The sequence below is a fragment of the Cervus canadensis genome, chromosome 2 (genome assembly GCF_019320065.1).
Source record: "Cervus canadensis isolate Bull #8, Minnesota chromosome 2, ASM1932006v1, whole genome shotgun sequence".
NCBI classification, from domain to species: domain Eukaryota; kingdom Metazoa; phylum Chordata; class Mammalia; order Artiodactyla; family Cervidae; genus Cervus; species Cervus canadensis.
The window spans coordinates 70779505-70851593 of NC_057387.1; the positions used below are offsets into that span (position 1 = coordinate 70779505).

At 39.8% G+C, this 72089-nt stretch overlaps 1 protein-coding gene and 1 non-coding gene across 3 annotated transcripts; both read right to left on the bottom strand.

Moving 5' to 3' along the window:
* Positions 1 to 23305: 23305 nt before the first annotated feature.
* CTH (cystathionine gamma-lyase) lies at positions 23306 to 45939 on the bottom strand. Of its 2 annotated transcripts, XM_043460984.1 has the most exons (12): positions 45595 to 45937; positions 42046 to 42127; positions 40212 to 40307; positions 37971 to 38080; positions 35410 to 35541; positions 31695 to 31752; positions 31163 to 31240; positions 29899 to 30051; positions 28301 to 28422; positions 26966 to 27018; positions 24155 to 24293; positions 23306 to 23870 (listed from the first exon to the last, which is right to left on the bottom strand). In XM_043460984.1, exons 1-12 carry the CDS (start codon positions 45760 to 45762, stop codon positions 23844 to 23846), a joined length of 1218 nt encoding a protein of 405 aa, XP_043316919.1. In that variant the 5' UTR covers positions 45763 to 45937; the 3' UTR covers positions 23306 to 23843. The 2 variants fall into 2 exon arrangements, with proteins under 2 accessions (XP_043316919.1, XP_043316918.1); XM_043460983.1 differs by having other exon boundaries at positions 23306 to 24293; positions 45595 to 45939.
* A 7230-nt stretch (positions 45940 to 53169) lies between these two features.
* LOC122437443 lies at positions 53170 to 53276 on the bottom strand. The gene has a single exon (XR_006268270.1). It is a non-coding gene; the product is annotated as a U6 spliceosomal RNA (small nuclear RNA).
* Between the last annotated feature and the right edge of the window lie 18813 nt (positions 53277 to 72089).

A 72089-nucleotide genomic window follows, 5' to 3' on the forward strand; every position in this document is an offset into this window, starting at 1 on the left:
ATAAATAAAACATTTGAATCAATACTTCACCAAAGAAGACACAGAGAAGCCAAATAAGAAAATGAAGATGTTTCCTCATTATTAAAAGTTAGGAAATGCAAATTAATACTATAATGAGGTACTACTATACACCTATTAGATTATCTAAAACTAAGAATACTAACCATACAAAATGTTGGCAAGGATACAGAGTGGAACTCTCATATGCTTGTGGTAGGAAAGTAAAATGGTGTAATCATTTTGGAAAAGAGTTTGGCAGCTTCTTTAAAAAGTTTAACATATACTTGCCATATAACTCAAGGCATTTACTGCCTCCACAAAAAAAGAAAGCATTATTTAAACAATTTTATTTATAGTAGCCCCAAACTAATTATGCCAAGCAAAAGAAGCCAAACAAAAAGTACAGTCTATCCATTTATATAAAAGTCTGAAAATTCAAGGTTAACTGCAGTGACTTAAAGCAGATCAGCACTTATTTGGGGAAGGGGGAAACAAAAGAGAAAATCAGGAGGAATTACAAAAGAACACAGGAAATAAGTACGTTCATTATGCTAATTGCAATGATGGATTTATAGGTGTCAAAACATGTCAAAAGTTGCCAAATTGTACACTCTAGCTATGTGGTTTATCGTAAGTTCAATTTGGCCTCAACAGAGCTGTTCAAGCAAGAAATCTCCATGGTCCAGTGGTTAAGAGTCCAGCTTCCAATGCAGGTGATGTGGGTTCAATACCTGGTTGGGGAACTAAGATCCCACATGCTGTGGGACAAGTTAGTCTGCACGCCACAACGAAGACCCTGTGTGCCACGGTTCAGACCTGATGCAACTAAATAAACAAGTTAAAAAATAAAAAACCTATCTCTTTAGGGATGGGGCCAAATATTAATCATGCTTGTATCCCTGTGTTCTGAATGCTGCCCTGGTAAATCATAAGAACACAGCAGCACAACCAGAAATAGCAGTTGGTAAATGAGATAAGAGAAGGAAAAGTCCAACTCCTGTGGTCACGTAGACTGACTTTGGACAAGTAAATTCATCATATCTCAGTCTGCAAGTGGTTACATAATATTTACGCTGAAGCCTAGATCATGGGAATATTTTTAGTTTTTAATAAATATCTATAAAAGACAATATCATAAGTATCATTGTAATTCTTTCGGTAAAACTTTAAAAGATTATTTCTATAATGAGCTCTAGGTGTCCATCGCCTCTTGACCCACTCTTTATTCAGAGCAAAGGGGAAAACTATAATCTGTTAGTTACAAAGCATGAAAAGAAAGAAGGAAAGCAAAATTATTTTATCTATTTTATCTTCAATTAGAGCATAATAGAAAGTAAAACCATAGTGTGTTTAAGCCCAATGAGAAGTAATATTTTGCAATAGATACAATACTGAATAATTCTGTCACTTCACAACAAAGAAAAGAAATAACTATGAAATATATCCATTTAACCTGGATTTAAAAATTTATAATAAAAATAAAGATTATCAGTGTGCTGAAGTTCACTCTTTGGCATCTCTATATTAAAAAAAAACTCACTCTATAAATCTATATCTATTGCTACTGTTGAATCTGAATATAGAATAATAATAATGCCATTAATTTGACAGAAACTCTCTGCCAAGCATTCCCCACCCAATAGGAAAGTGAGACAGAAAGTTGGTATAAAAGGAAATACAATGACTCAAATATATGAAAGATGTTCCCTAAATGCAAGTTAAAAGTATAATGAGATACTATTTTTCATCCATCAGATTGGTAAAGACCAAACATTTGATAAATTCTTGTGTTGGCAATTGATGGGGAAAAAAGCACTTTTATTCTTTGCTAGCAGGAGTGCAAAGTGACACATGACATCCATGGAGATATTGAGCAATATCTCTCAGAATTAAAAAGCACATATCGCTTAGTCTAGCCAATATATAGCCTGCTCAGTATAGTACTTTGATGTTCACTGGGAATAAATGTCAATCACGCAAATATCCTTGTTCTTAATATATTGTTTTCTATTAGTGTAATTGTATGAATATAAGAGAGACCATCTAGGGCTTCCCTGGTGGCTCAATGGTAAAGAGTCCACCTGCCGATTCAGGAGACATGAGTTTGATCCCTGATCTGGGAAGATCCCACATGTTAGAGAGCCAGTAAGCCCATGCACCACAGCTATGGAGCCTGTGCTCTAGAGCCTGAAGCCCACACTCCCTAGAGGCCATGCTCTGCAACACGAGAAGCCACTGCAATGAGAAGCCTGTGCTCCACAACCAGAGTGGGCCCCCCACCCCCGCTACAACCAGAGAAAAGCCCAAGCAGCAACGAAGACCCAGCAAGCCAAAAACAAATAAATAAGAGGGACCATATAATATGAAATTTAAACTATGATGTAGATTGCTGGTTTTAAGGTTTCCACATCATATTGTTTTTATTTAGTCTACAAATTTTCACCGTGTGTCCATTTCTTTTTCTTACAGGACCTGGCAAACCTATCTGAAAAACAGAGACATTATGTAGCCACAGTTACACAATATTGGACCCAAAATGTCTTATTTATCTTTACTCCTGTGCTTTGCACAGACATTTCATAACACATCCAAGGATTTCATTACAGGTTTGCTAATCTCCAGTGTTGAGGTTACAGGTTTGTTAATCTTTAGTGTTTAGAAACACTAAAAAACTGTTACTAATGTTAAATTTTAATCTCATGATATAAGTGATTTTACATAGAGGCAAAAGGGGTCTCTTTTTGATTCAGAGTCCAAGCAGAATTTGCCAAAGCAAATTTAAAATAAATTTAAATTTTTTTAATTTAAAATTTAAAAACCTTCCCCCAAAAAACACAGCACATAAACAAAGCAGAAAATTATAACATCAGAAAGTTTTTCTTGTATATAATGCAAATAAATAAGCAGCCAGTAGCTTGCTGAGCATCTTAAAAGAAGGTATATCCTTTTGTAAAATGCTGTTAATAAGGACTTGATACTTAAAGACTGCACTTTGAGTAAATGCATGACCAAAGACTGGCTTTGTAATAATAGCCCTAAAGGAAAAAACTGACATATCATATTATGTGGGACAAGGCCCACATGAGACATACAGAACAGAACAAAGATGAGACCAGAATGGAAACTATGTCTCAGCTATTAATACAATAGATAACGATGCCACTAGATTTTTAGAAAAGGGAATGGGGGGATTATTTCTGAAACCAATGAGAATCCTTTAAAGGATATTATACATAAACACATGAGGTAAAACATTTCTTGCTACAAACTCTAGGCTTATTCACTCCCAACAACTCATTTTATTACCCTTATTTAGTCCCCAATTGTAGATATCAAAGTAGTGTAAGACTTCTAGCTTTGTAGTTGTGATCAGGGATACCCTACCTTGCAGAATTCTCTTGTAACGAAGTCTACTTCAATCCTGAAAGGCAACACATTATACTAATCTAGATTTTTTCAAAGTACATACTCTGAAATATTAGACATGGCTGATGCTCCTTAGTTTGGGGGCTAAAAGGTGAAGGGTCAAAGGAGAAGATGAAATGTGAATTCCATGGTTCAAAAATGCTTGCTATAGACCTCTCTGGAAATGAATAAAACACATTAGCTTATTAAAGATGAAAAACTGTTGCAGTAAAGAAATCTCTTTAGCATGAAACGAAATTAAATGTTCACAGCTCCAACTCTTTGCAACCCCATGGACTGTAGACCTCCAGGCTTCTCTGTCTATGGAATTCTCCAGGCAAGAATAATGGAGTGGGTTGCCATTCCCTTCTTGGGAATCTTCCCAACCCAGGAATCAAACCTAGGTCTCCTGCATTGCAAGCAGGTTCTTTACCATCTGAGCCTCCAGGGAAGCTGTATCCTTGATACAGCATTTCTCAAACTAAATTGATCAAGGAAAGCTTTTCTCATGTAATTTTAAATAACACACTGAAGATGTAATGTTTTACAAAACAAGCCTTGGAAGAATGTACTACTTTGTGATAATCAGAGATAAGGAGTAAGGAGCCAGGTCCCATAAACAGAAACTATTTTCTCCTACCCCAAATTATAAACCTACTGAAGACACAGATTGCTGGCTTAATAACTCAAATCCAGAAACAGGAGTATTATTTGAAACATCTTGTCTAGAATGACTTCTTGGGGAGTCCATCTTTGAGAGTTTAGTTAGGGAGTAACAATGCCGAATTACACTGCTACACCAATGGAAGGAATATGGAAGAATGTAATGGTTCATAAAAAGAGAACAAGTCATGAGACATCTATATGGTTTTAAAAAGCACAATCTCAGTAAAAAAAAAAAAAAAAAGCTTTTAAGGGAAAGTTGTTCAAGCCTCAGTGGGAAGTTTCCTGAGATAAGAAAATGTATAAAAGTCAAGAATTGTGTAAGAAAGCACTGGAAAAGTTAGTTTCACTTTACAAATATAGATTAATAAACTGACTTTATGTCCAAATTTGCACCTGTGTCTCAGCATAGCAACCAATTGCATCCACTTTTACTCTCAAAAGTGTTTCAACTTGGATAATGAACTGGGGACTTCCTATCTACTGAACACCTACCATATGCCAGGTATACTAAGAAGTCACACGAAAAATTCTTTTTGATGCAGCATGAACTTTGTCATCAAAAAAGTGAACAATCCCATTATAGGGACAAGAATTGTACATCTGAAGCAATCTGAAAACACTAAAAGGTTTTCTAGTGTAAGGTCAATATCTGTATCTAATATAGTAGTTACCCTACCTATGAACCTTCAAGTTGTGAATTTTCAAAGATGCGAATGTATGTTCCATCAGTGTCAGGCGTGAGTGAAGTTGCAGCTTGCCCTCCATCTCCTATTGCCGACGATCCTTCAGCTCCATCTCCCACTTCCCCTCTGTCCTCCGGTCAGTAACTTTTCTTGCCTGTTCACTCAAGGCCAGCCCCTGTATGCCAGCTGCTGTACTGTACTACTGTACTTTTCAAGGCACCGTATTATAAGATTAAAAGTGTTTTCTTTACTTTTGTGTTTGCTTTTATGTATTATTTGTGTGGAAAGTATTATAAATCTGTTACAGTACAGTACTACATAGCCAACTGTGTTAGTTGGGTACCTAGGTTAACTTTGGTGGACTTAGGAAAATATTGGACTTTCACACACACTCTCGGGATGAAACTCATAGATAGGGGACTTACTGTACTACAAATAAATTGCGTAAGACTGAGTTCCCCGGTGGCCTAGTGTTTGAATTAAGGGCTTTCGATGCTGTGGCCCAGGGCCAGTCTCTGGTGGGGGAACTGAGATCCCGCAAGCCATGCAGCATGCCAGCTCCCCCAAAAGATGGTAGAATGCACTACAAGTATTGGGGAAGGTAGCTGGTACCTGGAACTCAAGCTTGAATCCCTGTGTCCTTAGGTAGAAAAAGAACGCATGCAGACGGGACCGACTGGCTCCAGCAAGGCACCTTCAGGCTGCCTCTCCTGCAGCAAGGGAGCTAAGACTACATTCCTCAACGAGTCTCAGTTTTTTAAACCAATTTCTTCAGATTAGATCAGATACTGCTTCTGTATCAAATGCACTACCCCGAGCACAAATCAGGACTTTGTCTCCTATCTCATCCAGACCACAGATACACCAAATTCTGAATTTTATTTATGACCCTTTCCGGAAAAGGGCAGGTTTTTGACATCCAGAAACCAAACTGTAGGACTGTTTTGCCCCCAGAACCCTTTCCATGTCTAGAGGAGCTTCTGGGTCTTGGCTTCTGCTTTTATTTTTCACCATGTTAGCAGTCACTTGCTGAACATCAGCTTCTACATTCAATTTACTCCCAGTGCTCTCTGGGGTTAAATTATACTAGTTTTCTAAAAAAGCTAATTCATTTTTGAAAGTCTAACTTTTGAGTGGAAGCCATTCTATGCTCATAAAAGCCATATTTACTTAACATTCTGTAAAATTTGGTGGCCTAGGAAGATGACACATGCCAAGTACGGCACAGAACACCACAGTATGTTTTCACAGGGAAAGAGATGAATGATGTGTTACAATTATCCCTCTGCGAGTAGCAGAGCTAATAAGAAAATACACCTTTCATGTGTGGGCTTCCTAATACTTTTCATTGACTTCACACAGCAACTTCAAAGCCCTCCTCTGTCAAGAGTAATTATCTGCAATTTGCAGATCAGCACACACAGTCTTTTCACAGATCATACAGTCACCTTCAGATCTCAAGCTGTCTGGATGTGGATGTTGGCTAGCACTTCATTTCTTATACAGGAAACAAGATCCTGACTCAGCCAAGAGGCTGAAGAAGACGGGGCATATCTCCAGTTCAAGACTTTCCCAAAAGCCAAGTCCTTGGCACTGGCAGACTACTCACAGTGATCCCAGAGCCCAAGCAAGTACAACTTGAAATTAAAGGACAGCCCTAATACTCAGATCACTCAAATGGGATCCTAGTGTATAGGGAACCTCTCGTGAACAAGTCAACCCCAATCTTACATAAGACAGAATAAAAAAATGGACAAAACAGTGACTTGCACAATCTTCGCTCAGTCCCTCCAGTACTACTGTGTAACAAACCACCTGATTCTTCATATAATCAATTTCTGGTTGTGAAACAAAATTCACAGAATTTTATTCAGAGCAGTTCACATTTCTTCCACATAAGATATTTTTTAGAAGAACAAATGATAAAATATAAAAGGATTTCTAGGATCCCATCTTGGTCTAATATGCCATCTTTTACATAAGGATTTTGATCTCGGAGTGGTTCCTGCTAAAAGGTATGAGAAGTGTGTGGTGGCTCTTGACCATTAAGAATTGACTTTCCTAGGATTTCTAGCTTCATTTTTAATTATCTAATTGCATTGAAATTCTAAGAATAATTGTTAAATTTCTACCACCATTTGTTTTGTTTGGAACAGTTTTGAAACCAGCAAAAATCGACTCTACACAGACCCTTTACCCCAAGACTGTTTAAATTAATTTTAATTTTTAATCAAAGTATTACAATACTTTTTTCTCAATTTGCTCACTTACTTTACTGAAGATACATTTTCAGTACCTTTCTGAGAAAGAATGTATAGGAGATAAAAGCTTGGGAGCGTCTGTGTATCTCAATAGCTTTGTTCCACTATAATACCTGATTGATATGCTGTTATATATAAAATAAGTCTTTTAGCTTTCTATATTCCCACTGAGATGTCTGATGTTACTCTATTTTCTGATGCTGTTCTTTGTAAATAAGCCTTTTCTTTCTAGAAAATTTTGCAAGTTTTTTTTTTTTCTGATATTTTAGTGTTTTGTCTGCCCCCGAAGCAAGTATGTCACTAACCACATTGCGTAGCCCAGTGTTTGACCAGAGGAGTGGTTTTCTAGCTAAGCAGAGACCTCTTGAGTTTTCACACTAAGTTAGACTGATGCTAGAGAGGTTATGGTAATGGAAATCTTTGAAAATAGATAGAACATCTAATCCGGTTGTGCAAAGACTGACTTACACTTAAATCTCATGTTCTACTCTGAAAACTATTCGAAGCTCAGAAATGTTGGCCTCACAGCATGTAAATCATTTTGCCATAATTTTAGTTCCAGTTAACCCTGAGACAAAGGAGAGAGAGACAGAGAGAAGGATAGACACAGAGAATAATACAGTTTAATAAAAGACGTCTCTCGTGAAATGGAGCAATCATAGACCTCCATTCAAAGGCAATTTATTTTTTTAATTTCTAAATAAATAATTGAAGAACGAGATAAGACCCCTGCTCACATGCAGCTGAAGGCCTAGTATAAAGAAATAAGATGCTTAGATCAAAAATATGGGCTCACAGAGGACAGAAATTATTTCCAGCTAAAAAGAACAGAGATGGCTTTATGGAGAGATGATTTGAGCTGGTGTGTAAAGTATAGGTTGCATTTTGATAGATGGTAGTAAAAACTAAGAACAGCAATTCTGATTTCAAAGAAAAGCAAGGTTTCTTACAACTTGAGACATTTCAATTTTAAGGTTCTCAATGTACTAAAAAGTAAAGAAACAAAAAAAATAAGGTTGTAAAAACATGGCATATAGGTGGATTTTTCCTCCTTTATCTTTAAGAAATGTTTAATCTCTTTTTTTTCAGGATAAAGAAAGCAAAGAAATATGATTTTTTTTTTAATGGCTTAAAAGCATTTACCTATCTCCTTCATGCATCACTCCCTCTGTGGGCTGCAGTAAAACCATCTCATATATTTTCTTCCACATCAGTTTTTATTTTCTAGCAAAAGGAAAGACTATCAAAGCATAACATGACTTTTCCTTGAAGTAGCAGCCAACTTGCATGGCATAAACACCAGATGATCTCTTCACCAAGGGTCAGATCGACAAGAGAAGAAACTTCTCTGAAGAGAAGCTACTCATCTTCAACAACAATAGCATCCAATAAAAATCAGTGTCTATGCTAAAATTCACCAGTTCATAAAATCACTATTTCATATTTTATAAATGCCTTTGTTTTATGTACTATATTTCACACAAAACTTACTTCCCCTGGTTTTTTACCTATAAGTATCTTCATAGGATTAATCATGGCATTGTAGATGATGTTGGTGAGCAAATCAGAGTTTATCAGGCAGAGAAATTAGCAAACCTGTGATTATTTCTCTAGACCTTAGAAGAGAATGGGGTGAAAAGCAATAGACAAGAAACTATCAAAGGAACTAGAAGTGGGAAAGGACCAACAAAATCACAACAAATAAGCTCCGAAATACATCAGATGATTTCCAGGAGCAAAGCAAATAAAAATGGAGACCCATGAGTCCTACGTGATACCCATGTAACCAGGGTATTATTTGAAAGTAGAGGTGAAGAAATTACAAACAGTCTTTCTTTTGTTAGTTTAAATATCTAAGTAGTATATTTTAAGTAATGCAAAATGAATTTGTTATTTGTTAGGTTTGTAGAGAATGCACACTTAATCATCATTTTTTTACCATATTTTTCTCCACTGATGGAGTGAATGTAGGAAGATGGTACTAGAGTCATTGTTGATGATCCCTAATACTAGTAAGTGTTTTTTTCATAAATAGAATATTCACTCTATATGAGTTTCCTTTTGTGAACTTACCTGCTAGGCCTGTCTTTGTTAGAAAGATTTATTGGCTCTGCCCCTTCAGTGTATCTAAGAAGCACTACCATGCCAGAGGATGGCACCTGGTAGATTCCAGAGGAAAATATATATGACTCAGAGGATGCTCAGACAACTCCCTCCATGATTGTGAGCTATTTATTGCAAAAAGGTCCCCAATGGTTTACCTCTTTCCAGTAAAAGTTCTCTTAACAATGTGACTTTTAGCTTCTCCTATAAAGACTTGGAGTCTATTTCCCTGCTCCTTGAATCTGGTAGCCTTGTGATTTGCTTGGGCCAACAGAATGCAGTAGAAACAATGCCATGCAAGTTCAAGGTGAATATCTCAAGAGGCACTGCACATTTCCATCCTCATCTAGAATTACGCCACTGCCATGTTAGCAAGCCTGAACTAACCTGCTGAAGGATAAGAGTCATTCAGGGAAGGTGGAACTAATGCTGGGTAGAAAATAAAACAGAAATATCCACAATATTGATCAAATTTGGGTTGAGGAAATGAAATCAAAAATTAAGGAAAAGTCAAGAAAACATAGCATATATATCTTTTCTTGCAGTTACAGATCCTCCTCTTTGACATTTTTATTTGATAGAATTTTTTTTTTAATTTTTTTATTAGTTGGAGGCTAATTACTTCACAACATTTCAGTGGGTTTTGTCATACATTGATATGAATCAGCCATAGATTTACACGTATTCCCCATCCCAATCCCCTCGCCACTCCCTCCTCTCATACCCGATTCCTCTGGGGGTTTTTCCCAGTGCAACAGGCCCCGAGCACTTGTCTCATGGCATCTCCACCCTGGGCTGGGGACTGTTTCACCATAGATAGTATACATCTGTTCTTTTGAAATATATCCCACCCTCACATTCTCCCACAGAGTTCAAAAGTCTGTTCTGTATTTCTGTGTCTCTTTTTCTGTTTTGCATATAGGGTTATCATTACCATCTTTCTAAATTCCATATATATGTATTAGTATGCTGTAATGTTCTTTATCTTTCTGGCTTACTTCACTCTGTATAAGGGGCTCCAATTTCATCCATCTCATTAGGACTGGTTCAAATGATTTCTTTTTAACAGCTGAGTAATATTCCATGGTGTATATGTACCACAGCTTCCTTATCCATTCATCTGCTGATGGGCATCTAGGTTGCTTCCATGTCCTGGCTATTATAAACAGTGCTGCAATGAACATTGGGGTGCACGTGTCTCTTTCAGATCTGGTTTCCTCAGTGTGTATGCCCAAGAGTGGGATTGCTGGGTCATATGGCAGTTCTATTTCCAGTTTTTTAAGAAATCTCCACACTGTTTTCCATAGCGGCTGTACTAGTTTGCATTCCCACCAACAGTGTAAGAGGGTTCCCTTTTCTCCACACCCTCTCCAGCATTTATTGCTTGTAGACTTTTGGATAGCAGCCATCCTGACTGGCGTGTAATGGTACCTCATTGTGGTTTTGATTTGCATTTCTCTAATAATGAGTGATGTTGAGCATCTTTTCATGTGTTTGTTAGCCATCTGTATGTCTTCTTTGGAGAAATGTCTGTTTAGTTCTTTGGCCCATTTTTTGATTGGGTCATTTATTTTTCTGGAATTGAGCTGCAGGAGTTGCTTGTACATTTTTGAGATTAATCCTTTGTCTGTTTCTTCATTTGCTATTATTTTCTCCCAATCTGAGGGCTGTCTTTTCACCTTACTTATAGTTTCCTTTGTAGTGCAAAAGCTTTTAAGTTTCATTAGGTCCCATTTGTTTATTTTTGCTTTTATTTCCAATATTCTGGGAGGTGGGTCATAGAGGATCTTGCTGTGATTTATGTCGGAGAGTGTTTTGCCTATGTTCTCCTCTAGGAGTTTTATAGTTTCTGGTCTTACATTTAGATCTTTAATCCATTTTGAGTTTATTTTTGTGTATGGTGTTAGAAAGTGTTCTAGTTTCATTCTTTTACAAGTGGTTGACCAGTTTTCCCAGCACCACTTGTTAAAGAGGTTGTCTTTTTTCCATTGTATATCCTTGCCTCCTTTGTCAAAGATAAGGTGTCCATAGGTCCGGGGATTTATCTCTGGGCTTTCTATTCTGTTCCATTGATCTATATTTCTGTCTTTGTGCCCGTACCATACTGTCTTGATGACTGTGGCTTTGTAGTAGAGTCTGAAGTCAGGCAGGTTGATTCCTCCAGTTCCATTCTTCTTTCTCAAGATTACTTTGGCTATTCGAGGTTTTTTGTATTTCCATACAAATTGTGAAATTATTTGTTCTAGTTCTGTGAAAAATACCGTTGGTAGCTTGATAGGGATTGCATTGAATCTATAGATTGCTTTGGGTAGAATAGCCATTTTGACAATATTGATTCTTCCAATCCATGAACACGGTATGTTTCTCCATCTGTTTGTGTCCTCTTTGATTTCTTTCATCAGTGTTTTATAGTTTTCTATGTATAGGTCTTTTGTTTCTTTAGGTAGATATACTCCTAAGTATTTTATTCTTTTTGTTGCAATGGTGAATGGTATTGTTTCCTTAAGTTCTCTTTCTGTTTTTTCATTGTTAGTATATAGGAATGCAAGGGATTTCTGTGTGTTAATTTTATATCCTGCAACTTTACTATATTCAATGATTAGCTCTAGTAATTTTCTGGTAGAGTCTTTAGGGTTTTCTATGTAGAGGATCATGTCATCTGCAAACAGTGAGAGTTTCACTTCTTCTTTTCCTATCTGGATTCCTTTTACTTCTTTTTCTGCTCTGATTGCCGTGGCCAAAACTTCCAACACCATGTTGAATAGTAGTGGTGAGAGTGGGCACCCTTGTCTTGTTCCTGATTTCAGGGGAAATGCTTTCAATTTTTCACCATTGAGGGTGATACTTGCTGTGGGTTTGTCATATATAGCTTTTATTATGTTGAGGTATGTTCCTTCTATTCCTGCTTTCTGGAGAGTTTTAATCATAAATGAGCGTCGAATTTTGTCAAAGGCTTTCTCTGCATCTATTGAGATAATCATATGGTTTTTATCTTTCAATTTGTTAATGTGGTGTATTACATTGATTGATTTGCGGATATTAAAGAATCCTTGCATTCCTGGGATAAAGCCCACTTGGTCATGGTGTATGATTTTTTTTTAATATGTTGTTGGATTCTGTTTGCTAGAATTTTGTTAAGGATTTTTGCATCTATGTTCATCAGTGATATTGGCCTGTAGTTTTCTTTTTTTGTGGCATCTTTGTCTGGTTTTGGAATTAGGGTGATGGTGGCCTCATAGAATGAGTTTGGAAGCTTACCTTCATCTGCAATTTTCTGGAAGTATTTGATAGAATTTATACAAAGGGGATTAACATTTGAGATAATCATTTTTTGTAAATCAACTCAGCAGACTTTGTGAATATTTTATTTCATAGGTTCTTCATTTTCCCCCTTTTATATATCAAATATTATCCCATAAAATAAACTATTTGGGTGAACAATTAAAAGAAGGGAGGAAGAAGAAGGGGGGAAAAGTTTTCTTAAATAATCTCTCCTGGCAACTGAGGATGTACTTATCTAGAAACAAACTTACTGATCATATAATCTTGTTACATGTATTTGCTGAGAACTTCAGTGAGACACATCTCATCAATGGGTTCTTCTGTCTGAAGTTTCGGGGGCTTTTTGGTTTGGGACTGCCCTCAATCCTTTATGAGCCAATTGCAGTTTACTATTTCTAATACTATTAATGAGGCTTTGGGCATCGCTGGTAGCTCAGCTGGTAGCATCCGCCTGCAATGCAGGAGATCCCAGTTCGATTCCCGGGTCAGGAAGATCCCCAGGAGAAAGGAATAGCAACCCACTCCAGTATTCTGGCCTGGAGAATTCCATGGACTATATAGTCCATGGGGTTGCAAAGAGTCAGACACAACTGAGAGACTTTCACTTCACTGGACACCAGACCAGATGTTCTTGAAGATTTACCAAAAATTATCGATAAGTTTTTTTCTCGGGGGTAGGGGGGAAGCAAAGAACAAGGAAACACATTGTTACAATTTCTGGCAACTTTAAAAACATTGCCAGTTTGAAAAAATGAAAAATCAGAATAGAGAGTGATTTTGAAGTGTCGTTTGCAATAACAAAGCAAAAATGCAGTCAAATTTGGTTATAGCTTATTTGGGGTATGGAAAGACAAGAAAATGCTTCTCTCCTATAGATTTTCTCTGAGACTGGGAGTAAAAAAAAAAAAATCATCCGACATCACTGCATACACTGGCTATATTGAGGTTCAGAACCAAGAGCATGGATTAGGATGGAGCCAGGAAATGGGCTCTGGTCTTGGATCCACCATAACTGGCTGTGTGATCACCTTCATGTTCTTTCCAATACCTTGGAGACAATAATTGTGCTTTTTCAATAATGAGTTTTTTATTTAATTTTTTTTTTGGCTGTGCTGGGTCTTGGTTACTGCATACACACTTTCTCTAGTTGCCATGCACAGGCTTCTCATTGCCATGGGTTCTCTTGAGGCAGACCCCGACCTCTAGGGCACACAGGCTTCAGTAGTTGTGGCTCATGGACTTAATTGCCCTGTAACATATGGAGTCTTCCCAACCCAGAGATCGAACCTGTGTCCTTTGCATTGGCAGGGGGATTCTTAACCACTGGACCACCAGGTAAATCCAATAATGAGTTCTTATTTTAATTTTTTAAAGCAACAATATAAATCCAGTAATGACTATTACTATGTAGGGAGTGCTTAGTATATGTCAGGCACTGTGCTAAGCACTTCACAGTATTCTACCTGTTACTGTTCAAAATAATCCAGAGAAGTAGGTGCTATTATTATCTCTGTTTTAGAAATGAGAAAACAAAGAGGAGATTGGTAATTTGCCTAAAGCCTCATGAGAAGTAAAAACAGGATTCAAATTCAGGCCATGTGGTCCCAGAGTCCATACTTGTAAATTTATTCTATATTTGAAAAAAGTATGATATAGTCTAGAGATAATATGTGATCTATGAATTCTATTTCACAGTATTACAAAATGTTTGGTCTTGCTAGTTAAAATAATTATAGATCATAATAACTGTGTTGAAACTGTGCTTGGCACAATTCTTCCCTTTTATTTTTTGATAATACATTTTCTAGCAGATCAGTGTGTGTGACAGCAGAGAGATGTCTAGATCTAAAGGTTCTAATTTTTATTTTCCACATGCATTTGTTTCTTCCATGAATTTGGGAATCTGGTCTCTAGCTTTCAGGTTAAATAATTAAGCTCATTGGTTCAGATTAGTTATCTTCCACCAAAATGTGGGTACTGGTCTAAACCACACTGCTCCTTCCTACCATCAAGTAAGATCCAGCTCAATACTGGTCCTGGTTATTGCAGGTCTGAGGAGTAAGGAGGAATCCAGCAAGGTCTGAGGAAGATATAAAGACCCAGTTAACTAGGCTTTGACCTGGGAGTAGACCATCAGCCCATCCTTAGTGAGTGCTAACCTGTCTAAAACATAATTCATTTAACTCAGCAACCTGAAAACCAGAAGCCAGACTAGGGAGTACATAAATAGTCATAAAACTTTCCAGAAGAACCTGAAGATAAAACACTCATCTCATCAATTAGTCAGATCCTTCAACTCTCCCCAAGCTCTTGACTTCTAGAATACTCCTAGAAAGAGGAGGACCTTCTAAATGTGTAGAAGTATCCAGGGTTACTCTAGACCATGACATCTTCCTTCTGCTCAGGAAGAACTTTTATCAACAGGTGTAGATTATTTTAAAAATTGGAAACCAAGGCATTATCTCTACAAATTTTCTCCTATTTCATTGTTAATTCTCATAAAATAAAATATTAAAATTGGAAAGTCATGATAAGTAGAATAATGACTCCCCCACCCCAAGATGTCCCTGTCTTAAACCTCATAACCCATGAATATGTGATCTTACATGGTAAATGGAACTTTGCAGATGTGATTAAGGTTAAGGGCCTTCAGACGGCAAATTACCTTGGATTATCCAAGTGAGGGCTATCTAATCAGATGAGTTCTTAAAAGTGGAGAATCTTTCCCCAATGGGTCAAAGAGGTGAAATGCAAAAGGAAGGAGAGATTCAAATCATGAGAGGAACTCAACCCACTTGTTGCTGACTTTGAAGATGGAGAAAAGGGTCCATGAGACAACAATGTGAAGAAGCTAGGAACAGCCCTCAGATGACAACCAGAAAAGAAATGATGACCTTAGTCCTACAGCTACAAGGACTGAATTTTCCCAAAAACCTGAATGAGAAAGAAAATGGATCCTCCCCTAGATCCTCCAGAAAGGAACACATTCTGGCTGATAACAGTTTAATTTTAGTCCAGTGAGATTCATGTCAGACTTCTAAACTTCAGAACTGTAAAACCATGAATTTGTATTTTTCAAGCTGCTACGTTTGTGGTAATTTGTTACAGTAGCAATAGGAAACTTACATAGAAGGGATCTTAAAGACTATTATTTTTTTAGCTCTATCCCTAATATTGATTGATATTTCCTTCATAGCTCAGTCGGTAAAGAATCTGTCTACAATGCAGGAGTCCCAGTTTCAATCTCTGGGTCAGGAAGATTCCCCTGGAAAAGGAAATGGTAACCCACTCCAGTATTCTTGCCTGAAGAATTCCATGGACAGAGGACCCTGGCAGGCTACAGTCCATGGGGTCACAAGAGTCGGACATGACTTAGTAACTAAACCAGCACCACACAATATTGACCAGTGATAAAACTGAGTTCTACCTGTGCTGTAAAATACTCTTCCAATTCTGTCCATCTGGCTAACACCTTAGGATTCAACTTGGACTCTTTTCCTTCCAGGGAAATTCTTCCTGGCCCTCCAGGACACATAGCACTCCATGTGTAATTTAGCACACTGTCTACCTCTCGGTACTCCTACTACATTTTTTAGGACAAGGGCTTTGTTTTACTCAACATGCTGCTAGAGTATTTTGTTGAAAATGACCAGAGTGTGGCAAACAAATTGGTAGCCTTGAAGGGCAGTCTGTCTTATCTGTTAAAAGCATGGCCTTTAGAATCATACAAGCCAGGTTCGTGTCCTGGCTCCAGTATCTATTAGCTGTATGACCTTAAATACTTTCTTTAATGTTTAATTTCCTTCACTGTTATTTTCTCGTAAAAAGAAAGATAGTAGCAGCACCTGGCTCAAACAATTATTATGAGAATTCATTGAAATAATGCTTGTAAAAATCTTAGCCAGATACTTGCTGCATATGAAGAGCTAAATAAATGTTGGTCATTATTATTATTAGGTATCTGTATTATCATTAGGTATCTGTGATGGTTAAGGGCTTCCCTGGTGGCTCAGTGGTACAGAATCTGCCCACAATTCAGGAGACATAGGAGATGTGGGTTTGATCCCTGGGTTGGGAAGATCCCCTGGAGGAGGGCAAGGCAACTCACTCCAGTATTCTTGCTTGGAGAATCCATGGACAGAGGAGCCTAGCAGGCTACAGCCCACAGGGTCACAAAGAGTCAGACACGACTGAAGTGACTTAGCATGCACGCACGAGGTTGTCAATTTTGTGTTAACTTGGCTGAGCCACAGTGTCCAGATATTTGATCAAATATTATTCTGAATGTTTCTGTGAGGGTATTATGGATGAGACTGGCTTTTTGTTTTTTTGAGACTGACATTTAAAGGGGTGTGCTCTAATATGTGTAAATCTATGGCTGATTCATATCAATGTATGACAAAAAATAAATAAATAAAGGGGTGTGCTCTGAGTAAAGCAGATTACTCTTTATAATGTGCAGGGGGTGGGCCTCATCCAAACAGATGAAGTCCTGAATAGAACAAACAACTGACCTCCTCCAAAAAAAGAAAGATTAGCCAGCAGATGGCCTTTGAGTTGAATGGCAACACTGACTTTCCCTGGGCCGTACTCACATATGCACACATACACACTGCTTTTTTGAAGAACACTCACTTATACAATATCAAATCTGTAACCTGTAAATATGGTAATATCACTATGTACAACATGTAAAAATAAATATGTAAGGATAGGTAAAACTCACATTACCCATTATAAGTAAAATTTCCTTCATTTCAATATCAGATGGGACTCTTTCTGTTAAGAAGAGTAACAGTAAGAAGACAATGAAAGGGAAGCTGGCTTAATCCAAAACAGGGAGGGGGGAGGAGGAAGAGGAAGGGGGGAGGGAGAAAGAGGGAGTGGAGGAGAATAAATGGCTTGACTCCTGTGACTGGTATGTACACATTTCAAAAATATTGCTGTAGCCCAGTTTCTGTCCATCTCTCAGAGATGGCTTCTCCAGGGGGTTTCATTCTCAGATAGGTGTTCCCCTCAAGGTGGTGAGACGGCTGCAGCAGCTCCGCATTACACACATCCAGGCTCAAGTCACAAGGGAATGAGAATGCAGCTTTTCTAATAATTCCCATAAAGGTTCCGAGATCCAGTCTAAGTCTCTTCCTTAGATCAAGTATTCATCTGGAACCAGCACTGTGGGCAGGAAACCAGAGGTGTGCATTGGTTTAAAGTAGTCTGTGCTCTCTGCTAGAACTCCTCACTAAACCAGTTATCAATCATGGGGACAGGGAAGCTTTCCACAGGGTATACATTGCCTAAAGAAGTTTTTAGTAGATGAATGCCAGGTAGTCAAAACCAAGAAGTGGCCACTCCATTTGCTTAACAAAATCACTCTTTACAATTGTGGTTATTTTGCCTTTTACAAAAACTATTCGATTTCTGAGGATCAAAAACACAAGAGGACACCTGGAATTAAATCTTTTTGAAACATTCATGCTATAAACTCATCCAACATGGAAAATTTGTAACAGTGAATTTCTTTTCTTGGCTCTTTTAAAACAAAAACAATTTCAAACTTTTCCACCACATTACAGTTATCATTGTTGCAATTTGGTGATGGTTAAACTTCTAGGCTTACCTTATATTTTCATAATATCCTGTTATCGTTTGTATTAGCTATCACATATGGGTGAGCCAGATCCTCTGGCATTTCTGCAATATTCAATTTTTAAAACAAAGACAAAAACAAAAAATTTTCACTCTAGTTGGTTGAAGCAAGCTGTGGCTAAGCTAAAATGAAAACTATATCCCCTCCTTCATACAACCAGGATAACAAGTCTGTTACTTAGTAACAACAGCAAAGTTTCTAAATCTAAACCACAACAGGAATTAGGTGGTTAGTTTTTATCTGCCATTATTCCAATATTCAAAACACTAACTTAGAGGAAGAACCCAAAGGCATACACCCAGAAATTTTACAGTGGTTATTACTGAGCCAAAGGGATAGCTAACAATTCCTGGGCACCTACTGTATGTGTGTTTTACAAGCATTATTTAACCTCATTCTCATAACAACTCTATGAAGCAAACATTACTACTAATCTCCATTTTACTGATGAAGACAAATATTGAATCTTAGAGTGTTTAAATAAGTTGTTCAAATCAAAGTTTTGAACTCAGAAAGTCTACTTTTTACTTTTCCATTATGGAAGCCTGTTTTTAAAAATTTCCTTTTCCCTCTAACACCCTAAATTCTTTAGAAAAAAATCATTTTTCCACAAAAGAAAAAATATTGTAGAAGGAAGGAGGAAGAAAGTAAGGAGAGAAGTCAGGCAACAATTTCATCATAGTGTAATAATCACATTATAGCTACAGGGGGCTTCCCAGGTGGATCAGTGGTGAAGAATCCACCTGCCAGTGCAGGAATCAGTGATTCCATCCCTGGGTCAGGAAGATCCCCTGGAGGAGGAAATGGCAACCCACTCCACTATTCTTGCTTAAGAAATCCCATGGACAGAGGAGCCTGGCGGGCTGCAGTCCATGGGTCTCAAAAGAATCAGACACGACTGAGCAACTAAGCAACAACTTAACTTGGAGGTTGTTTGATGTTAATGGAAGAAATTTTCAAATATTGAGTTTCAGGAAAGTCATTCTGGCTTCTATATGATTTAACTTGAATTTTATACTAACTAAAACAGCCTGTGTGTGGCCTATATATAATATATGTAAAACATATATTATACATCTGCTTTAGTCATTAAAGACAAGGTATTGACCATAAGGAAAGAATGGCTCTGTTAAAAATAAAGATTAAATCCCTCCAGTCCTGGGACACCAGTGCTGGTACTCCTTCAAGGATGAGACCCTTTCCCCAGGTGTCAAGGTCATACTGACTCACTGGGTTCATGTGATCTATTTATTTGCTTGTTTGTTTGTTTTTTGGAAATGTTGAAGGAAGGTATTGCTGACTTTTTTGACGTTCTTTGTTGTGACAAGATATAAAGCTGTGTGAAAACCATGCTTCAGTGGAGCAATTCCTCAGACTTATCTAAGAGGCTGTCTCTAAGGCTATAGTCCTCAATTTGGCTCAAATAAAACTCTCTTTTATTCATATTATACTTTGGTTATTGATTAACTGCATCAAAAATGTAAATGGACGAGGCATGACGTTACTTGCAGTGGGTGTTAGAGTACCAGGCCTACCCACCCTTGTCTATAGAATTGCCGTCTGTGGGGTAGAGCCACATAGGGTGGTAACCCAACACCCACCATCACCCCCCATCAACCTCCCTGCCCCTTCCCATCCCCAGGCCACAACTAATGATTGAATAATACAGGACTATAAAACTCCAAACCCACATCTACAGGGCATTTATTTCAGAGAACGTCCCTTGAGGAGCTGGCCAAGGCAAGACCTTGCCAAGCTCTTATTCAAAATAAATTAAGGACTCCTCTGGTGGTCCAGCGGTTAAGAGTTCGCCTGCCAACACGGGATACAGGTTTGATCCCTGCTCCAGGGGGATTCTACATGCCGCAGAGGAGTTAAGCTCATGTGCCACAACTTCTGAGCCTGTGCCCTAGAGGCAGAGAACCGCAACTGCTGAGCTCACGTACACAACTACTGAAGCCCAAGTGCCCTAGAGCCTGTTCTCCACAAAGGAAGCTACCGCAGCGAGAAGCCCAAGCATTGCAACTAGAGAGTAGCCCCCACTAGCCACAACTAGAGAAAAGCCCATATAGCAAGGGAGACCCAGCAAAGTCCAAAATAAAATTTTATTATAAAAAAATTAAATACTATAAAATTAGTAATGAACTCAGAAATCTCTCATTCCCCAGTGCGGTGCTGTATGCGTTCTATGAGAGGCATACTACTCAAAAGATAGGACTATTTGCAGTATCTGACCATTCTCATGGGAACAAATTTAAATTGATTTTGTGAGCCATGTCGACATTTAATCAAGCGCGGTTATTAAAAAAAGAAATACTGCAATCTGTTCTTCAACAAACCTTCACTTTCTATCCCAAAGCAATTACATTGCATAATTTTATTCAAAGTTTGTAGTTGTATTATGAACCAAGTGGAATCGGGGTTTCTTTAGTTGTGGAGATGAGAATTCTTTTTTAAATATTTACTTATCTTTGGATAATTACTAAGAGAAGTTTTCATATTTTTAATAATAAGACTTTTGTTATCCCTTGATGACTTTGGTTTAATCATGTTTGCCATATTTCTTATTTCTTTTGATACTGGCCTCCTAAGAGAGATTTCTTACGAAGCATTTGTGTTCCCTTTTGTGCATTTCTAAAGTGCATTACAAGCCTTATTTCCTTTTCCCTGAAACTTTCTTTAGGTTCACCTGAGTAATTGATTGTATTATTTTTACTTTACAAAAATACAGGGTGTGAGATTTCTATTTTTGTGTAAAATCAATTTGTTGTTCCCAACTGCTTTCTGGCTCCTCTGTGGAATTCAGGTCATTTAAGGCTATGCTGTTGCTAAAAGGAATGTCTTAATTTTTTTTTTTTTTTTTTTAATGTCAGATTGCATTACTCTCTTATTTACCCCTCACATCTCAGAACTGGCCATCTTTGGCACAATATTCCAAAATAATGGACCACTTTATGACCCTTACCTATAATAGAATTCACTAAAAATCTAACAAAAACGTATAAGGCAGGATTGAATTTTGACTAACATGCCTTATAAAGCAACTCTGAATATTTGTATCCTAGAAGCCTGACCTCATCCAACTTGACCAACATGTGGCTGTCTGGTTATGTTATAAAGCCAGATGTACTATGAAGTGGGGTGCAGTGTTTAAACACCGAGTCATCATCTCAGTGTGAACTGTGCTAATGGAGACATACTTGCAGTTAACCAAAAGTGTAGATAAGCTTCTTAAACCCCAATAAATATAACGGTGCCTTCGCCAGATGGTGAGCCTCACCCAGATGGTGCTGTGAAGATATTTCTTTAGTGATTAACACTTAAATCAGTAGCCTTTAAGTAAAGGATTACAGCAGTCTCTGTAATGTGGGTAGCCCTGACTCTATCAGTCAAAGGCTAAGCAATTCTGCTCAAAAACAGCAACACAGAAACCTTGCCTGAGATTCTAACTTGTCGGCCAGCCCTACAGATTTTGAACTCGAGGTTGCATCAACTCTTAGATGAATCTCCCAGCCTGCCCCACACACATTTCAGACTTACCCTATCCCACCATCACATGATCAAATTTCTTGAGATAGATCTCTCTAAATCTCTCTCACTACATATGCACGCACGCATGCACGCACACACACACACACACACACACACACACTGTTGATTCTGTTTCTCTGGAGAACTTTAATAAAATGGTAGTTACTTATTGCTCATCAGAAACTCCACAGGACTGAATACACAAATGGGCAAAGGAGAGACCATATATAAAAACAGAACTTTGACCTACCATCTGCAGCAACCCCCTCAGAAACCAACTCCTTTTCTACAATAAACAACCTAGGAAGCCAGCTGCTATAAGTCAGTTTTATAGGAAATCTGATTATTATCTTGAGTGACAATCCAGGAAGCTAAACAATTCCTTCTGTAATAATCAGCCCCAAATGATTAAGACTTGATTAATAACTGATTGCTTCCCTAATTTTTGTCCCTGCTTTTAACTGAGGACTAATCCTAGAAAGTCAGATATGCTCTCCATTCTTCCCTGGGAAATCCCATGGACAGAGCAGCCTGGGGGGCTACAGTTCATGTGGTCTCAAGAGTTGGACACCATTTACCAACTAAACCACAACCACCACCCAATCACACAGGATGCCCACATTAAGTCAACCAGCCCAAGCTTTCCTAGGCCAGTAGCCTCTAATCAGGGCACAGGTAAAATCTTCTCTCTTTACACCACAAAGCTTTTCCATTCTTCTGCCTGCCTTTGTTTTTTGTAGCCATTTTTTTTGTTGTTGTTTTTGGTTGTTGCTTTTTTTTTACTATTTATGACAGTAATTTAATGTTATTCATTCAAAAGTTATCTATCAGCTTTAAATATAACATTTGTTTCTTATCCACATTAACAGATATTAATCTTTCTACAATTTCTATGCTCTGCCTTCCTTTGAGTCTGCTAAAAAACACGTGACAGTAACGGACTCCCTTGCAAGCTTAGAATAAAGAGCCTTTGCTTTTCTCATTCAAATGGTCATTTGTTTATCCCCACAGCCATAAGGTACTGAAATAGAAAGAAGTTAATCTTTCAGAAACCGCAAATGGATATAACCAGCCTCAAAATTCTGCTACCCACAGAGACAGAATTTCCAGGTTCCATGTACATAATTTGGAATGTGAACAGTACATAATACATTATTCGGAATGTGCACAGTACATAAAAATATGTATTTTTATTTATTTATTTATTTTTTTACTATGCTCTGTGGTATGTGAGAATCTCAGTTCCCTAACCAGGGATCGAACCCATGGCCCCTGCAATAAAAGCATGGAAACTTAATCACCAGACTGCCAGGGAAGTCTCAATGATAAGTTGTTGTTGTTGTTGTTTTTACTGAAACAAATGGTGATAGCAAACATGACTGAAAGGCTTTAGTACAAATAATTTAAAAAATCCAATTATTTGACTTATGACTTATTGACAATGATGCCCCTAACTATGAAAGATTTTAAGTATTTCTTATTTTAGCCTCAACAAATTAACTGTTTCAGATAAAATTTTCAGAAAAGGGTAATATTTCTCTAAAAATGTGACTTTTGACCTGCCATATATGAATTTTTTACAACTAATCTGCAAACACTAAGATTTGAGCATGATTGTTACACAATTAAGCTTATAAATTAAGTGGCTGAGATCTCTAAGAGTTGGGAATTAAAAGGGCCCAGGGATATAATTTAATGTCATATAGTACAGAAATATCACAATGAGATACATGTGGCAATTAGATTTATTCTTAAAAAAATAGTAAGTACAACCTTAAATCAGTAGAATTTCACAGACTTTTCAGATATTTGATTTTTGGCTTATGATAAGTGTAAACCATTGCTTTGAGTGCTATTTTCAACAATACAAAAATCACACTTGACTTAAGAACATTTATTCAATAATTTAAATTCCTCAGAAAACATCAAAAATGCATTACCATTATATTGTAAACATGATCAATATAAATCTTCAACTTGAAAAAAAGAACACAATCCCCAGTAGCAGCACAAATCTCACCTCCTTCAGAGGCACATGTATATCAAAATTAATAAAAAGATCTGAACAGAATTGACCTGTCAATTACAATAAAGGAAAGAGGAGATTTTTTAAACAGGGATGATCCAAGAAGATTATAGCTGTGAAAGGTAATGAGGTGCCTTAAAATTTTCATTTGAAAATTCTGTGGAGGCTCATTAATGATCCATTCAATTATTCAGATTTGATCATCTCAGGAAGCAATCACCAACAGCAGTTCTGGGATGCTAGTTGCAGCTTGCATTTGGAGGGTGCTGTATTAATGGTGCACAAGAAAAGTATGTTATTAAACCTCCAGGAGAAGACTTCACCTCCTCCAAGAATTCTTTTCTGATGACTACCTTCTTTTAAATCTGCACTTTGGACTGAGTTCCTTGCACATTTATACACATTATTGTAATAAGAGAAGAAAAAACCTTTACAGAGAGAACAGTGAGGACACTCTATAAACATAGTGACTCCCCCCCCCCCCACCATCAAGATTAAGCACACACACACATGCACACACAAACACACACATAACTAAAACAAAACTTACAGCTGCCTTCAAAGCTTGATCTAGATCATCCAGTAGGTCTTGTTTATCCTCTAAGCCCACCGAGAGTCGAATAAGTGTATCACTAATTCCAAGGACTTCTCTGTCGCTCTTAGGCACTGATGCATGGGTCATGATTGCCCTGGAAGAAAGAGTGAGCAAATTTCTGATCACTATACTGTAGCAGTGGAGGCATGTTTCCGTCTCATAAATTGCAATTATTTTCAATTTTTTTTTCTAGTCTAAATATCAAATCCTTCATACATACACCTGCAATGTTTTGTAAACAAAAGATTAAGGAATTGTGAAAATTATCTTTTCTGGTTATGTTTTTAAATGAAAACCATGATCTTTTGTTGTTTTTATACCATCAGTGAGGTATACTCAATCAGAAACTGAAAGTGCCAGTCAAGTGATCGCATACAGGAGGGAAAGACACAGCTTTCGGTGTGTGAATTTTAACACCTACCTGAATGAGGCCCTGGCTGGAAGTCAACACCCCGTGACCATCCAGCTGTACTTATAGAGGCCTCTTGGACCAAGAGCTGGTCAGAATTAATTCTGTTTGGAGCAAAGGATCAGTCCAGAACTGGACCTTCTGAGACAGATCAGGGAAAAGACAACCTAGGATTGCTAGTAGCAATCACTAAGCACTAGGAATTAATTTCAACTCACAATTCATGACACAGAGGCCTCAGAGGATGTTTAAAACCGTCTAGCAACTCACTGTCAACATCAACCTGTGTAAGGGTAGAGCACCTACTGTGGGTCAGGCACTACAGTGAAGCTGGGAAACCAAGAAGAAGGAGATATTATCTTTACTCTAGGTAACAAAGCAGAAGCTAAACACTGTGACAATTCACAAAACAGAACAGTCTACGGTGAGTGTTAAACAAGTATGGACAACAAGGGTTGCTGGAATTCAGTGGAGGCTGAATCTCTGTGGGCTGAGGCATCCTGGAGGAAAGGCTTACAGTCTTACTGAGCACTTGAATACGCTGCCCCCACACTCAACCCTCCCTTCCCACATCCAGCAGAAGGAGTTACTTTCTCCAACCCGCTTCAGGCCCATGGAAAGAAAATCTTAGTAAATGAATATTAAATGAATAACCTCTTTTATGACTCTAAGAAGTGATGCTCATAGTAAATGAATATCCTCTTCTATCACTCTAATGAAGTTTTACATGCAAATGTGCTCCTTAAAAATTTCTGCCTTTTTAGGTTTTTAACTCCCTGAAAGAGAGTGAATACTCAGAAACAAGAACTTAGGCCTCTGGGAGCAAAAGACTTGAGTATGTGAATCTCAGCCCATCCACATACTGGCTGTGTTGGACTTGTAAGTTACCAGTCCTCAAGTCAATTTCCTCATCTGGTACAGTGTTATGGACATTTTACAACCAAGGAAACTAAAATGGAGAGTGGGTAAGTGAGTTTCCTAAGGCCACTGAGCTAACACATGTTGTTAGGCTGCGAGACCGACCCCGTCCCCGTCGGCTCTGCTTCTCTCTCGCTGATTGCAATGCTGCACTGGTTGCAGCATTGTTGGGAGACTCGAAATGGGGAGGACAGAACAGGCAAGCTCTGACCTAAATTTATTCTTCCACTGGCACTGGGGTTACAGCCTAGCTGGAGTGCCCGACGGCCTAGCAACTTTAAACCAAATCCCTAAATAAATCAGGTGAGGTCTACTTTTAAGAGTCTTAAACTAAAACACACTGTATTACTACGAAAAATAAGCCAATTTCATATGCTGAGTGTGCCCTCTTGTGCATCCAGACTTACTAGCAGGCATCTTCCTGAGAGACTAACAAAAACTTCTCTGTCTTACCTTAACCATTTGAATCATTATTTGGGCATCATCTTTTTAAGATTATGAAATTGCCTGAATCTCCCCCATGAACTGTAAACTACTATAACAGGACAGAAAATGTGCCTACATTCTTAATCCCTGACATTCCTCAACACATAGTTATTTCAGAAATGTTTATGAAAATTAAAACATAGAAATATACCATGCATCTAATACAGCTGAAAATTAATAGCTAATGATGTTGATTTATCCCTGCAATAATTATAATATATGTTCACAGAAATTTACCTCCCTGCTCAGTTTTTGAGGCAAAGCCTTGAGAGTGAAGTTGCTAACATATTTCTGTGTGACATTTGATCAATCAGCAAAACTTTCTGAATTTTTGTTTCTTTGTCTGTAAGATAAGTTGCTGGACTCCCTGATCTTAGGTTTCTGTGTTCTAATATCCTCTGGTGCTTTGATAAAATTAGATGAATTAGCTAGGTTAGATAGTGAAGGACCAGGAATACTAAGTTAGATTTGGGGGTTTATCTTGTAGAGCCTTTTACCCCAAAGAAAAGAAAATAAATGGACCTGATGGTAACTAGTAGGGCTCTCCTCTGACAGATAAGAATGTGGAGGTATTTTATTGGAAACACATTTTCCATTTCCCTGGGAGCTTTGAAATCAGCCCTTCCAGTTCAAAGTCTTCAATCTCCCTTCTAGGGCAGAATCGGGTAGAATAAGTAGCCCTGGTTCAGAAGTCAGAGAACCACTGCTGAAATCTTCTTCAGGCAAACAGAGAAGAAAACAAAACTTGGGAAAACACAGCTTACTGATCCCAGTAGATTTTTAACAGGGTCTCCATTCTCTTGAGTTAAGAGTCCACTCCAACTGGACAAGGCCATGCTGCCCTTATTGCTAAATAACCTGAACAATCATTGATTTTATCCTAATCCTTTCTCAAACAATCATTACAGCTGATACCAAAGGTAAAATATTGAGAAAAACAGAAATATACTTACGGAAGCTCAGCAAGACTTTCATATCCTCCCAAGCTCTCAGCCAGAGTAAATAACTATGGCAAAAAAAAAAAAAAATATATATATATATATATATATATATATATCAATTTAGATCTTCCACTAAAGTAAAGATACTAAAAAAAAACTAAAAATAAATGTTTTTAATACAATGACCCTGCAATGCGAGATGGAAAATTGTGGCAATTATGAATAATTACTACAAAATAATTATTACAAAAACTACAAACTGGATAAAACCTTGGAGAAAAAATGAAAATAAAATCCATAACAATGAAGCCATTAACAATTGATCTCACCAATTAGACATACTGTGTGTTAACTTTTAAAACGTTAAAAGTTGATCAAAGTGAATCTTCTATACCTTCCTCATTTGACCTCATACAAAAGTAAACCTTAACATGAGCTCTCAAACCTCAGAATTATTACATTTGAGACCCAGCTCTGTGGTTACCCGTTATATATAAAAATCTCTTAATGTCTATTAAGTTATACAAACTTACTCATTAATATGTACCGTTTATCAAATGAATATACCCATTTAACCCCATCCTGGAGTAGAAGGGAAAAAAACTCAGCTGTTGCATTTAGTGTTACTGTGTATTACAGAATTTTACAAACATGTTAAAAGTTACTTTCACAACTGTATGCAATTAAATGTACACTACTATATTTCTGATTTTAGAAGTGGACAACTTTTAGAACCAGTAAGACTTTGACTAATCTGGCAGCATCCTCTTCTTTTCTTTAGATCTGCAGCATTTAAAACTCAGAGTCTTAAATACATGACTGCATGAACTCAAAGTAAGCCCAAAGCATGCAATTACACAGGCCTCTCTCCCAGGGCTCTGGAGACTCCTACCTCTGTGAACTTTAAACAAAGGCCACCTTTCCCTCACTCCAGGCAGACACAGCCTGAGAGGCACAGGGTTCACGAAGTCATTCCTAGGCTGGATTTCAGTACAGTTTTCAGCAGTGCATTGACACAGTACTGAGGTTTTTCATAACATTTCATTTGAAAAGGCAGTTAGTTCACTAAAAATTTAAAAACAAATGGCTTAGAACATTCTGTCTCTTTCAAATGGATGAAAGCCTCTGCAGAGTTAAGAAAATGAACATGTTCTATCTGCTATCACATCACTCTTGCTTCAAGTGATTTTCTAACCCAATGCATTTCATGCCAAAGAGGCTTGTGGGTGTGACCTGCAGATATAAACACATTAATCTGAGTTGGGTATAAGTGAGAAATAATGAATATCATAATGCTATAAGAAGGCCTTAATGTCTATAAATTAAAAAACGATTTTGTAAAGTTACCTTTAGGTTCTTGAGGAAAGTTTCAGCATGTTGAAGAGAGCCCTTGATATAAAAGGTGATCATCCCCGGGCAACCTGTGCACTGACGCTTGGCTAGCTCATGCTGAGGATGAGAAGGCAGCCCTGTAGTCATAAGGTATAATGAATGTCTTATTTCAGAGTCAAACATGTAATTTCAGGACAACAACAACAAAAAATCACTGTTCATTTAAGTCAACTACAAATAAGGCTAATAACAGGCTTTATGCCATGTTCACATCTGACCTCTTGTTCTGGCCCCTGTCTATCTTGTGAAAGTGGTTCAGTCGTATTCAACTCTTTGCAACTCCATGGACTATACAGTCCATGGAATTCTCCAGACCAGAATACTGGAGTGGGTAGCCTTTCACTTCTCCAGGGGATCTTCCCAACCCAGGGATTGAACCCAGGTCTCCCGCATTGCAGGCAGATTCTTTACCAGCTGAGCCACAAGGGAAAAACCAAACTGCCTTCATTTTGACCTATCTTTTCTAGTCTCTCCTCACTCTAGCCATGCCAGCTTTCTTTACACCAGCAGCACTGTACTCTTCTTTAATCTTGGGACTTTTGCACATGCTATCCCTTTAGCCTGGAACATTCTCCTGCTCACTTCCCCTTCCCATTGTTAATTATATCCTCTGTAATTTCTTGCTTAATATCTGTCTTATCCATCAGGCTGGCTCCATGAAGAGAAAGATATTTCTTTTGTTAATAATTGGATCCCAGATCCCTGTACAAAGCCTGTCCCATGGTTCGCAATTGATAAACATTTATTGAAGAAATCTGAATTGCCTCGTCCAGACCCTTTTAACAAATGCTAACCGATTTCCTCAGGGCACAGTCCAAAACTTTTCTCCCTCTCTCCATTCAAAACACACACCAGTCAACAACTCTTTACCTAGTGTATATATTAGGGCATTTAGTCTCATTTGTATTTCTGCCTTGACTTACCTAAATGCCTTAAAGGTAGGGATCAAGCATAATTTTCCTTTACACCCAAGACTCCATGAATGCACACCTCAAAAGGGTTTAAAATAACTATTTACTTATGACCATGACAATATAAAAGTCTGATAAAATAAATTCAAAGAGTAACATGTAAGTCTGCTAACTCACATTAGCACTTACAGATGTTGTGAGAAGTGAAGGAATTCCAAAAAAGGTAAGAGAATTTCAGGGGAATTTTGGTATCAAGTTTTAACTTGGTAAGCATGAAGACTCAGTGTATATCAGATAAAAGTTAGAGCTAGTACAGAACAGCAGATTGATAAGATTATAAGCAAATCAACCGGAAAGTGCAAGGTTGTAATCCTGGAATGTTGTTGTTCAATCACTAAGTCGAGTTCAACTCTTTTCAAGCAGAGTCCAAGCATCCACTAGACTATTAGACAACTCTAGGCTAAAAAGCACATCTATCTTCTTTACCATCAGACACACATAAAGCAGCACTCAATGATAAGTGGACAACAAAAAAAAATACATGAAAGCACCTAATTTGCAAATGTTACATAAACAGAATGCAAGGGATAACATGTAAAATCCTAGAGTAACCACATGTGCTTAGAAAGCAGATTAACATACCGGGATAAATAACCTTTTCCACCTGAGGATTCGACTCCAAAAACTGAGCAACTGCCATTCCATTTTCGAAATGCTTCTCCATGCGGACCTGTAGAGTCTTCAGACCTCGATTGCAGAGGTAACAGTCAATAGGAGATGGAACTGCTCCAAGAGCTGCAAAATGAATATGTCCTGGGTTAGTTTGAAGGTGAAGATGGACCCAGAAAAGCCTCTCACCACTCTTATTCATCATAGTGACTATAGGAAGCTAACGACAAAGCCCAATATTTGAGTTTTAGTGGGAAAAATTAATATATCAAATAAGAAGCATGATAATGAGGCATAAAAAACATGCTTAGAGAAATGGGCTTTAAAATGAGAAGGGAACTGAATATCCTAAAAACGAAGTATAAACACAATCACATAAATTTTTCAAATATGAGCATCAATAGTCCTTTCCATGATTTTAATAAAAGGACGCACTGCACATAGCTTAATCTTGTATTTCTTTAAAATAGTATTAAAACACAGAGAGAAAATAGCAGTTCAGCCCCTATTATTCCTGGGTGTTCTACCAACATTCTACTAATATTTAGCTTCTGTCTAAGTCAGCCTGTGGTTTCCCAGGCCTCCAGGATACATGCCTCATTCCTTCTTTTCATAAATGAAAGGAACTTAGCACACAATAAATTCTGGTTTCCTTCCTCAGTGCCCCCTTTTGTTGCTCTAACATTTATTTCCTAGAAGGGGATTTTTATTCCTAATTATACTGATCTCTGTCAAATCACATTGGTTAAAATCAAGTCTTTTTCAATAAACCCTTATCAACACCTGAGATATAAACAATCTAAACAGAAAACAGATATTTAGATATCTGTTGAAAAATACAAGTTTATATCTTAAGTACCATTTAAAATTAGATATCATTCCATATATAAAAGGTATAGTATAAGAAAGCCATTATTCCAAATGTTTAAAAAAAAAAATCCATTGTCTTAAAACTAAAAATTCACTTGGGCTTTACCAAATTGTGATCAAAATTGACATGGATTTGAAAAATAAGAAAACATCCCTTGGCCATGTTGTAATGCTCTATTATGCTATAGTTGCATTTTTATAACCCAATTTTCCTTTCCTCTAAAAAAAAAATCAGAATTTTCCTTCTATTCCCCATTTCTTCGTAAATTAGTGGAATGCTATCACTTCACAACACTTAGTGGAAATACAATATCAAATGTAGTCACTTTGAGAGCACAAGGGGAAATTCAGGCTTTTTAATACTTACAGTTTTGCAAGAAACGGAGCCTATTATGAAGGCTCTCAGAATTCAGCGACACTAAGCCCATTACAACATCACTGTGGCCTTAAAACAAAACCAAAAAGCTTTAAGTTAAAAAACAATGTATAAACATTATTCCTCAGTTTATAATTTCTAAAATTAGACTTTCACTTGAAAAAAATCTCTGGGAAAAAGCCTTATAGAATAAGTTTAAATACACTTTACTCAATTTGATAGTAACAAAGGCTATATCTAAAACAATAAAATTAAACTCTTAAAAAATATGTGTTTCTTTGAAAGCTGTCAGCAGGATAAAATCTTTTACAGTAAATTTTAATCCTTTGCTGATATATCATTAGCATAGTTTTGTCTGCTATAAATGAAGTCCTATATTTAATCAAAGGATAATTCTCTAACTTTCTACATGTGTCAGAGAAAATTTGTATAATAGTAGAAGAAAAAGGACAAAAGGATAAAGCCTTATGCTATTATCATCTATCCATGGAAAAGAATGAAGTGTAGACTATGTGTGTCTTACCATTCATGTATTTTGTTGCTGAATACATACAAATATCAGCTCCCAGAGACAAAGGCCGCTAAAAAGGAATTAAAAAAAGGTTTTTATTTTAAATGGGAAATCACTTGAAAATATCCTGCATTACTTATCTATTTACTATTGTAAGTTCCACCCCTATTTTAATTTTTCAAAAATACGTACATCTTAAAATTTTCCAGGACCTCTATTTACCTTTCCCTCGATATCATCTTTCCCTTTCCTCCCTCACACCAAATAAAACTACAAAAGTATTGGATTCATTATTCAATCCAAAGGCAGACATTTTCTGGAAACAGCAGATAACTCAGGTCAACAGGCCATCTGAACTTGTCTCTTTAGCGCAGTTGCTGACTAACCCCTAAATTTATTACCTACAGAAGACACGCTGGCATTTTATGACTCAGTAAATGCACAGAATGGTTAACACAAACACTTAGCAATTGTTATGTCAAGTAAATGTAAAACTAATTTGCTTGGGTTTTTAATCATTAAAACCTTACACTGTATGCTGTGGTTATTCATTTATTTGTCATGATCTTGACTCTTAATTACTCTTTTATTATTCTAGTTTTGTCAAGTGTAAAATCACTTGTACAGAAATGTGTTTAGATTGGTTTCCCTTACCCAATTTTCCTGCAAAGTAGTTCTTTAGTCTTAGATGTCTTTGTTTACAGTGAAAATTAATAACCAAGTTATTCACTAACCAATATAATATCAACATCTTTTCATTTAAAATTTCTTGAAAATAAAGTGTGTGTATGTGCAGGTGTGTGTATGTGCAGGTGTGTGTATGTGTGTGTGTTTAACCTCACCACTTGGAGGCTGGGGGACTTTTCATTTAAGGTCTCAAAAACAGGACACTTTAAGTAAAGTACGGCTCAAAGCACTCTGTACATATGTGTTTGCTCATCTCCAAAGTGATGGGTCAAATTAGACGATGTGTGAAGACTGTTCCAGGGCTAACATTCTGTAAATCCTATGGTTAAAACGAAAAATAAAAGCCTGTAACTAACATCTGTTGATCTCATTATGCTCCAAAGATCATGTTAAGTATTTCACATAACTTAGTGAAGCAGTGTTCAAAAATACTTCAACTCACTAAAATCAGTATGTTTATGACTCTAATTGTACAGAGAAGGAAAAGGAACTGAGAAAAATAAAATAGATCACTCAGATTTTAAAAACTGGTAGAGTCAGAACTCAGACTACCAGAATCCAGAGATTCTACTCTGAAACTTTATGCTGGTATGTCCACTTTGCCTTTTGTGAGACTTGCAGAAGATCAAGAAGACAAAAGTCAGGAAAAGAAAGAACATACCCAGTTTTCATGAGGGTAAAACAAAGAGAGGATCTTTTCAGAAGATTTGCTTTGTAGAACCAATGCATGCGGTTGCCTAGGGACAATGTGACTCTGACTAATTCAACTGGAATGAATCCAGATTGAAATGAAGTCAATTGCAGTCCCTGGCAAGTGGAATATGATGTGAGCTTCAGAAAAGTGGAAAAACTGGACCTATTTTAGTGACAGTAATATGAGAAAAAGGGCCAGGCCTGATGAGTAACCTGGACAGGCTCAAGCTAAAACAATTCATGCAATCTCTTTGAGAATATACAGGACTTAGGATGACTCAGCCAGAGCAATCCCCTGCTATATTAACTGCCCTACTCCAAGTGGTAGATGGAGTAAGGAGCGGGTATAAAAACTCCCAGAGTGAAAATCACCTGGGACAAACAGATGATGCCAGGAGATTTTTACTTGGAAACAGACTGCTTTACTTGAGATAAGACTCAGCTGAAGCGGTATCACAAGCCACAGGGAGGAAGAGGGCGCATGAAACTGTCCGAATACAACGCAACCAGGAAATGTGTTTCAGGAAAGAAAGACAAAACACAGTAGTGCCTTCTGAATAAAACGGACTAAAGCATCTGGTCCCATCACTTCATGGGAAATAGATGGGGAAACAGTGGAAACAGTGTCAGACTTTATTTTGGGGGGGCTCCAAAATCACTGCAGATGGTAACTGCAGCCATGAAATTAAAAGACGCTTACTCCTTGGAAGGAAAGTTATGACCAACCTAGACAGCATATTAAAAAGCAGAGACATTACTTTGCCAACAAAGGTCTGCCTAGCTAAGGCTATGGTTTTTCCAGTGGTCATGTATGGATGTGAGAGTTGGACTGTGAAGAAAGCTGAGCGCCGAAGAACTGATGCTTTTGAACTGTGGTGTTGGAGAAGACTCTTGTGAGTCCCTTGGACTGCAAGGAGATCCAACTAGTCCATCCGAAAGATCAGTCCTGGGTATTCATTGGAAGGAGTGATGCTGAAGCTGAAACTCCAATACTTTGGCCGCCTCATGCGAACAGCTGTCATTGGAAAAGACCCTGATGCTGGGAGGGATTGGGGGGCAGGAGGAGAAGGGGACGACAGAGAATGAGATGGCTGGATGGCATCACCGACTTGATGGATTTGAGTTTGAGTAAACTCCAGGAGTTGGTGATGGATAGGGAGGCCTGGCATGCTGCGATTCATGGGGTCACAAAGAGTCGGACACGACTGAGAGACTGAACAGAACTGAAGGTGAAAACAGCTTTGTGCAAACTCCCAGGGAGTCAGTCCCTCACATGGAGGCAGCAGCCTGGGCCAACTTCAGGGACCCATAACAGAAGAAGGCAATGTAAACTGCTGAGCTTGTAAACATCCGCCTAATTGAAGAGCTGAAGAAAATGAGCTGGGGTTTTAGGAACTCTACAGAATACAGGTGAACTACAGGAAGTGCAGTAAGAAGGACCACAAGGTACAGACAGAAAGTAAAGAGCAGGGAGATGGTAACTCTTAATAAGGAAAGGAAATAATTAAGTTACTCAGGGAAAGAGAGGTAGAACATGTGGAAATGGCAGACAAGTAGGCAATTATAGAAAGATTCCCAAGATGATCTACCAAAAGGAGCAAAACAGAAAGGAAAAAGTACAAGGAAAAAAAGAAAGGGATTGAGGATGGATGGCAGGGTTTGAGTTGGAAAGAGGTGTATGAAGAGGGATAAGTAGGAAAAGAGTTTAAAAGGAGAATGATAAAGGAGCTGCAGAGATACAAGGTGATACATAGAATAGGAATTTATGATGCAAGTCAGGTAAAGATACATAAGGCCAGGAATGGTCTATGAAACACGGAGAGAAGACAAACTAGAAAGAAGGAAGGAAAATGGAGAAATAACAAAAGGAAAATGGAGAAATAACATCTGTTTTACCTAGCTACCCTTGCAAATAAAGGAAAAGAAAAGCTATACTCAATGACATTTCGGTATACGATGGACATCTGCAGGACTTACAATGACATGTATGTATGTAAATATATACACAAAACTGACTTAGAACCAACACATAAACGTTGAAGTCCCTACTATGTGTCAGGCACTGACATATACAATCATATAATAAGGGCAGGTCTTCAGAGAGTTTACAGATAACCGAAAAGCTTTAATGAAGATAATATTTAAAAAATACAAAGTCCCATACAATATACTAGCCTAGGGTTGAAAAAATATCAACTAATGGTAGGAAAGATCCAATTTCAATTCTTTGTCTAATCAATAATTGTGATTAGGTTTCATGTAACTTAATATAAAGAAGTCCTTCCTCTCCTAATTACAAGTACCTGTGTAGTCTACCAATTATGCCAAAAATATTACTTTCATTTACCTGGAAATATGCTGACATAAAAGTGTTATCCACAACCAAAATGATGTCTCCATGTTTATGGACCGTATGTGCACAGGCTTCAATGTCAATCATCTTCAAGCTAGGGTTTGTGGGGGTTTCAATCCAAACAAGCTAAAACAATTCAGTAAATGACAACAGTTTGCAAAAATACACTGCACAAACATATATCTCATGCACTGTAACCATCTGGGAGGCTACACGGGAAGACCATGGAGGATGAAGTTTAAAGGTCTGAATCTGAATCCTAGCCCCATGAATTTCTGAAAGGTCATCACACCTAAGTAACTAACCCTCTACGTGCTCCCAATTTTTCATCTATACAATAAGATTGATATCATTTACTTTATACAGTAGTCATAAGGATCAAATGAGATAATGTACATATAAGCAGAAGAGCACTCAAGTTAATCACTATAATTATCTTCCATTAAAAAGAGGATGAATTCCAAAGACATATTTCAAAGTCTGGGAATTTTGCTCTCAAAGATAAACAAAAGATTGTGTAAGATTACATTCTGGAATTTTCAGTAAAGAGAACTATTTGATGCCAAAAAATATTATGACTCGTAACTTAAATAATGTCAGATGCACTAGAAACTACAAAATAAGTCCCCAGAACCTGAAGAAGAGCATAGGTTTTTGAGTGAGGAAGAGAAGTGATACATACACAACAAAAAACGTGGCCACAGCTCACTTAAGAGATGGTATCATATTATCTGTCTATTCCAAAACCTAGCACAATCCCCACATCATGTATGTTTGATAGTTATTGAAAAGACCAAAGAACAGAATTCTATTTGTTAAAACAAGCTGCTACTATTTTGATTGATATTATCTACTGTGCTTTGCTTTGCTTCATTGCTCAGTCGTGTCCAACACTTGGCGACCCCACGGACTGTAGCCCGCCAGGCTCTTCTGTCCATGGGAATTCTCCAGGCAAGAATACTGGAGTGGGTTGCCATGCCCTCCTCCAGGGGATCTTCCCAACCCAGGGATCAAATTCAGGTCTTCCGCATTGCAGGCAGATTCTTTACTGTCTGAGCCACCAGGGAAACCTGACATTATCTACAGCTTTCTTTTTAAAAGGGTTGATGATTCTTTCTTCATTGCTTATATAAATGAGCAAGTGATCTGGTTTAACACTCATCCTATTTTAGAGTTTTACCATAGAAAAGATAGGGTAGTTAAAATAATGCATATTCTACAAGAGCAGAATTATTTGAGAACCTATAAAAATTTATTCCTGGGTAAGAATTTATCATTCCCATTCATAATTTTTAAAAGTAATTAAAATAAAAATAAGTAAATAAATACAAAGTAGATTTTACCTAGACTTAAAAAATCTACTTTAAATGATGAGGCAGATATATCAGGGGGGGGAAATGTATTAATTCAAGTTGGTAAGGAACCACTACATAAAGTTCTGCTGACAAGAATTAATATACACACAATTTGCTTTCCTCCCTTAGAAAGACTCAGACCATCTATTCTAATATCTTTTCTCCCAAAGAAGAAAAAAAAGAAAAAGAAAAAAAAATAAGTTCCTTTGAAAACAAACCTTAATCACTCAAAGAGCACCCTGGAGTTAATCTTCAAAGTAATTTGTATGAGAAAAAGTTTTCTCTTTTTTAGCATTCACAGCAACATAATCTTGAGTACAAACCTTTTAATCATTAGTAAAAAGTTGGAAAAGGCTGACAGTTATAAAAGACGCTGGTCCTTCTTTTCCCCATGCAGAATTTCAATGAGGTGCCAAGAAAGAAGATCACAAATGCCATTCATTCCAGCACAAAACACCTTCCAGTGGCATACAAGCCTTCCTAGGACGGAGGCTGAGGATCGCTTGTGGCCCTTCTGTGCTTCTATTATTTTGCTGAAGTATCCTTCAGATCCCTTAAAGCTATGCTTATTAGGATTTGGGAGTTTACAAGCTTCCTTTCTGTAATCCAAACTCTGAGATGACTTCTGTTACCAAAACTAGCTTGGTAATGCAGTTAAGAATTGTCTGCTTTTGCTAACAAATTTTTTAACTGTCATCATGTATTGAGTACCATAATAAGGATTTCCCATGCCTTATTATCTCTGGAGGAGGGCATGGCAACCCACTCCAGTATTCTTGCCTGGAGAACCCATGGGCAAAGGATCCTGGCCGGCTACAGTCCATGGGGTCACAGAGTTGGACACAATTGAGCGACTAAGCACAGCATATGCCTTATCTCATTTAATTCACCCAACTACCTTTTAATAAAGCAGGTAAATTACCCCTATTTAGTAAATGAAAGAAATGAGATTTTGATTAGATAATTTGCCCATGATAATACACCAACTATGACATAGAATTAGAATTTGAATCCCACTACCGAATGCATGTACCTAATCATTAGGCTACAGTACCCAACAGAAGTCAGACCTATCCGAATCTTGATGGCTTCCAATGCAGGAAAACCGGTTATTCAGATTTAAATTATGCCCTCAAGTAAACAGAAATGATGAAAATTTAAAAATCACAAGGAAAACAGACAAACTGAAAACTGAGTTACCTTGGTTTCTGGTGTAATAGCTGCCTCTAGCAATTTGGTTTTGGAACAATCAACAAAAGAAATCTTTAATCCAAATTCAGTTGCCACCTGCCTGAAGTACCTGTTTGTACCTGAGGCAGAAGAGAATCAGATAAAATGAAAAAGAATACTGTATTCAGAAATATTCATTCCTTAAAAGTATAAACACTTTAAAAATATGAGGACGTGTCAATCACCAAGATAGAAACAACCAAAAGCAAGTCTACTTTATTTGAACAGCTGGACCTCCCTGTATGCTAAAGAATGTACTCAGTGGCTCAGTTGGGTCCATGCGATCCCAGGGACTATAGCCCTCCAGGCTCCTAGGCTCATGGGATTTTCCAGGCAAGAATACTGGAGTGGGTTGCCATTTTCTCCTCTAGTGGATCTTCCTGACCCGGAGATTGAACCTGCATCTTCTGCATTGGCAGGTGGATTCTTTACCACTGAACCACCTAAAAAATATAGGGCTTATATTTTAAATTAAAAGTATAAGAGTCAAATAAAACACACTTGATACCCACACCAAGTGGCATGAAGCAGAAAATGTTTAACAGTCTCTACTCTTCAAACATAAAGTGGTATGCTCCCTAAAACATCAATATTTCTTTCTAACAATTCCTTCCTAGTACTTACGTCTAAAATAAATGAACCAAAGTCAATGAAATGTTCAAAGTAAATTTTCAGACTGATTATACTTTGGTAATAGAAAAGAACTAGTTATTATCCTTTGTACTTTCTCAATCTTTTTGTTATATGGTTCTGAAAGCTTTAATAGAAAAATGAGATCATGTAAACCAAACAACTAGAGTTTTATAGTGAAAGAAGATAAATCATTCCATTCAGAATAGTTAATTTTATAAATACTGGTCTGGATTTAAGGTTTACATATGCAAAATTAAAGAAAAGTTTACCATTATTGACAGTGAACCAAAAAAGGAAAAAGAATTTTATCATCAAAGACTCACTAGACCTTTGGTAGACTGTCCCTAGGTAATTTAAGATTGAAAAAGAATGTAAAGAATTGTTAAAAAAAAAAAATCAACAGCAATTTTCAAGATTTTGTACCTAGGTTTATCAAGAGGTTTTAATAGTGCATTATAATAGCATCTAAAGGTTTGATTTTTCTATAATTTCAATTCATCAAACTATCATAGGGAGCTATGATAAAATATAAAGCTTTTTGATTACTAAGAGTAAGTCTCTTCCTTCAAAGAACTCACAGATTTAACTTGTTGTTCAAATAGGAGATAGATAAAGTGATAATATTCTAGAAGTGATCTTTTAATTATCTGGAAGCATTTGGAATATACATGTACATTAAAAAATTTTTTTTGCTGCTGTTTTGAACGCAAAAATCAGTCTTACTTAAAGATAAGGGCAACTTGTTTTCCTTACCTTCCCACTTACCACTTTATATAACTAGCATTTAAACAATTTGGAATAAAAGTTCTTAAATTTGTATCCACAGATAGGCTACAAAGAGTAAGGCCCTTGGACCTTAAAATTAAAATGATAAATGTTGAGTATAGTCTTAAGCACATTTTTTGGAGAAAAAGGTCCATAGCTTTCAAAGGGTTTTCAAAAGGGTCCCTAAAAAAAATCAGGGGGCAAGGTGCTTAAGAGTTGGTTAGGGTTAAGCCCTTTGAGAATGACCTGGACTATAGACATTTTCACTGCAGGCAAAAATTTTAAATTATAGTAGAACACTCTCTCTCTAAATACTATCTTCTCTCGAGCAGTGTATGTCTCAAATAGGTTCATCCCAGCAGCTTAAATGGGCTTCCCAGGTGGCGCAACAGTAAGGAATTCACCTGCCAATGCAGGAGATACAAAAGATGTGGGTTTGACCTCTGGGTAAGGAAGATTCCCTGGAGGAAAAAATGGCAACCCACTCCAGTATTATTGCCTGGAGAATCCCATGGACAGAGGAGCCTGGTGGGCTACAGTCCATGGGATTATAAAGAGTTGGACACAATTCAGTGACTGAGCATGCATGCAGCAACTTAAATAAAATTGTTATTAAACAATCAGTCTTATAAGCAGTTCTAGAGCATAGACCCCCGGTGTTTCTGCTCCTCTATCAAATGTGGAACAGCATGGAGGTGTTCATCATATTTTGAAAAGATAAACAATAACCCAAGTAGCAATGTTAATATAATTCAGGACCCAGTTTATTGTCTTAAATAACAGCTGAAACAGCATGAATGAGAGGTCACCTACCTCCATACACATCATCCATACAAATAATTTGGTCTCCTGCTTTTAAGAGGTGGGTAATAGTCACAGTGGCTGCTAAACCTGAAGCAAAGGCCAAACCTAAAATAAAAACCAAGCTAGAGTAAGCCAAAATGCTAGACCCATAGGTTAAAAACACCTACAGTATTTATTTGCGTTGCTTAAATCCCTCTCTCTGCTGACTGAAGGACAACTATCACTACTGAGTCATCAGAAATCCCCTGATTAATACCATTACAAAATCCTCCCTTCTATTTCAAAAATAAAAAATACCTAATTCTGCTTTGGTTATAACAACATCTCTCTGAAAAGCTTCAAAGAAATAATTGTTTTTCTGAGTCAAAAGATCAATTGCCAATTAAATTACAGTTTAAAAATATCAAACTCTAAAGAAGTTTCAAATTTTAGGAACAGAGCTAAGATGTGATTCATTCTTTAACTATATGATATTCAATTGAGCAAACATTTTAACAAAATTCAAAATCATACCTGAGATATCTGACAAATTTAATTTAAAAAAATTTTTTAATGTGGATTCTCTTATAAACATACGTGATCTGGAATCACATATTGAATAAAAATAGTGAAATTGAACAGTAAAAAAAAAAAAATAACTGGCATTGTACATTAGACCCTGTAAAGGAAAACATCCTACAAAACATCAGTATATCACCTTGATGATAAAAAAAATCACCTATGACTGATAGATGGGATATCCAGTTAACTTGAAAAAGGTAATTATTTCAAAATTTTCTCAGAAAAGTTGAGGTTGGTATTGCAGTTTTCTACTAGGCAGATTCACAGTCCAACCACGAATTCATATAGAAAGCTAACCTTAAAATCCAATTCAAAACAACCATGTTTTCTGCAGTCCACCTGTAAAGTGTCTAGCATATGAACCATCAGCTTTTATACCCTCTGTGGGAAATATTCCTCACACAGTATTAAATTTCAGAAATTTGGTGTTTAAAACATTCTCTCATCTAAAAAAAAGAAACCTCAACAACTTATGTTAATATATCTAATTCCTACACTCTTGCTGTGAGAAAATTCCTAAGACTCTTATTTTCTAACTCATTATTCTGCCCTCATTTAGTATCATTGGTATAAAAAATACAAAGATGATTTAACAGCCATCCATTCTATTCACTGAAAGAATACAAGATCTGAGGCGTTAATTCATAATCTCTGAAAGCACAGTATCAAGGGCACCTGGCTATTGCAAATGTCCCTTGGTCCTATTCTCGGGCCCCAACAGCAGCTGATATGAGATTCCCTAGAACTTACTCATCAATTTCTCATATTTTTAAAAGCCATTTATACTTTTTTTCCTATGGAATGACTATTCAAATCTTGTGTTAATATTTATATTGGTTACCTTCCCATTAACTTGTAAGAGATTTTTATATATTGAAAAAGTAGCCCTCTGCTTAAAACACACACACACACACAACAGCAGGTGAATGAACCAGAGCATTAAAAGGTTTATGTTCTCATGCATGGTGTTATAAAACTTGGTTAATTTGTATCTATTTATATTGACAGCTCCAAGTGAAGAGTGAATTTACATGAATACTAAGTGACACATTCTGCCACTTTGCCTCTATTCAGATTTACTTTCACTTTGTAGCTACACGTATACATATGAAGTCCACCGTGCAACCTTGGGCAAATAATCAATGTCTTAGAAAAATAAGAGTTTTGAACTAGCTGATTTCCTTATTTCTTTCCAATTCTACATTCCATGCCTCTATGATTTTCTCTATATAAGTAAGAATGAATTCTAGATTTTACAAACTTTGAAATGAAAATCACTTACTGTACTTAGCCCCATCCAGTGCCGCCACTGCTTTTTCCAAGCAATTTCGGGTGGGATTTCCAGAACGGCTATACTCAAAACCCTGAAGGAAAGAAGTCAGAGTTCACCCTAAGAGATTTAAATTTATTATCAGAGTCTTAACACGAACATTTCCACAACTACAGGGGCATCCTACCATAAGGACTTTCTGTTGTTTATCTATGACATGTCTTGCCATTAGACACAAGAATGAGTGTTATGGCTATAGTGGTAAGGAGAAGCTCTGAAGTCAGCCAAACTGGATTAGAATTCTGTGTCTGCCACTTAGGAGCTATATGCCAATAGATAAGTTACTTAATATTTTCCAGAATCAATCTCTAGACCTGTAAAATGGGAATAAAATACAGGTATCTAGTTCATAAAATTGACATGAAGATAAAATGAGATAATGTATAATAACTTCTCTGCATGATGCCTGGCATGTGCTAACCACTGGAATAAATGGTAGTTTTTATTATTAGCATTATTATTATGTTAGACTCACCTCTACCCATTAATCTAGGGGTATTAGGAAACAGGAATCACCTGAATCAACAAAGTAAACCTATTTATAACCTGCATATCATTTCCTAAAAAATAAGTGATGCAAATTCTGTTTAGCATCCAGCAGGAAGATATGCTTACAAATGCCTGAAGTTCAGGTCTTAGTTCTACAAAAGTGACTCAGAAAAGGGAGTCATTCTCAGCAAAACAGCTCTACACAATCCTTTTTTAAAATTTGCATTATATTCCTTTTACACATATGGTACTATACTAGCTGAAGTCATCCAGTCATTTTATTTGATATTTATTTTTATTGAGGTATAGTTGATGTACAATATTACCTTGTTTCAGGTGTACAACATAGTGATTCACAATTTTTAAAGGTTATATTCCATTTATAGTCATTATAAAGTATTGACTATATTCCCCATGTTGGTACTAAGTATTCTTATAGCTTATTTATTTCATATTGTAGTTTTTAACCTCTTAATCTCCTGCCCTAACTTCCCCCTCCCCCTTTCCTCTCCCCACTGGTAACCACGAGGTTCTCTATATTTGTGAGTATGGTTTTTTCTTGTTGTTGCTATAGTGACTAGTTAGTTTTATTTTTTAGCTTTCACATGTAAGTGATATCATATAGTATTTGTCAGTCTCTGTCTGTATCCAGTCATTTTATTTAATCCTCACAACCTGCTCTGAAGAAACTAAAGCCAAATGTTACCAGGTATGTCAGAGCCAGAATTCAAAACCAGGATTTAAACACTGACTAAAAATCCTATACATACTTTTCTCCTCCTGCTTCATACAGCACATAACAAAACATAACCACTTTTTACACCTGGTTCTGATTCAGGAGCTCCCAGTACTAGTTACACACACATGTGCGTGCATGTGTGCTAAGTCACTTCAGTCATGCCCAACCCTTTATGATCCTATGGACTGTAGCCCGCCAGGCTCCTCTGTCCATGGGGATTTTCCAGGAAAGAATACTGGAGTGGTTTGCCATACTCTCCTCCTGAGGATCTTCCCAACAAAAACACATATATTACATAAATGCATATATAATCTGCGATTTATTTAGTTTTGTGGCCTTGTTTGTTGCCATGTTTTTGACAAACTGAGTAGGCATATTTTATAGGGCTCCAGGATATCCTCATCACTCTCCACCATCGCCTCCTTGATGAGACCTGCAGCTGTACTCCAGATGCAAAAAAACTGTCTGGAATCATGTGGCTACTGCCATGGAAAGGTAACCTATATCTTCCTAAATATTCATGGCAAAGATTTTAATTTGTGGAGAGAAAAGAAGCATATTTCAGTGGCAAATTCCCACACTATCACTCATTCAATGGTTTTCCAAATGGAACTGAAGAATTAGATGCTTCTCATTTCAGTTCCTTGATTCTCTTTAGTGCTCTTAACTGATACATTAAAGGCAGTAAGAGGAGTTTGGAGGGACTTCTCTGGTGTTTCAGTGGTTAGGACTCCCTGCTTCCACTGCAGGGGGCACAGGTTTGGTCCCTGGTTGGGGAACTATTAATAAGATCCCACAAGCAGCACGGCATGGCGGAAAAAAAAAGAGGAGTTTGTGGATTTTATCACCTGGTTGGCTCTCTGAAAACATTTAGTTATTAATATCATAGCTAAATTATTAACTTTTGCATTAAATATTAAAGCTTGGGCAGCTACACGTTCATGAAGGCTTACACTGGGAAGAAGCTTGAAAGACAGATGTGTACACATTTTGATTACAAGTTACAATAGCTCAAAGTATCCTAAACCAGTTGTAGAAATGCCCTTAGAACTCCACCTCACAAAACAAAGGGTCACGTCTAAAAGAACTTCCTCAACTTATATAACACCCTGAAGAGGTGTTTGAAGTATTGATACAACCAAGGTTTTAGATCTACAGAGTTTATTTAGTTACATTTGACACCTGAACAACTCTTGAGTTAGGGTGCCAACCCTCTGCTCAGTGGAAAATCCATGTACAACTTACAGTCGGCCCTCCATATCTGAGGTACATGTGAACACTGTGAAACTACTAAGCAATTATAATGTATCATACCATATAGCTTAACTTACATATCAACAACTTACATGGCAAGTACTATTATTAAAACATTTATTTACACAGGATAAGTTAAATTACTTATAAGTAAGTAGATAAGTTAAATTACTTCCTCAAGACTGCCCAGCTCAGAAGAGGAGCTGTTAGAATTCAAACCTAGGGCCTCTGACTACAAGATTTATGCTCTTAATCACTAAGCCACACTGATGCAATGGGTAAGATTGTTGCTAACATAACTGTTAGTACAGCACAGTGTGGATTAAAGCCCAAGAGTAGACGGTGTTCTAGAGCAAGAATGAATCCCAGCGCCATTACAGTGGCCTTTGCAATAGATGCTTGATGTCCCTAAACCTCAGGTTTTTCATGAGAGAAATGAGAACTTAGTTCAGAATAGAATTGCTGTAAGGATTATCTGAGGTAATACATGTAATACATATGATATAATGTAGGTATGTACTCATATCTGGCATACAAGCAGTATGAAAGACATACATACATGTGTCTGGCATACAATACTATAATAACTATTGGAATAATATTGGGAATTAATAGCTATTGGGAAGGATCTTGATTCCAGGTGAGTTATGACTTAGTTTTTTAAGTTGACTTCTTACTATATCTTTATAATTTTTGTTGCTCACGGTAACTCAAGGAAGTTATGACAATTTTGACCTGCAAATCTGCCCTAATCACATGAGTATCAGTCCAAATCTATACAGCAAGTTAGACAAACTGTTCCCTCTAGTCCTGCTTATCAAAAGAAATGTGATCACGGAACCATCCAATACAAAGCTTTACTACAAGGAGGTTTACAGGTATCATCCTTACAGTAAACATCTTTCGTGATAATACACAAATTACACCTTACAAATTACTTGCGTGCTTCTTCATTTACAGGCCATCTCATCTCTCTTTTACCGCCCAACACTGGACTGCCCCAGACACACCCAGCTCACCGAGTGCTGGCCAGGAGCCCCTTGCTTGAACGTGGTGGACAGCGAGATGGGGGGCACTACAGCCTGGGAGGTCCATTGCTCCGGTTCTTGGCCCACGTGGATGGCCTGCGTGGCGAAATGCTGGAACCTAGGCAGGAATCCGTGTGGGGAGGCTTCTTTTTCCTGCATGCTGAGCTGCGAAGAAAGGAAAGAGTAAAAGAGCGAGGAAGATAAAACTATGAAACGGATGCGTCAGAACTTGAAAAAGAAGAATCAGGTGAATGGGAGGTAAAGGCACGCAGGGGGATTCAGCTGCGAGTGCACTAGAGCCGAACCCTACCCCGCTGTAGCTGGGACTTTATTAACCGGCCGGTAGCGTTGCTTCACCCCGGGGCGGAGCCAGCACGACCCAATGAGCGCAGGCCCCAAAGCGGCCCCCGCTTCTCATTGGCTGGCAGCAGAGGCGTAGCCTGGAGCGTCACCGCCCAAGCTCTTCCCGGTACTGGCTGTGCAGTGAGGCTGGATGGAGTCTCGGTTACCCGCTTGGTGTTGGTTCCTGCGGATGAAATTCCTGAGTCCTGACCCTAGGAAAACTTCCTTGCTGGCTCCTGTGAGCCACCCGGGCGTCTATGTGACCTCAGACCGGAGGTTCACGGGAGACGAGGAGAAAAACTGGCTTGACGTTGAAACCCAGTAACCTGAAAAGAGGCCACACAGATAGCCTCCTCTTAACAGCAGCCCTTGCCTGGACCCTTCCGTGGCACCTACCACCCTTTGTCCTGAGGGCGGTTCCGAAGGACGCAAGCGACAAAGTGGAGATCGGTGACGAAAACGGCGGCCCAAGCTGCCAAATGCGCAGTTCGGATTCTCGTTAACAGCGGGCAGCCTGCCTTTAGAAGTACGCTTTCTGTAATGACCCAGTACTTAACGTTGATTGAAATCGGAGTGAGAGTCGTATTTTTAAGTAATAGTAAAGCTACTGTAGAGAGGATCTCTAAGGAAAACTCTTGGCAGCTTTCTAAGAGCTATTCAAACATCATTATCTTTTGAAGTACCCAGAGAAATCTCTCTCTGATGAAATGCAAAACAAAGTGTGGCTTTGAAAAACTTATTGGAGGCTTAAATCCTTAGACAGAATGCCTTCGTTGTTACACAATTGACAGCAACATCCTGGTAGGAATGGAAGTTGTCCTGGGTCGCAATTTATTCACCTGTATCCACAGCCCTACTCTCACAAGGATCACTCCCCTAAAAAACAAAAGTCTCCTTGTTCCCTAAACAATACAGACTTGACCTATTTAGTGTGGCTACTATTTTCTAGGACTAGGGAATTTGGGAATACTTCTGTTCCTGCAAAGTGTTAGCTAAATATCTGAAACTTTATTAAACTAATTAAGGAAGAAGAGAATACAGAATAAATGGCTCTTAAAATTTTACTGAAAGGACTGAGGCAATTTGCTTTTCAAATTAACTACTTGGATACAGCCATTAAGCCCTGGGAGCAGTGCCTAAGGACCTGCAAATTTTTAAGAAACCAGGCAAAATTTTTAGCCCTGGGGAAAAAATGAATGGATTCCAAAGCACTAATAAATATTAATGTATATTTAATTAACATTTTTCTGTTAAAAATATATCAACTGCAACTCATCTCAAGAGTTATATATAGCTGTACGTGGGTATGTTTTTATGTGATATGAAGCTTAGTGACCAGGAGGGTCCTAATTAGTTTATCTCCTAAATGAGCATACCTCCTAATGTCTGTGAACAAACACTGAGTTTCATAAATATGGATATTGTATTTAGTATTACCATAACAAAAGCTTCTTTTTAAAATGACATTAATATAAATGCTGTAAATCAAGCCTTTTTCACTGTCATAAGTTGAGAAAACTTTAATAGGCAGCAGCTCAGTATTCTGTATCAAGGATTCCCATGACTTAGTAACTTTACTTGTAGGAATTTATCCTTCAAACGTATTCCCGTATGTGTGTAAGGATGAATAAGGATGTTATTCATACCTATTTTTGCTATTTTAAAAGCAAAAGAATGGAAAACAGCTTATGTATCCATCCACAGGAGACTGGTGTGTTAATGACACAATTCTGTGAGGGGTATGGTATAGTTGAGAAGCAGGAGATTGATCTGAGTTGGTGTGTCATGATTTCTAACTTCTGAGACAGCAAAGCAAGGTGCAAAGCAATGCGTATGTTATGCTCCCACTTTTTCAAGAGAGTTTATACCATGGTGCATTATTTTTAGAGGAACATACATAATTTAATGGGCTTCCCAGGTGGCTCAGTTGTAAAGAATCCACCTGCAGTGCAGGAGGCGCAGGAGACGAGGGTTCTATCCCTGGGTCAGGAGGATCCCCTGGAGGAGAGCATGGCAACCCACTCCAGTATTTTTGCCTGGAGAATCCATGGACAAAGGAGCCTAGTGGGCTACAATCCATGGGATCACATAGAGTCAGACAGGACTAAAGTTACTTAGCGTGTAATTTAATATGTGTAAAAATCATTCTGGTAGTTTAAATCATGGATCTGCAGTAAAAAGATAACTGTCTAAAGATAAAGTTTTATATCTAAGGATTACATTTTATTAGCTTTTGTGTTTAAGTTTTATACCATGGGCATATTCTACCTCTTAATAATAAAATTAATACCAGGCATCCTAATTTGAAAATGGCAGTTAAGCAAGTAATTTAGAAAAAAACTTCTTAAGTGAAAAGAAGACAGCTACTTTAAATATAGTAAATGCTATATAGTTTGGAGCGTGTAAATTTTTCATGTAAATTAGCTCATGAACAGCAAAACAGCATTATAACACTGAAAAAAAGATTAATTCCTCTTGGAGTGGGATTCTACATGAATGTGTTTTTTTGGAGGAAATGGGAGATTCCTTATTTTTTACATTTCTTTCATTACACAAAGTTCACTAATATTTTTATAATAACTACTTTTTACACACCATGAAAATAGCATTGTCATTAAAGTCAGGCTATGGATAAAGATATTGTGATGGAACAGTGAAAACAGTAAAGACCTGGGAGGGATGTTTCTGACTGTAAAGCATAAATATAGGCAATGCTTATTGACTACGCAAAAGCCTTCGACTGTGTGGATCACAATAAGCTGTGGGAAATTCTGAAGGAGATGGGAATACCAGACCACCTGACCTGCCTCTTGAGAAACCTGTATGCAGGTCAGGAAGCAACAGTTTGAACTGGACATGGAACAACAGACTGGTTCCAAATAGGAAAAGGAGTATGTCAAGGCTGTTTATTGTCACCCTGCTTATTTAACTTATATGCAGAATACATCATGAGAAACGCTGGGCTGGAAGAAGCACAAGCTGGAATTAAGATTGCCAGGAGAAATATCAATAACCTCAGATATGCAGATGACACCACCCTATGGCAGAAAGTGAAGAGGAACTAAAAAGCCTCTTGATGAAAGTGAAAGAGGAGAGTGAAAAAATTGGCTTAAAGCTCAACATTCAGAAAACTAAGATCATGGCATCTGGTCCCATCACCTCATGGGAAATAGATGGGGAGACAGTGGAAACAGTGTCAGACTTTATGTTTGTGGGCCCCAAAATCACTGCAGATGGTGACTGCAGCCATGAAATTAAGACACTAGCTCCTTGGAAGAAAAGCTATGACCAACCTAGATAGTATATTAAAAAGCAGAGACATTACTTTGCCAACAAAGGTCCATCTACTCAAGGCTATGGTTTTTTCAGTGGTCATGTATGGATGTGAGAGTTGGACTATGAGGAAAGCCGAGCACTGAAAAATTGATGCTTTTGAACTATGGTGTTGGAGAAGACTCTTGAGAGTCCCTTGGACTGCAAGGAGATCCAACCAGTCCATCCTAAAGGAGATCAATCCTGGGTGTTCATTGCAAGGACTGATGCTGAAGGTGAAACTCCAATACTTTGGCCACCTCATGAGAAGAGTTGACTCATTGGAAAAGACCCTGATGCTGGGAGGGATTGGTGGGCAGGAGGAGAAGGGGACGACAGAGGATGAGATGGCTGGATGGTATCACCGACTCAATGGGCATGAGTTTGAGCAAACTCCGGGAGTTTGTGATGGACAGGGAGGCCTGGCGTGCTGCGATTCATGGGGTCGCAAAGAGTCGGACACGACTGAGCGACTAAACTGACTGACTGACTGACAACATCTGTTTTGTTTTACCTCAAAGGAAACAAAATTACTCTTCCTTGACTTTTGACAATAAGTTTATGAGAAGGCAATTTGGGGCTCAGGGAGAGGAGAAAGACATTACAAGTCCTTAATTTGGGTTTTGTAGATCACTACAGGGGGCCAAAGGCCTGAGGATATCACTTAGGACGCCTACGTTTGTTTGCTGGTAAAAATACTTTTTTCAAAATAGTAACAGAAAACCCCTTAGTCTGGTTTAGATATGAAATAATTGAAAGTGATAAGTCTTGAGAGTAAAAGTCTAAATATTCTTGATAAAATTATTAAATTTTGTATCAAGAGAAACACTGGAGATTGAGTTTCTAATACAATTTCTTTGTTTTAGTGATGAGATGAAAAAAGTTGTGGCTTGCTCTTGCTGACATGTACAGTGAGTGAGTATCTAATCTGATAATAAACAGAGTCTCAGATATTTGGGGTAATAAAGTAGCCTATAAATCATTAAGATGCATTCCACAATAATATAAAATGAATAGAATATGACTGAAAAATGTAATGAAAGCATTTTAACAGTGAAGTTCCTGAGTATGGGAGTCAGAATGCTTGAGTTTGAAGCTTAGTTCTAGCACCTGCTATCTATGTAAACTTAAAGAGTCAATTTACTGAACCTCTAAATTGCAGGTTCCTGCTTTGTAAAAATGAGAAAAATAATAACATTTCACAGTTTTCAAAAGCTAGAAGTTCATGGCAGACCAGGGTAGAATGTGTGGCAAGTAGACCAAGTGGGTAGCACTTAGGTCAGAAAGCTACGTTTTCATGTTTTGATATTTCAGCTTCTTTGCAGAGGTATACTATACATAGGCCATGTATTCCAGTGGAGAAAGTTGATGATGTTTTTTTGCACAGCTCACAGAGATAAGATAAGAGCGATAGGTGACTTGAACTATTCAGATGGGCCAAAGTCTTGTTCAACTGATAATATAGCAGTTAAAGAGCTCTTGACTTTCTTCCTAGCAATTTTATGTCATAGGGAAAACATTTTAGGGGGAGTTCTTCAAGTTTCAGGACTGTCTGGTTCACTGGCGGCTGATGACACACCCCTACGTATTTCCACAGATTTCCAAACATGGAAAGACTAACCCCAATTGAGAACTATGACTAGAGGAACCAAGGGACTGCTCTGAATTTAGTCATATCAACAGGAGAATGGATTTGTAATGAAGACATACAGAGAACTTTGGGAGAAAATGACCTGTTATCCTGAAAATTCTGTTATCTAAGAAATGGAAAGCAAGATATTTAATATATACTTCCTAGACCAAATCTCCCCAAACTATGTCCGTAAGAATGTCTATATAAAACAAATGGCTTGTGGCTGAAAGAAAAATGTTTTGTAAACACTACACACTTAATCAGCCATCTTTAGAGTTATAATACATACTATTAGCATAATAAAGGGTCAGAGAAATCTTAGAATAGGAAACCAAGTATCAAACATTTCAGAAGAGATGACTCTTCTCTATACATCTATTAATATGCTCTCTTCCTCTGGCATATCTTCCATTTCTACTGTAATAGTTTTCTCAACAGTAATTTTAAAAGATAAAAAAATAAAAATTTAAATTTAAAAATAAATAAGAGCTTCTCGGAATAGGCTTTAAACTACATACATACCTCAGAGGTACTGCGGGTTCAGTTCTAGACCACCAGGATAAAGTGAATACCACAGTAAAGTAAGTCACACAAAATTTTTGACTTCCTGATAAATATAAAACTTTTACTTACACTATACTATAATCTGTTACATGTGGAAAAGTATTATATCTAAAAAATAATGTACATACTTGATTTAAAATACCTTATTGCTGAAATATGCTGATCATCATCCAAGCCTTCAATGAGATACAATCTTTTTGCTGGTAGAGGATCTTGTCTTGAGGTTGATGGCTGCCAACTAGTCATGGTGTGGGTTACTGAAGTTAGGATGGCTGTGGCAATTTCTTAAAACAAGACAGCAATGAAGTTTGCTGTATTGATTAACCCTTTCTTTTGTGAATGATTTCTCTGAAGTGTACACTGCTATTTGATAGCATCTTACCCACAGCAAAAATTCTTTCAAAATTGGAGCCAATTCTCTCAAACCCTGAGCAATCTCAAAGTCAACTGTGAGAGTTGGCATCAACTTCTTTCACAGTCCTGTTAACGTTTGCATTTTGACCCCTTCTCATGGATCATTAATGCTGCTAATGACATCCATTCTGGGACTTCCATAGTGGTCCAGTGGCCAAGACCCATGCTTCCATTGCAGGGACACAGGTTTGATCCTTGGTCTGAGAACTAAGATCCCACATGCTATGCAATGTGGCCAAAAATAAATAAATAAAATAATATTTTTCAAAAAATTACATCCATTCTATACATAATAGTTTGCATCTGCTAACCCCAAACTCCCAAATTATCTCTCCCCCAACTCCAACCCGTAGGCAAAAACAAGTCTGTCTTCTATGGTTCCGTTTCTTAAATAATAAGACTTTAAATACAAAATTACTCCTTGATCTATGGGCTTCAGAAAGGATGCCGTGTTAGCAGGCACAAAACAACACAAATCTTGCTGCATGGCTCCATCAGGGTTCTTAGATTACCAGGTGCATTGTCTACGAACAGCATTATTTTGGAATAATCCTTTTTTTCCCTAAGCAGTAAGTCTCAAAAAGTGGGCTTAAAACATTCAGTAAACTATGTCATAAATAGATATGCTAAGCATCTAGGCTTTGTTGTTCCATTTATAGAACACTGGGAGCAGCTTTAGCATAATTCTTATGGGCCTAGGATTTTTGGTAAATGAGCATCGACTTCTTCAAGTCACCAACTACATTCAGTTCAGTTCAGTTCAGTCGCTCAGTCGTGTCCGACTCTGCGACCCCATGAATCGCAGCACTCCAGGCCTCCCTGTCTATCACCAACTCCCGGAGTTTGCTCAAACTCATGCCCATCGAGTCGGTGATGCCATCCAGCCATCTCATCCTCTGTCGTCCCCTTCTCCTCCCGCCCCCAATCCCTCCCAGCATCAGGGTCTTTTCCAATGAGTCAGCTCTTCTTATGAGGTGGCCAAAGTATTGGAGTTTCAGCTTCAGCATCAGTCCTTCCAATGAACACCCAGGACTGATCTGCTTTAGGATGGACTGGTTGGATCTCCTTGCAGTCCAAGGGACTCTCAAGAGTCTTCTCCAACACCATAGTTCAAAAGCATCAATTTTTCAGCGCTCAGCTTTCCTCACAGTCCAACTCTCACATCCATACATGTCCACTGGAAAAACCATAGCCTTGTCTAGATGGACCTTTGTTGGCAAAGTAATGTCTCTGCTTTTTTTTTTTTTTCTTTTTCTTTTTTTTTTTTCCTTCTTTTTTCTTCTTTCTTTTCTTTTTTTTTTCAAAATATGGAACGCTTCACGAATTTGCGTGTCATCCTTGCGCAGGGGCCATGCTAATCTTCTTTGTATCGTTCCAATTTCAGTATATGTGCTGCCGAAGCGAGCACTGTCTCTGCTTTTTAATATACTATCTAGGTTGGTCATAACTTTCCTTCCAAGCAGTAAGCGTCTTTTAATTTCATGGCTGTACCATCTGCAGTGATTTTGGAGCCCCAAAAAATAAAGTCTGATACTGTTTCCCCATCTATTTCCCATGAAGTGATGGGACCACAGTTGGCCCTAAAAAGAGTCAGCCTGACATTTGAAGCTCTGCAGCCAGGCATTGACTTCTCCTCTTTACCTATGTAAAAGCCCAGATGCCAACATCTTTCAATATAGGCTGTCTCAGTCTACATAGAAATATAAGGCTGTTTCATCTACATTGAAAATCTGCTATTTAGTGTTGCCACTTTTATAATTATTTTAGCTAGAGCTTCCAGATAACTTGTTGCAGCTTCTACATCTGCACTTGTTGCTTCCCTTGCACTGTTATATTGTGGAGATGGCTTTTTCCCTTAAACCTCATGAATTAACCTCTACAAGCTTCAAACTTTTCCTCTGCAGCTTCCTCAGCTCTCTCAACCTTCACAGAATTGAAGAGAGTTAAGACCTTGAAGAGAGTTAGGGTCTTTCTCTGGTGGCTCAGACATAAAGAATCTGCCTGCAATGCAGGAAACCTGGGTTTGATCCCTGGGTGGGGGAGATGTCCTGGAGAAGAGAATGGCTAACCATGCCAGTATTCTTGCCTGGAGAATTCCAAGGACAGACGAGCCTGGTGGGCTACAGTCTCTCTTCTGCAGGCCCACTGCAGTATCCTTGATCAGCTGCTACTGCATGCTCCTGCCTGTTCCCTTTTCAGTTCACCTTGTGCTTTACAGGCAGAATTATTCTTCTAAAATGCAATTTTGATCATGTCAGCACTCTCAAGTCCCTTCTCTCAAGAAAGGACTTCTATCTGCACTTTGTTCCTAGAGCTGTACATACATGTGTGACAATGAACAACACTGAGCTATATTCATTCTTCACTGATAAATTCATTCGACAAACAGCCATTCAGTGACAATTATGTGCAAGCATAATGCTTTGTCTTTGCTTAAGTCTCTTATTATGTGTTACCTAGGCTATCTATTCTATACATTCTATCCTCCATTCTAGCAGGAATAACTTTGAAAATGAAGATGCAAAACTGATTATTATATGTCCTGACTAGAAGGTGTTTAAATTCCTTCACCTGGCATCTATAACTCTTGTATCTGGCCAGTCCTTACTGCTCCCCAGCCACACCAAGCCACGTCCAGTTCCTTGAATATGCCAATACACTTTCACGATTATGGGGTTTTATACATATTGTTTCTCTAGTTTCTCAGTTGGTAAAGAATCTGCCTGCAATGCAGGAGACTCGAGTTCCAACCCTGGGTCAGGAAGATCCCCTGGAGAAGGGAATGACTACCTGCTCCAGTATTCTTGCCTGGAGAATTCCATGGAGAGAGGAGTCTGGTGAGCTACAGTCCATGGGCTCACAAAGAGTCAGACACGACTGAGCCACTAACACACACACATACACACATGCCTATTGTTATCCTGGAATTATATTCCCCCTTCTTCACCAGATGAGCTAGCTGCTTTAGGTTCTATAAATCTCAGCTCAAGCTTTCCCTCTTCTGGCAAGATTTATCTGAGGTTACTGTCCCCAGAATTGGTTTCCATCTCACAGATGTGAGTTCTATAACAATTCTTATTGTTTGTATTTCAAATTGTTTGTTTAAATGTCTTTTGCTGGGTTATATGTTCCTAGAAGGAAGGCAGCAGTATCTTCATGTCACCAGCTCCTAGCTTTGAATCTGGTATACAGAAAGCGTTCAATGAATATTTGTTAAATGACTGAATAAACGTTAGGCAATTGAGGGAATACCAAGATTTCATCCTCCCCTTCAAGAAGTCTAAAAAATGTAAGTAGTGGAAGCACATCAGTACTGTCATACTATTTATTGTGTCATTTATTTGTTTCAAGTGAAGAGAACTTCTTTATAAAATAACTTTGTTCCCAGATGAATTATTAACCAGTGTATTATAAGAAATCTATTGATATATCCATAAATCTCTTGAGGCCAACTACTACAGTGATTTTTCTGAAGGATAAATCTGACCTTAGAAAGAAGGGAATATGAAGATGGAGGGATAGTTGTTAAGAAGTAAGGGAAAATGGAAGAGTAGGAAAAGGAAATTAGCAAGTTAAGGTGTTCTGCCTATTGCTGCAGTTGAAGAAGAGGAGAAAAATATAATATCAGCAGCTACCCCTAAGTCTTCTGTATTCAGATTTTTACTCATAGATAAAAAATACTTCATCTTCTACATGGACTACCTTATCCAATCCTCAAAAATGAAATGATTCAAGCTTTAAGATGGTTGAGTAAATATATTCAGTTATATGTAGGCACTGTTGAGCTCCTATTATAATACTTTTCATTAGAAATAGTCTTGAGGACTTCCCCAGAAGTCCAGTGGTTAAGATTCTCCCCTGCAAATGCAGGGGGTACAGTTTGATCCCTGGTCAAGGAGCTAACATTTCGCATGCTTCACAGCCAAAAGATAACATGAATAAGAAATAGGCCCTAAAGTGAAGGTCTCTCATTTATAATTCCATGGTCAGTTCAGTTCAGTCACTCAGTCGTGTCGGATATTTTTGACCCATGGACTGCAGCATGCCAGGCTTCCCTGTCCATCACCAACTCCTGGAGCTTGCTCAAACTCATGTCCATTGATCAGTGATGTCATCCAACCATCACATCCTCTGTCATCCCCTTCTCTGACCTTCAATCTTTCCCAGCATCAGGGTCTTTTCAAATAAGTCAGTTTTTCGAATCAAGGGGCCAAAGTACTGGAGTTTCAGCTTCAGCATCAGTCATTCCAATGAATATTCAGGACTGATTTCCTTTAGGGTTGACTGGTTGGATCTCCTTGCTGTCCAAGGGACTTTCAAGAGTCTTCTCCAACACCACAGTTCAAAAGCGTCAATTTTTCGGTGCTCAGCTTTCTTCATAGTCCAACTCTCACATCCATACATGACTACTGGAAAAACCATAGCTTTGACTAGATGAGCCTTTGTTTGCAAAGTAATGTCTCTGCTTTCTAACACGCTGTCTAGGTTGGTCATAGCTTTTCTTCCAAGGAGCTAGTGTCTTAATTTCATGGCTGCAGTCACCATCTGCAGTGATTTTGGAGTCCAAGAAAATACAGTCACTGTTTCTGTTGCTTCCCCATCTATTTGACATGAAGTGATGGGACCAGATACCATGATCTTAACTTTCTGAATTTGACTTTTAAGCCAGCTTTTTCACTCTCTGCTTTCACTTTCATCAAGAGGTTCTTTAGTTCTTCACTTTCTGCCATAAGGGTGGTATCATATTCATATCTGAGGTTATTGATATTTCTCCTGGCAATCTTGATTACAACTGTGCTTCATCCAGCCTGGCATTTCACATGATGTACTCTGCATATAAGTTAAATAAGCAGGGTGACAACAGACAGCCTTGACGAACTCCTTTCCTGATTTGGAACCAGTCTGTTGTTCCATGCCCAGTTCTAACTGTTACTTCTTGACCTGCATGCAGATTTCTCAGAAGACAGGTCAGGGGACCTGGTATTCCCACCTCTTGAAGAATTTTCCACAGTTTGTTGTGATCCACACAGTCAAAGGCTTTGACATAGTCACTAAACAAGAAGTAGATATTTTTCTGGAACTCTCTTACTTTTTCTATGATCCAGCTGATGTTGGCAATTTGATCTCTGGTTCCTCTGCCTTTTCTAAAACCAGCTTGAACATCTGGAAGTTCACGGTTCATGTACTGTTGAAGCCTGGCTTGGAGGAATTTGATCACTACTTTGCTAGCATGTGAGATGAGTGCAATTGTGCGGTAGTTTGAACATTCTTTGGCATTGCCTTTCTTTGGGATTGGGATGAAAACAGACCTTTTCTAGTCCTGTGGCCACTGCTGAGTTTTCCAAATTTGCTGGCATGTTGACTGCAGTACTTTTACAGCATCATCTTTTAGGATTTGAAATAGCTCAAAGTGGGAATTCCATCACCTCCACTAGCTTTGTTCATAGTGATATTTCCTAAGGTCCACTTGATTTTGCATTCCAGGATGTCTGGCTGTAGGTGAGTGATCACACCATCGTGGTTATCTGAGTCATGAAGATCTTTTTTGTACAGTTCTTCTTTATTCTTGCCATCTCTTCTTAATATCTTCTGCTTCTTTTAGATCCATACCATTTCTGTCCTTTCTTGTGCCCACCTTTGCATGAAAAGTTCCCTTGGTATCTCTAATTTTCTTGAAGAGATCTCTAGTCTTTCCCATTCTATTGTTTTCCTCTATTTCTTTGCACTGATCACTGAGAAAGGCTTTCCTATTTCTCCTTGCTATTCTTTCAGTTCAATTCAGTTCATTTGCACAGTCATGTCTGACTCTTTGCGACCCCATGGACTGCAGCACGCCAGGTCTCCTGTCCACCACCAACTCCTGGAGTTTACTCAAACTCATATCCATTGAGTCAGTGATGCCATCCAACTATCTTATCCTCTGTCGTCCCCTTCTCCTACCTTCAATCTTTCCCAGCATCAGGGTCTTTTCCAATGAGTCAGCTCTTTGCATCAGGTGGCTAAAGTACTGGAGTTTCAGCTTCAGCATCAGACCTTCTAATTAGTATTCAGGACTCATTTTCTTTAGGATTGACTGATTGGATCTTCTTGAAGTCCAAGTGGATCTTAAGAGTCTTCTCCAACACTACAGTTCAAAAGCATCAATTCTTCAGTGCTCAGCTTTCTTTATAGTCCAACTCTCACATCCATACATTAGTACTTGGAACTCTTCATTCAGATGCTTATATCTTTCCTTTTCTCCTTTGCCTTTAGCTTTTCTTCTCTCAGCTATTTATTTTTAAGGCCTCCTCAGACAACCATTTTGTCTTTTTGTGTTTCTTTTTCTTAGGGACAGTCTTGATCACTGCCTCTATCCATAGTTCTTCAAGCACTCTGTCTATCAGATCTACTCCTTGAATCTGTTTGTCACTTACTGTATAATAATGTCACTTACTGTAAATATGTAAATATAAAAATGTCACTGTATAATAGTAAGTGATTTGATTTAGGTCATACCTGAATTGTCTAGTGGTTTTCCCTACTTTCTTCAGTTTGAGTCTGAATTTGGCAACAAGGAGTTCATTATCTGAGCCACAGTGAGCTCCTGGTCTTGTTTTTGCTGACTGTATAGAGCTTCTCCATCTTTGGCTGCAAAGAATATAATCAGTCTGATTTCAGTGTTGACCATCTGGTGATGTCCGTGTGTAGAGTCTTCTCTTGTGTGGTTGGAAGACAGTGTTTCTATGACCAGTGTATTCTCTTGGCAAAACTCTGATAGCCTTTGCTCTGCTTCATTCTGTACTCCAAGACCAAATTTGCCTGTTACTCCAGGTATCTCTTGACTTCCTACTTTTGTATTCCAGTCCCCTATAATGAAAAGGACATTGTTTTTTGGGGGTGTTAGTTCTAGAAGGTCTTGTAGGTCTTCATAGAACCATTCAACTTCAGCTTCTTCAGCATTACTGGTTGGGGCATAGACTTATGGTTGAGAATCTGCCTTGTGATTTGGGGTTCACGGGTCCGATCCTTTCTCTGGGAAGATCCCACATGCCTCAGGGCAACTGGGCTCATGCGCCACAACTACTGAGCCTGGGAGCTGCAACAAGAGAAGCCACTGCAATGAGAAGCCCCTGCTCTCCACAACTAGAGGAAAACCCTTGAGCAGCAAGGAAGACCGATAAATAAATATTTGACTTCCCTGGTGCCTCAGATGGTAAAGCATCTGCCTACAATGCAGGAGACCCAGGTTCAATTCCTAGGTTGGGAAGATCTCCTAGAGAAGGATGGCAACCCATTCCAGTATTCTTGCCTGGAAAATCCCATGGATGGAGGAGCCTGGTAGGCTATAGTCCATGGGGTTGCAAAGAGTTGGACACAACTGGGTGAGTTCACTTTCACTTTCATAGACTTGGATTACTGATATTGAATGGGTTTGCCTTGGAAATGAACAGAGATCATTTTGTCATCTTTGAGAATGCACTCAAGTACTGCATTTCAGACTCTTTTGTTGACTATGAGGGCTACTCCATTTCTTCTAAGGGATTCTTGCTCACAGTAGTAGATATAATGGTCATCTGAGTTAAATTCACCCATTCCAGTCCGTTTTAGTTCGCTGATTCCTAAAATGTTGATGTTCACTCTCCTGTTTGACCACCTCCAATTTACCTTGATTCATGGACCTATCATTCCAGGTTCCTATGCAATATTGTTCTTTACAGCATCGGACTTTACTTCCATCACCCATCACATCCACAACTGGCTGTTGTATTTGCTTTGGCTCCGTCTCTTCATTCTTTCTGGAGTTATTTCTCCCTGATTTCCGGTAGCATATTGGGCACCTACCAACGTGGGGAATTCATCTTTCAGTGTCCTATCTTTTTACCTTTTCATGCTGTTCATGGGGTTCTATAGGCAAGAATACTGAAGGGGTTTGCCATTCCCTTCTTCAGTGGACCATGTTTAGTCAGAACTGCCGCACCCAGTGCCCCCGACCCTGCACCTGGCCACTGCTGACCCACACCTCCACCAGAGACTCCTGGACACACATGGGCAAGTCTGGGTCATCTCTTGTGGGGTCACTACTCCTTTCTCCTGGGTCCTGGTGCACACAAGGTTTTGTTTGTGCCCTCAAGGGTCTGTTTCCCCATTCCTGGTAAAGTTCTGGTGGTTCTATGGTTGGGTTAATGGTGACTTCCTCAAGAGGGCTTATGCCATAGCCAAGTCTGCTGCACCCAGAGCCCATATCCCTTTGGCAAGCCACTGCTGACCCATACTTCTGCAGAAGACACTCAAATGCAGTTCTGGCTCAGTTTCTGTGGGGTCTCTGGGTCCTGGTGTACCCAAGGTTTTGTTTGTGCCCTCCAAGAATCTGATTTCCATGGTCACTGATTTAAAATTCCTTCAGTCTTTACAAAACATGTTCAAGACTAGATGCATCCATTGAGATATTTCTTTCATAAGCAGAAATTCCAAGTTTATTTATTTTTCTCCTGCTAAATGTTCACTTATTAACAGAGCCTCAAGCAAAAGCTTTGAGTCACAATCATTAGGGTGAATAATATCACCATCTAGTCATTCATTGAATACCATTTATTGAATGACAGCTGTGTCAAGCACTGTGCTAGATGCTGCTTACATTAATAGACAGTGATAAATATGACATTTTCAAATAAGAGAATTGGATGTCTAGCAATGACAGAGTAGTAACTGCTCCCTGACTTCCTCTCTTGACATAGACAGCTAAAAAATTGAATAAATTATGATTTTTTAAAGCTATTATCCGATAACAGGCACTGCAGAACTATGATATCTTGGAGAAAGGAAACAAACAAGATGAACTATAATGTCATCCCAGCAGGAAACCTGGAGGAACTTTCTGGACCAAAGAGAGAGGACTCTCAAGCAGAACATGATGGCTTCATTTAGCTGAGAAGACAGAGGTTCGGAGGGCCAAGGCAAAGTGTTAGAGAGGGGAGGGAATTATTCAGGGAAAGAGATCTAGAAATCTGTATGGGTAATTGCTTTGTGTTTTTGCATGAAAATTAAGCTACAAGTTTGTAAGTGAAACTCCACAAGACTGGGAAGAGTACAACTACTGGATAACTGAAAACAATTCCCAGAGTTCACACGAGGCTGGGAGACCTCAGGGTAGAACCACAGGATAGAACTCAAACTTCTGGGACAGTCAATGCTGAATCAGTAAAAACCAGCCACAAAGTAAAGGATACTTTATGACCAACCTAACAAAGCTTAAAAACAAGCCTTTAAAGGGACAAGCTGAATCAGAGGTAATTTTATCATTTCCACAGTAAACTTCAACATTCTCTAAAGGAAACAAAATCTAGATATTCAACCACATCAAAATCCACAGTGCTCAGAATCCAAGCCAAGCTAAGACATGTGGAGAAGATAATTGTACAACGAACTGGAAGTATTACAATCACTGTTTATAATAACCATTTTACTATAGATTTCCTGGAAACTAGAGAAAATAAAGATCCATGTAAAAAGGCCATATAAATCTTCATATCAGTTTAAATGAAACTTGTATTTCTTTTGATAGAACATACAAGTTTGGTAAAAAAAAAAAAAAAGGAAAAAAAACTTCTTTGATAGAAAAGTTTTATTCTAGGCACTGAATTCTGGGAGGCACTTATCCTATGGATTCTTTCATGTGAATTACCAAGTATCATAATGTTAAATGCTAGATATCATGCTGTTAAATGTATACAACTTCAGAACATAAAGTTTTGAGAATCAAAAGCTTTCACTTTAAATTTTAAAATAGTCATTATTAGTTTCACAGATGACTCCTAGTTTCTCCCCCAGCTCCTTGAGGAGATGTCCTAGAAATCTGTGGCAAGATATAGTAAGAATCAACTTGCTAGAACAGCAGCTAAAATAATAACAAAACAAAAACTACAATAATATGTACATCCAAGTGTTTAAAACATCAGCTCTTCATCTCCCCTTCCCTTCTTCCTGTTCATCCTCATTTCCCCTCCTCTTGTGAATTTCAGAGAACTTCTAAGTGAAAATTGTATAATAAAAATTAAAGGACATAATTTAATTAAAATATCTGACATCTGAAAAGTTTTTGATTACTTGTATTGAAAGAATTTTAAAAATTAATCGGGGTAAGATCCTGGAAATCTGGTACTCTGAATGAGATTTCTTGACCTCCACTTCTGATCCTATCCACATTCCCCTCTTGAGCCTGGAAGAAAAACAGGAGACAATATCAGCCCCCAGTGGGGATGCCTGGTCCTCCAGAGCTCTCTATCCTATGATAGGGAAAGTATGGTGAGATTAGGGATCATGGAAGCAGTAAGACCTCACTGTTACCCAGGAAACAGGACTCACATCTTAAAGGTATCAAGCCAAAATTAAATGATGTGAAGGCAAGGCGCAACCTTTAAAAGAGTGACACAGCCATTGAGGAGATGACAAAAACTAGTTAGAACCAACTATACCCAAGATAGTGGAAGATTTGACTTCTTATAAGCCTTGAACCTCATTATAGGTTCATTGTAATAATTAGCATGGCAAATGACACACCCATCATGACTGTACAAAGACCCAAAAATGGGCAGTGGCCTTATTCCTGTAAATCTCCAACCTTTCCCCAAAGTAGTTGGAATAATCTTCCCACGCTTGTGAAATTACTCCACCCCATACCCTAGGGCCACTCTCACCTTCTGAGACAGTCTCCTTTCTGCCTATGGAATGTGTATCTCTCTAAAATAAACTTGCTTTCATTTTAGTATGGCTCAATTTTGAGTTCTTCCTTACATGAAGATAAGGACCCAAACATGGCAGCCCATCCAGGATTTAACCCAAGACCTGGGATGTGACCATTTTCTCTCTCCCCCATTCTCTTGCAATAAATAGACCCAACCAAGGCAAAAGCTGGAAAAGAAATGATTTATTACTTGCAGCAAGTAAAGAGAGCAGTGAGAATTTTTCCCAAAGCAGTGTCTCCCTGAACAGCAAAATGGGGGAAGTTTTAAGCTAAAGACATATGCATATTCATGAAGGGGCTTGTGTGCATGCATGAGGGCTAAGTAGCTTTCTTTGCAACCCTATGGATTATAGCCCACCAGACTCCTTTGCTCATGGATTCTCCAGGCAAGAATACTGGAGTGGATTGCCATGTCCTCCTCCTTAGGAAGAAGGTGATCTTCCCAACCCACGGATTGAACCAGGGCCTCTTAAGTCTCTTCCATTGGGAGGTAGAATCGTTACCACTAGCACCACCTGGGAAGCCCATGAAGGGGCTTCAGCAGGGGAGAGAATTCAGCATGTAGTTGAGGCAAAGGTCCACGGAGTCCAAGCTTTAGTTGACTGAAGTCAGAATTAACATCAGTCTTCCATCCTTCACCCGAGTGAGGGCCTTAGGTCCTGCAGAACCCAAAGACATGTATCAAATTGTTACATATATTCCAAAACTAGGATTACTTTATCACTGAAAAATTGTTTCTTGACTGTTTTTTCTTTACTCCTTCATTCTCTTGCCTCCCTTAAGATCATTAATCACTGAGACCTGTTTGTGGACAAACATTGTGGCCAGGCTTAGATCACAAAATGGCTTGGCCAAAAATGGCTTCTCTTAAGTCAAAGATATGCTTAGTTCCCTTTATTCCAGGGACCTCATACCCTATCTGCTTAAACCATCATTGACTGGTGGATTACCTCTAGTTCATGCAGAAAAAGAGAGAATTGCTTCCTTCATCTGCAGCACTGCCAAAGCTCAGGCTGACATTACAATCAGACTTAAGACTCAAAAGCTGACAAAGGAAAATACAGCACTTTCAAGGGAATATGGTATGTCAGGTTCCCCTAGAAACAATCTTAGCAACTGTAAGATATGTGTACAGGGAGGTTTTTAGGGAGTGTTCTTGGAAACAATATTTATGATGGGTGAAGTAGAGAGAACTGGGCAGAAGGAAAATTTGATCCTTGTGCAGTTGCAACAGAGGCTTTAGGAGTAACCATGGGATGCTTGGGATCTGGAATGACCCTTCAGAATTGTCCTACCTTGCGGCCAGGGTGATGAGCAGTGGGGTGTGGGCTATCCTGAGGAGAGAGTTATATCCTTGGGTAAGATTATTTGCTTTTGCTAAGACAATCCCCAGAAAGAGAGATAATTGCAAGTCATCAGTCTCCAACATTCAAAGTGAAACCATTCATCTCAGATTGGGACTCAAACCCAGCCAAAACCCAGTTTGGGACTTGAACCCATGAAGTGTGGACTTGAACTTCAACAAAACCCTGCTTGGGACTCTAACTCACATGACTGGTACTTGAACCCAGCAACAACCCATGATTTTCCAACTGAGATCACAGACCTGGTTTCAGGACCTAATGAAGCTCATATTCTTGATTCTCATTGCAGAAAAAAATTCAGTGAGAGACAAAGTGATAGGTAAGAAATGGATTTATTTTTTTAAAAAAAGAAGAAATGGATTTATTTAGAGAGAAACATACTCCACAGATCTCAGAGGGTGAGTGTGGCCTTGGAAGAAACATACTCCACAGAGTGTGGGCCATGGCAGAAGACAAGAGCGGCCTCAAAATGTGGTGTGGTTAGCTTTTATGGGATGGGCAATTTCATAGGCTAATGAGTGGGAGAATTATTCCAACTGTTTGGGAGAAGAAGAGATTTCCAGGAGTTGAGCCACTGCCCACTTTTTGTCTTTAATGGTCAGCCTTGGAACAGTCTTGGCACCTCTGGGTGTGTCATGTAGCTTCCTGATGTGGTATAATGAGCATATATGGAAGATCAAGGTTTAGTCAAAGTTGACTTGTCTGCCGTCTTGGGCCCATTTGATTCTAATCAGTTTGCTGTATCCTTAGGCTATGTCATCCTTTCAAAATTGTGCCCTGCTCCCTTCCTTCCTGTTTCACAAGCAGCTGGGAGAATGAGTGCCTGAGAACTGGGAATCCAGGTGGCTTACTGCAGCATCCAACTGTTAGGAAAAACGCCGCGGGAGGAAAAAGCCGCCTCTAAGGACCGGTGGTAAAGGCCTTTTATTAAGCGTCGCTCTCGGGCAGAACTCCCGGGGGCTGGTGAGTGAGGAGACAAAGGGAGTCTGCAAGGTATGAGGGGTGGGGAGGGGTTTTATAGTCCGGGCAGGCATTCAGGCCAGGTCTTTTCATATAAGGAAGAAAGCGCGGGCTACAGCGGTGGTCAGTGTCCGAGGGCTTTATGTTGGTACCTGATTGGGCCAGGCTGCAGGGGGCCAGCCCCTGGAAGTTTAGCCAGCCTCCGGAATTTGCCTTGCAGCACTTTCCCGGGGGCATGCCCCGACCTTTCACCAACCAGGGCCTGGGACTAAACAACAGAAAAATTAGACTGGTCAAATAGAATAACCACTCAGTGAGAAAGAACTGTTAGAGAAGCTGATGCCATAACTCAGGTGAGACTCAAACCAACAATTTTCCTACTGAAACTGCACAACTTGTCTCAGGACCTAATGAAGCTCATGTTCTTTATGTCTCAGTGCAGAAGGAATTCAGCAGGAAGTGAAGTGATAAGTAAGAAATAGATTTATTAACATCTTTTGTAAAGAGGTTGCAGGGAAGTGGGATTTGAGAGGATGGTCCTGTCCCAGGTCTCAGACAAGTTCCTGAGACAGGCTATCAAGGGAAGGTCTTTGGTTTGTGCAGGAAAATATTCAAGAGCAAGCAATAGTAAAGTGAAAGCAGAGATACACATTCCATAGGCCAAAAGCAGGCCTTCTCAGAAGGCGAGAGGAGCTCTGGGGTGCAGTGGCGGTTACTGTTTATGGGCTGGGTAATTTCATAGGCTAAAGAATGAGAGGATTATTCCAACTTTTTTTTTTTTTTTTTTTTAGTTCTATCACTTTATTGCTACCAACCCATCTCCCTCCACCCTCGTGCACACATGCTCAGTCATGTAACCCCATGGACTGCAGTCTGCCAGGCTCCTCTGTCCATGGACTTTTCCAGGCAAGAATACTGGAGTGGGTTGCCATTTCCTTCTCCTATTCCAACTATTTTGAGGAAGAGGTGGGGATTTCCAGGAATTGGGGCACTGCCCACTTTTTAGTCTTTTATGATCAACCTTGGAACTGTCATGGTGCCTGTGGGTGCATCATTTAGGATGCAATAAAGTCCAACGTCGACTGGAAGTTGAATCTTCCACCAACTTGGGCGTAATTGTTTCTACTCAGTTTATGTTGTATCCTCAATAGCTGTGGTTCTTTTGACAATTATACCCTGCCCCCTTCCCTCCTTCAAAGCTAGACATCAACTTAAATGACAGAGATATAACTACAAAGGTAAGAGATGTTAAAATAATTATGTAACTATGACAATGGATTTGCTAAGACAGGAAAAGGATAATATTCTAGAAAAATAAGCATTACCAAAATTGACTTAAGAAAGAGAGCAAATTAAATAGAGATTAGAAAAGTGGCAAAGGTTCTAACATTGAATTGATCACACACCTAACAGCTCAGATGATTTCAATTTTACTTTAAACAATGCTTCTAAAACATTAATGTTCATAGGAAACTCCTGAAACTGAGCAGGACCCTGGTGGGGCTTCTGGGCACAGGAAACTTTCAAACAGTTGCTAATCAGGAAAAGGAAAATACCCTGATGCCAGGAAAAATTGAAGGCAGGAGGAGAAGGGAACGACAAAGGATGAGATGGTTGGATGGCATTGATAACTCAATGGACAAGAGTTTGAGCAAACTCCTGGGAGATAGTGAAGGACAGGGAAGCCTAGCCTTCTATAGTTCATGCTGTCACAAAGAGTCAGATAGGACTGAATGAACAACAATCAAGGAAGGGAGGGGCTGCAGAGACAAGGGAGGAGCAGTCAAGAAACAATAGTGCAACCCTAGGGCAGGGTCCTGGTTCCACCTCAAGTTGTTCAGTCACTAAATCCTGTCCAGGTCTTTGCAATGCCATGGGCTGGAGCCTGCCAGGCTCCTCTGTCCATGGGATTTTCCAGGCAAGAATACTGGAGTGAGTTGCCATTCCCTTCTTCAGGGCATCCTCCGAAACCAGGGATCAAACATGCATATCCTACATTGGCAGGTGAATTCTTTACTGCTGAGCTACCTGGAAAGCCTCAAGGGATATACATAACAGTATCTTTGAGCTCTGAGCATTGAAGAATTGATGCTTTTAAATTGTGCTGCTGGAGAAGACTCTTGAGAGTCTTGAACCAGTAAATCCTAAAGAAAATCGACCTTGAATATTCATTGGAAGGACTGATGCTGAAGCTGAAGCTGAAGCTCCAATACTTTGGCCACCTGATGCAAAGAGCCAACTCATCGGAAAAGACCCTGATGCTGGGAGAGATTGAGGGCAGGAGAAGTGGGCAACAGAGAATCAGATGGTTGGATGGCATCACCAACTCAATGGACACGAGTTTGAGCAAATTCTGGGAGATAGTGAAGGACAGGAAAGCCTGGGAGCTGCAGTCCATGGGGTCCCAGAGAGTCAGATATGACTTAATGACTGAATAACAACACCAAAGAAGTAATCTGTCACGTGGACCCTTTGCATCCCAACTCCCTTCCCCAAGGGAAGAAGAGGAAATCTGTACGATAAAACCCTTGCATTTTCTTCCCCATAAAAAAAGATGTGCCAGCTGAAAGGTCGGGGCATGCCCCCGGGAAAGTGCTGCAAGGCAAATTCTGGAGGCTGGCTAAACTTCCAGGGGCTGGCCCCCTGCAGCCTGGTCCAATCAGGTACCAACTTAGAGCCCTCGGACACTGACCACCGCTGTAGCCCGCGCTTTCTTCCTTATATGAAAAGACCTGGCCTGGACGCCCGGCCGGGACTATAAAACCCCTCCCCACCCCTCATACCTTGCAGACTCCCTTTGTCTCCTCACTCACCAGCCCCCGGGAGTTCTGCCCGAGAGCGACGCTTAATAAAAGGCCTTTACCACCGGTCCTTAGAGGCGGCTTTTTTTTCTCCCGCGGCGTTTTTCCTAACATCTGGCGCCCAACGTGGGGCCCGAGGTGAGGGCCCCCGGCACTCGCCATTGAGGCCCCCCTCGAGCTCCACCGCCGCGGTAGCCCCGGACCCAGGCGGCTGACCAACCCCCCGGACGGCAGGATACGGGGTAAGTCCCTTCGGCTTTGGGGCCTGCCCTCCCTGGCGATCACATCCTAGGGCTCCGTAACCAGTGCGCACTTACTGGGCCCTCCCAGTCACCAGCTGGTGGGGAGACGTCCCCAGCGGCTGAGTAGACCTCCGGCTTCGGCCTCCGGCTTCGGCCTCCGGCTCCGGCCTTCCCGGTAACCAGCTGGTGGGGAGACGTCCCCAGCGGCTGAGTAGACCTCCGGCTTCGGCCTTTCCGGGTCCCTGCGGTCATGAGGAAGACGTTCCCCGCGACTACACGGACCTCCAGCTCCCCTCGACTCGTCCGGAGACGTTCGGACAGCGGGGGTTGCCTCCACGCCCCGTGGTCGCCATGAGATCGACAGCCTCCAAACCCGATCCCCAATACTCCACCCCCTTAGAGTGCCTGCTAGCTAACCTGCGGACTCTAGGGCTAAAGAGAGATATCCGCCCCAAGAAGCTCACTTTTCTGTGCTCACAGGCCTGGCCTCAGTATTCCCTAGATAATGGCTCACAATGGCCAGCCACAGGGACACTAGACTTTGACGTCCTCCGTGATTTGGATAATTACTGCCGGAGAACGGGAAAATGGTCTGAGGTCCCCTATGTTCAGGCCTTTTGGGCGTTGTGCTCTCGCCCCACCCTGTGCACTACGTGTGCTCCTAGCCAGATCCTACTCACCATGGCCCCCCCCCGACTCCACCCTCCCGAGCTAAGCCAACCCCTCCCGCTTCTGAGTCCTCTGCTTTCTCTGTTCCCCCAGAAGATCTGGTGGCCCCCCCTCCCTACGCCTCTCCCACGGCCCCCTCCCCTTCCTCTCCGGTTCCTACTCCCTCCGCTTCCACTCCGGCCCCTCCTACCTCTTCCCCCTCCTCTCCGGCCCCTCCTAACCCCTCCCCCTCTAACCCTACTCCGGCCTCTTTTGTTCCTGTTCCCGCCCCTGAGGCTTCACCGCCGGCCCCAGATTCTCCGGCCATTAGCCCTATCTTGTATCCTCCCCTTCCCCCCGTCACTCCCTACTCGTCTCCAGTTAGCTCCCACACTCGCTCCCATAGCAACCCTCCAGGGGCCTCCCCGCCCCCTCCCCCAGCCCCGCTACTCCCTCTGCGACAAGTAGCCAGAGCCAATGGCCTGGCCCAGGTCCACGTCCCCTTCTCTCTCCAGGACTTAGCACAGATTGAGGCCAAGCTGGGATCCTTTTCCTCCAACCCCACTCAGTACATTAAGCAGTTTACTGGTCTGACCCGCGCCTATGCCTTAACATGGCAGGACATATATGTCATCCTGGGATCTACCACCACCCCCGAAGAGAGGCAGGCCATTTAGACGGCAGCCAGGGCTCAGGCCGACCAGCGGCACTGTGCCAACCCCTCCCCCGAGCGCCCCCCGGGAGCTCAGGCAGTTCCTGGCACCGACCCTGATTGGAACTACCAGGAAGGGTGTGGCGGCCAGCTGCAGGTACGCTATATGATAGAGTGTCTCCTCGATGGGATGGAAACGTCCTCTCATAAAGTAGTAAACCTCCTCAAACTAGATGAGGTGACTCAGGGGCCCGACAAAAACCCAGCCATGTTTCTTAATCGGCTGACTGAGGCCCTTGTTCAATACACCAGACTGTCCCCTGAGTCCCCCACTGGGGCAGCTACCTTGGCCAATCATTTTATCTCCCAATCCGCACCTGACATCCGAAAAAAACTGGCCAAGGCTGAGGACAGCCTTCAGACCCCTATTCGAGACCTGGTAAAAATGGCCTTTAAAGCTTATATCGCCCGTAAAAAAACTGCTGAGGCCAGCCGAAAGGCAAGGCTCAAACAAAAGGCCAAATTTCAGGCAAGCCTCCTAAACCAGCAAACCCAGGCCTTGGTAGCAGCCCTCCGGCCAGCGGCAAGCTCGGGGCCCCAGAACCCCCCTCCGGGGGCCTGCTTCAAGTGCGGCCAAGAAGGACACTGGGCCAAGATATGCCCCAATCCGCGGCCTCCTTCCAAGCCATGCCCGTTGTGCAAACAACGAGGACACTGGGCTAGTGACTGTCCCCGGGCCTCTCGGGCCCCGACCTCTAGGGGCCGGGGACCAGAGCGCCCCAGGGAGACCTCCTGCCCTCCTCCGGCCTCGGAACTGCTGAGCTTCAGTGATGACTGATGCCGCCCAGACTCGGGGACCCCAATAACCCAAGCCGAGCCTAGGGTAACGCTCCAGGTAGCGGGTAAGTCCATCAACTTTCTAGTTGATACGGGGGCTACCTATTCGGTCCTTTCCTCTTTCGGGGGCACTTTACGTCCTTCCCAGGTTTCGGTTATGGGCATTGACGGCCAACCCTCGTGTCCACTCCAAATCCAACCACTGTCCTGCCAATTAGATTCCTGCCTATTTACCCACTCCTTTTTGGTCATCCCCTCCTGCCCTACTCCTCTCTTGGGAAGAGATATACTCGCTAAGCTGAAGGCCACCCTTCACCTGACTCCAGGATCGGCTCCCACGTCAGGGGTCTTCCTAATGTTACTTGTTGACCCTCCAACCTCTTCTGTTAATCCTGAGGTCTGGGACACCCGAGTCCCGGTGGTGGCTCGGCACCACCCTCCAGTCCTCATCCGGCTAAGAGACCCCACCTGCTTCCCAGCCAGGCCCCAGTTTCCTTTGTCTACTCATAACCTCAGGGGACTAAAGCCCATCATCGACCGTCTCAGAGGACAGGGTCTTTTGATCCCCACAACTTCCCCCTGTAACACGCCCATCCTTCCTGTTCGAAAGGCTTCAGGAGACTACCGGCTAGTGCAGGATCTCCACCTGATCAACGTGGCGGTGGTCCCTGCCCATCCACTTGTCCCTAACCCCTACACTCTCCTTTCTTCCATACCTCCCAAAACCTCTCATTTTACCGTCATTGACCTCAAAGATGCCTTTTTTACCATCCCACTCCACCCCGACTGCCAATTCCTCTTTGCTTTTACCTGGACTGACCCCGACACTCAGCTGACCACCCAACTCACATGGACTGTACTCCCTCAGGGGTTCAGAGACAGTCCCCATTACTTCGGACAGGCTCTGTCCCGAGACCTGGCCAGATGCTCGCTCCGCCCTAGCACCCTCCTCCAATATGTAGACGACCTGCTCCTTTGCAGCCCCTCAGAAAAAACCTCCCGACAACATTCTGCAACTCTTCTTAATTTCCTCTGCTCCCAGGGTTACAGAGCCTCACAATCCAAGGCCCAACTGACTCAGACTTCTGCTGTCTATCTAGGCCTCCAAATCACCCCTACCACTAAGGCCCTGACGGCAGATCGGTGTAGCCTCCTCAGGTCCATCTGTCCTCCTGCCAACGGAGACCAGATATTGTCCTTCCTAGGACTGATGGGGTTCTTCCGACACTGGGTCCCAAACTACGCCACCGTGGCCAAACCCCTATATGCCGCTGCTAAAGAGACTCCCACAGGACCACTGTCTTCCCCCACCGACGTGACTAAGGCCTTCCACGCTTTACGCTCAACCCTATTGGCTGCACCCCCTCTCTTTCTCCCAAATCCCAACTATCCACACCATCTATACACTGATGAAAAGGGAGGGATAGCCTTTGGAGCCCTGGTGCAACCGATTGGCCCCGAACTGCTGCCTATTGCTCACATATCCAAACAACTTGACCCCACAGCCAGGGGATGGTTCCCCTGCCTGCGGGCACTAGCGGCAGTGGCAACATTGTACGCTGATGCTAAAAAGCTGATTCATGGTCAGCCCCTGACCATCTTCTCACCTCATCGCCTTGGCGATCTTTTAGCCTCTAGATTTCTCTCTGACCTCAGTGAATCCAGGCTCCAGCAGTTTCACCTGGTATTTTTGGACAATCCGCAAGTTTCCGTGAGTCGCTCTCCACAATTAAACCCGCTTTCTTCGTTGCCCTCCCTCCCCCTCTCCTCAGAACCCCCAGCCCACTTATGCTCAGAGGTTCTTGAGTCCCTTATGCAACCACCTCACAACCTGTTTTCCGAACCTCTACCAGATCCAGAGCTAAATTTTTCGTCGATGGGAGCTCAAAGCGAGATCCTGATGGAAACCGAAGGGCGGCTTATGCTGTGGTAACCACCCGAAAAGTCCTGGAGGCTCAGCCCTTGCCACCCGGGACGACCTCTCAAAAGGCTGAATT

Coding starts and splice junctions, on each gene's coding strand:
- CTH (XM_043460983.1), bottom strand. CDS start 45,762: ATGCAGGAAAAAGAAGCCTCCCCACACGGATTCCTGCCTAGGTTCCAG. Junction 35,542..37,970: donor CTATTACACCAGAAACCAAG/GTAACTCAGTTT, acceptor GAATTGTTTTAG/CTTGTTTGGATTGAAACCCC. Junction 24,294..26,965: donor GAAAGTCTTGCTGAGCTTCC/GTAAGTATATTT, acceptor TCTTTCTTCCAG/GGCAATCATGACCCATGCAT.